Here is a 72,089-nt window from a genome sequence, read left to right on the forward strand (position 1 = left end):
TGATGGCATCTGTATGCTTTTCTTCTTTCCTCTTCTGGTTTTCTCAGCACGGTCTTCATTAGTAGGCTGATAACCTAGCCCGAAAGTCCCTTCATTCACTGGACATTCCCAAGCTTGCAGCGTGGGGTATTCATTCCTGGCAGGTAGGACATCTTTAGCATCAAAGGAACTATGCAGTTTATTTGTACTGTCCCAAAATCAAAGAGAATTCGGGAGTTCGCAGCCTTTCCTTCTATGAACTGCACAGTGTCATATTCAAATCCCGAGAGGGGAAAATTGGCATTTTCGGGGTTGACCTCAAAGAGGGGCTGGCCCTTGGTTTTCTTGAGCTGACTGTAATCATCTCCTTGAACCGTTATAATCTTACCTTCGTAGGGGAATTTGACCTTTTGGTGCAAAGAGGAAGGTACTGCTTTGGTGTGATGTATCCATGGCCGCCCTAATAGCAGGTTGAAACTGGTGGGCACATCAATGACTTGGAACGGTACCTCCATTATGGCTGGCCCAATCACTAATTTTAGTGTAACAACCCCCAATACTTCTCTCCGGGTGCTGTCATATGCTTTCACTATCTGGTCGGACGGAATAAAATCTGTTTCTTCCAATCCCAGGCAGCTTGCCACCTTTAGTGGGCAACCGTTCAGTGCTGACCCATTATCAATGAGAACCATGGGCACAGTTTTATCTCTGGTCTGAACAGTGATGTAAAGGGCATCGTTGTGACTGTCTCCCTCCTTGGGTAAGTCATCCTCAGAAAATCCGATGCTTTGCACCTTTGATGATTGGGTGAGTGTGGATACCAATACTTCAGGGCTGACTTCCACCGATGTTTGAAGTTGACTCAAAGCCTTGCAAAGAGCTTGGCGATGAGGAAAGGAGGATGCTAGAAGTTCCCAAATCGAAACCCTAGCTTGTGTCTTTTTCAACTGTGAGAGCACTGGATCTTCCTTTGGTTCATCAGTCCTTTGGTAAGGGTTATGTGAGACTTTGTCCAAGACTAATGGTTCATATTGTCTCCCGCTCCTGGTTATAGCATCGAGTTCCTTAGTCAGGTCATTCAGATCTAGGACACAGATTTCATTCATCCCTAGGAATAGGTCGAAAGGATCTATCAATTCCTGGTCAGAAACAATAGCATTTACCCCATGGTTTGGCAAGGGATTAGTGTTAATGTTGGGTTTGCTTCTCAGAATAATTGAACCGTTGTCTACCAAGTCTTGGATGCGGTTCTTAAGCGTCCAACATGCTTCAGTCTTATGCCCATGTGCTTGGTGGTACTCACAGTATTCATTGGCTTTGAAATTCCTTGGTAAGGGGTTGGGTGGTGGCCTTGCCTCCAAAGGTTTGATGTAGTTTGCTTTGACAGCTTCTCGAAATACCAAAAGGACTGGCATCCCGAGATCAGTGTATGTTCTTCTTGACTAACTGCCATTTCGCATGTTTCCCATATTTCCCACACGTAAAGGATTTGTGGGGGTGATGCTTGCCACTTCGTGGACTTTTTCGGGCTGGCTAGGTTTTTTGTATCTCGAGGTCCCCGGGTCTTCTTTCAATTGTCCCATTTGAAGTAAATCTTCTACCTTCGTAGCAGTGGCAATGAGCGACTGGAATGATGGTAGGTATTGAGTTTGTAGTTGGTGTTGGTAGACAGGCTGTAGGTTCTTTATTATTATGTCCACCTGTTCTTGCTCAGAAGGTCGGTTAATCATTTGGGCGGCCTTGGCTCTCCACCTCGTAAGGAACGAGGAGAAAGGTTCATTGTTCCTTTGTTTAGTGGTTTCTAGCTCTCTTCGGGTTACATCCACTTCCATATTGTAATGATACTGTGAGTTGAATGCATTACAGATGTCCTCCCAAGTCTTCATCTTAGATCGGTCTAGACTGACAAACCATCTTAATGCAGCACCGGTGAGAGATTGTTGGAACAACTGAGCAAGGAGCTCGCTGCTCAATCCAAATGGGTTAAGGGCACCCACATACATTTTCAAATGAGTTTTAGGACAAGTAGTTCCATCAAATTTGTCCATGTTTGGCATTTTGAACTTGGTTGGTAGCCTTGCTTTGGGGAACAAAGACAAGGAGTCCATGTCCACCACTTCTTTGTGTGTCTTAAGGGCGGTAACAGACCTTTCCAACAATTCAAGTTTTTCTCTCATTTTCTGAGCTTCCAATTCAGAAGTAGTTTTGGAAGGCACGTCATCCAAGTTAGGGACAGGATTTGAGGATGCAGATGCAGCACCGGGTCCTTGACTGGAGGTAGCATGACCGTTTCCCCCAACCGAAGCCCCATTTCCATTACCACTACTAAGTTCAGCTAATAGGGAGGCTCTTTGGGCAGCCAATGCCTCATTCATCCTAGCTTGTATTCTGGCTTCCATTTGTTCCATGAGAGTTTGGATGTCAGCTAGTGATGCCATTGGTGCAGTTGAAGTTGGTGAGGTCGGTGATAGCACTATAAGTGTAGCTGACACTTGAACAGGGGGTACCTGTAAGCGTAAGGGTAATGGCATTAGGGTATAGTGGGCGGTATTGTGTGTCAGAGTAACTGATATGAGATAGACTGACTCTTTGTCCAACTGTGCATGACTGACAAACAGAAGGATATTTTTGTGTCCCTCCACTCTCTTCTCTCTGTTTTTTTTTTTTTAATGCTTATGGTATGTCATGAATGCGCACAACAACACGTCATAATTTATTTTAATGAGATGATTCGTACCATTGGGTGCATATAGTCCTAAAGGATAGGTTCTATAGGCTATGACACAAATAGAGAATCGGCTTATTAAGGGACCCTTGAACCTTGAGTATGGATATACCTAACCACATGTGAAACAAAGAGTTTCGCGTGGGTCCAACGGTACGCATACTCATGTGCCACCCCCAAAAGGATTAGGGATGGTTTGCGGTAACAGGGAGGACGCTTTGGCTGTCCGTCGACATAATCAAAGAGACCTGCCGATCAGCGCTACTTGCTATCCAGACTCAGAAGTTTGAACAGAAAGAGAAGAAATTCATTTGAAGTTCATTTTTTATGCAATGGAGAAAAGGATTCTCAATCGTGCAAATAAATCAACAAGTTTTAATGTCTTAATCACATTTTTCCATTAAGTCCGGATTTATCAAGTATTCTTAAGGAAAGAACACTTGATTCGTATTAGGGTACCCTGCAAAACAAAGCATAATAAAATAATACCTTAAAGAAAGGCCGGTTAGTTTTTCACAACAATTGTAGTCCACTTTTATGCAAAATGATTACATAATATCCCCAGCAGAGTCGCCAAACTGTGAACCCCTTCCCCAAAAGCACATAGGCATGTGATGCATATGATGAATGAGAAGAAATGCACGTGAGTGTGTGAGTCGCCACCTTGTTTAATTATTTTAGGGCAAACTAGGAAAAAACCCTAAGTGACTCCATTTTTAATTAACCTAGTTACTAGATTAATTATCCCAATGTTTAAGGCACAATCTACGAACCCGAGGTGGATCCCGAGACTATGTCATGCTGATGAACTAACCGATGGATGAATGCTTTGCAAGGTGAATGATGGATTAATGAAATGTTTGAGTGATTTTGACTTGCCATCCGGGGTGAAATCCCGAACGTGCCTACGTACTTCCGTTTGAATGGAAGATCAAAGTCAACGTAGTTCGATAGGCCTCTTTTAAAGGGCTTGGAAGGTGTATGCTTGATGCATGGGTGTGCGTATGCTTCGTGCATGTTGTTTAGGCATTTTTGCCGAAAATTGATTGATTTAGGCATTTTGCCAAAAATGTCGATTTTAAGCGATTTGTCGCTAAAATGGTTGATTTTACGGTTTTAAACCGAAAATGATTGATTTTGAGGCATTTTGCCAAAAATGTCGGTTTTAAGCGATTTGTCGCTAAAATGGTTGATTTTACGGTTTTCAACCGAAAATGATTGATTTTGAGGCATTTTGCCAAAAATGTCGGTTTTAAGCGATTTGTCGCTAAAATGGTTGATTTTACGGTTTTAAACCGAAAATGATTGATTTTGAGGCATTTTGCCAAAAATGTCGATTTTAAGGCTTTAAGCCAAAATTGTTGATTTTAAGGCAATTCATTTGCTAAAATGTGTGATTTAGGCGATTGTCGCCAAAATGGTTGATTTTGAGGCCTTCGGCCGAAATGTGTTGGTCTTAAGGCTTTTCGCCAAAATGGTTTGATTTTATGACTTTTAGTCGAAAGTGTTGATTTTAAGGCGTTTCGCCAAAATGGTTCGATTTTACGACTTTTGGCCGTAAAAGGTTTGATTTTTGATTAAGCAAGACTTTAGTTGACGTGTATGCATTTTTATGCAGTTATGGAATGATTAAGAGTAGAAAAGAAGCATGCATGAAGTGCTAAAATTAAATAGGCAGAATTTTAATTACGTACCTGATTTAATCGTCGGCCACTTCTTAAATCCAGATTTAGCTCCTCGTTTAGGTATATTAATTTTTAATTTTATTTTATTTTAGTGGTCAAATAACACAATATAAATGCAATAAAATTAAATTAAATGCAAAAAGCGGTAAAGAAGACGCAAGGAGCGTGAGAGGGAGAAGGTTTCGTCCGTCAATACAGACAAGAGGTGCCAAAAACAGCCTGAAAATGGCCTATTTATAGGCCATTTTCGGGTCCCGGGCGGTAGCTGCCGCCTGGCACGGCGGTAGCCACCGCTCAAAAATCTGGGCGGTAGCTGCCGCCAGGCCAGGCGGTACCTACCGCCCTGTCGGTGGGGCGACAGGCCTCGCCCGCGCAGGGCGAGAGGCCTCGCCCGCGCGCGGCGCGAGAGGCCTCGCCCGCGCGCGGCGCGAGAGGCCTCGCCCGCGCGGGGCGAGAGGCCTCGCCCGCGCGCGGCGCGGGAGGCCTCGCCCGCGCGGGGCGAGAGGCCCCGCCCGCGCTGGGCGCCAGGCCCCGCCCGCGCTTGGCGTGGGCTGGCGCCGCCGTGGCCGGTGTGGCCACCGTGCCTCGCTTCGGGAGCCTTTTTGGGAGTTTCAGACTTCCGAAAAATATTCCGGGACCTGTTCCGCGATCCTCGTAAAATTCCGGACGTTTCAAGTACCATATTGACATATTTCCGGTGAACTTCCGAAATGGCCTCCGGTCCGGCCGGACTGTTTGCAGTCCGGGAAAATTGGCTCTTTGAGCCTTGTGAGTCAAAGTTACTGTAGAAAAGTCAAATTTACTGTAGCAAATGCACTGTAGCACAATTAAATTTGCTGTAGCAAATTCATTGTAGCACAGTCAAATTTACTGTAGCAAAGTCAACCAACAGGCTTTTTGAGCCTCAAAATTTGAGTATTCACAATATCATGGTCTTCCTTGAAGATCACTTCGACTTCATTAACCTCTAAGCAGTCCTCTGCACTAACCTATCAAAGAGTTGTTGCAAATAAGCTCTAGAGATAGCAACTGCAGCTGCTACCATCTCCTCATTAGAATATGATTTCTTAATCATGGAGTTCTGTCACCTCAGGCTCCCACCTTGGCCTTTAATAAGGCAAAATGACTAATGATGGGGTTGAACTGACTTCAGAAATATCTAGAGATGAACTAGGATCCTTTAAAGCTTCAATAACTATATACTCAATCTGATTCATGACGCCATCTTCTTCAGAAGAAAAATCTTCTTCAACTTCCACCATTTCAACTTCCACTCCTTCCCTTGGAGTCCATCCCTTTTTGATAAAATGGATGAGATTGAAATCCACGTCATACAACTATGCTTCCAGGACATTAGAGTTAGCTTGAAAAGGTTTAGGATCCGCCCACACAACTTTCGCATCATTACCTTTCCAAAATAACAGAAGCTGATACAAGGAGGACGATAGTTGTTTCCAAAACAACTTTCTGTAGGCTTCTCTAGTACCACTCGTTTTGGCTCTCTAGGCTTAGAAAACACTGAATAATCACTCCACTACATATCTCTGGTTTGTTGGAAGCTGGTTCCTCCTGAGGTACACATGTCTCCCTTGGGAACTTCTAGAACTCCAGTGGCGAGACTATTCCTGTAACTACACAACCAAAAGGCAAAAGTACACCTTTAAATGAAAAGTTACCTTCTGAAATCTCTTTCTCCACATAACTTTCTAAGGATTACATGTTACCGGCTATGGCTTTATGCCTGAACTTATTTTTATCATTTCCCTAATTGGAACTGGCTAAAGCTGCCTTTTACCACTTCTCCAAGACTCTTTTGCTCTGCAACCTCCTCTTTTGAGTTCAAGTCAAAGGCTGAGGAAACTTCAGATGTTGCACCACTATCCACTTCTTATTTGGTTCAACAGGGGGAGGAATAACAAATCTTGATTGGTTCCTTTCAAACTTTGGCTCAAATCTAACCACCTTTGTCTTTGCAGGAAAGTGGTCAACAGATGGACTAGCTTCCCTTAGAAACTTTTGCTGCCAATGTTGTTGCGGCTTATTAGGTGTCTTTGAGAACTTCTAATGAATTGCAGCTTCTTCAACTGATCAATGATGCTCCTCAGATCTAATTCCACAACATCGAGGACTGTCACAGGTGGAAAAAGATCTTCATCAATCAATATCTACTCTTTTTTGGGGAACCTCAAGACTCCTCTGTTAATGCGATCCTATAGAGCATTCCTGAAACTCCAGCAGCTATTAGTACTATGGTTCCAGGAATCATGGTACTTACAATATTGCTTTCCCTTTATCTCCTCCTTCATCGGCAGCTTATCACCAGATGGGAGAGATACAAACTTTTCCTTCAGCAAGAAATCAAAGATCTCCTCAGTCTTAGACACATCAAAGGTAAATTGAGTCTCTAAACTAGAGTTCTTCTGAGATGTTGTCCTTACCGGGGCTCCTAAATTTGAGACACATAGTAACCTAAGTTCACCAATTCAGCCATAAATATTTCCTAATAAAACTCCAGATAATAAGTTCCCGCTGAGCTTCTCTTCCTCTGTTATTCTTCTTTCAACAGTTCTTCATATTCTGCTACCTTAGCCGCAAGCTCATAGAGTTGTTTAAACTTCCTCCCTTGAAATTTTTTTCTCAACTTGAAGTCCAAGCCTCTCTAAGCCATCTTGACAAACTCGTGTTCAGCTGAGAACACCTTACACATGTTCCTCAACTTCTTAAACCTTGCAATAAATGAGCCAATCATCTCTTCACTTCTTTGTGTTAACCTGGATAACTTGGCCACACAAACCTCTGGCTCAGCTCTAAAGAACTGGGTATGGAAGAGACACTCCATCTCATACCATGAATTGATTGAGTTCCTTGGAAGTGTTGAATACCAGGTGAAAGTTGTACTTATCAAGGAGTTAGGAAACAATTGCAACTTATAGTTAGTAAAATTCTCCAAATTGTCGAGGTCGACACATTGAATGGTGAATCTTGCTATATGCTTCACAGTCGATTGTCCATCTTCTCCGGAGATACAATTTGAAGTCTGGAATTTGTACCCCTTGGGATAAAGGTTCTCTCTATCGATGGTTTTTGAATAAGGCTTCATAAACTCTAGGCAGCCAACTTGTCTGAGGCTAGGCCCATACAGCTCCTGCACAACGTCCCTCGGAACATCCATTGACTTGGGGAATTTGAGGAACAGGATTACCTACCACTTGAGGAACCATAGTGATACTAGTGTACATATTCTGTGGAGCTATGTTAAAGGCAAACCCTCTAGTTCCTTGGCTTCCTCCTATGCCTGTCAATGACTGAGGAGCATGAGAAGCCTTAGCCTCATAGACACTTAGGTGAGTCATAGGCCTAGTGGTCCCAAAGACAATGTTAAGAGTCACTGTAGGCCTGCCAGTAGGGCAGCATATCTAGGTTGGTGCCTTTTGATGGGTAGTTCACCGGCTCCCTTCTTCGATGTGGTGGTTGATACCTCTCTTCAGCAAGAGCATGACCATTGTCAATGGCCCACGAGGGACTTCGAGGCGGTGCCCCCCGAGTTCTTTGGCACACTTGGATGAAGATTAATTCTTCTCCTTAGCAGAAGACTTGCTAGTAAGAGATTGATTTTGGGGGTGAGTCCAAAGCATCAATCTTCTTTATAGTGACCTTCTCCATGAAGACATTCATGGTTTGCAGCAATTTGACCATCATCTACCTTTGTTCTTTTAGCACGCCTTCACGCCAGAAGAATCAGAGACATCATCAGACATTAGAAATAGAAGTTATTTTACCTAGATGTTTATTGAGGTCGTTAGAGGTAAGTGTAACTTCTAGGGAGATTTTGAGCAAGAGAGTTGATTTATCCTTCCTTATGAGGAGACACTTCTCTTTCAGAACTTCCAAGGCCTATTCTCGTAGGTCCTCCATCCGAATCCAGAGATCCAGTAGCAGTTTCTTTTTCAACAATAGAATGAGTTTTTTCGAGTCATGATGTTCTCTCAAAATTTAGGTGAAAGATGGAATGTATAAAAGTGGTCGCACCGGACGTGCCCCTAAAGATTGTTGGTTCTTTCTATGAAAAGAGCAATGAATCTGCTGGCTAACAGCTTGATTTGTGAAATACGAGTGTGCCAGTTGTGTGAAGTACACCAACTGAGGAATTAATATCGCACTTGATATGACTTTTAGGCTGTGGGCTTGGATTCATGGTAAATGCTTCGCCAGTTGTGCAATTTAAAATAAATTTGAACAGAGTTAATTGTAAAGAGAGCTTGATTGCTTAAAATGTAAATGAAATTTGATTGCTTGAAATGTACATTTCTTGCTTGTATTGAAAAGAGTGTTTGTAATTACATGAAATGTAAATAAAACAATGCTTAGAAAAAATAAAGACAAGGCTTTTGAAAATTAAATTGTTTGACTCGTTAGAAAGTTCGATTTGATTTGTTGAATTCGTAGGAAAATTTGGTTAGGTTGGCTGGGTGCCTCTTGCACTTTTTAAAGACTCCACAGACAGTTACCAAAAGATCCACTGATGCACGTTACCCTCATTGGCTCCTTTGGTTTCCACCTTCTGTACGTGGTGAATAACTGCTTGAGGAGTGCTCTCCTTTGTCTACAGCTCACGTCTTCTATTATCTCTTTCTTTTTAATTAATTAATTAATAGATCTTAATTAATCTATTAATTACCCAAAATAATATAAATTGGGCCCAGTTAAATAAAATTCAAGCCTAAATCCAAAATACAAAGTCGAACTCTAAAAGATCACAAAATGGGTTCAACATGATGTAGCCAAAATGATTACAATTATCAATTTTGTTTGAGACCACCTCATTATATAAAAATAGAATTAAGTATAAAAGAAGCAGCACTACAAGTAGCTTGTATGACAAAGTGTAATACAAATTAACCACTTATATTTATTTTAATCTAAACAAAAACTATACTTTAATATTTTATAGATAAAAAAATTAAAAGAATACAAAAAGTGAGTATATAACGAGCATAGTCAACATGCGACGTATGTCATAAAAAAGACTAGTAATTACAAGTGTAGCAATCATATACAAGCTAGTTAATAAATAACTAAATTATTTATTAGCCCATACATAAATTCACTCATTTAGTTTACGTAAAAAATTTTATCGCGCCTTCAATTTTGACTTTGACATATTGAACTGAAACAACTCAAATTTTTATTTTCAAAATTTTTCATTTAATATTTTTAAAAAATTAACACCCTCCGAATTTATTTAACTAGTTAAATGCATATATATAATTTAAATAGTTGAATCAACCCCACATTAATTCAAAACCCGAATAAAAATCCATTTGAAATTGAAAACCACTCAAAAATCGCGATTTGAACCAAACCAAACTCGGATCGAACCAAATCGGCCCCAATCATCCAAAAACCTTCTAGAAACCCCTCTCCCTCTATTTTCAGCGTTAATCTGCTGTCTCCCTTGCTCCCTCTCATTTTTTTTGTTTTCTGGTCACCGGCGACTCGCCTGTGCCGCCTCTCCTTCGCGCTGCCGTCGCCTCCCTCTCCCAGCGCCGCTCTGGCTCTCTCTCTCTCCTTGTTTCCATTCTGGTGAGTGCAAGGGCCGCGGTGGAGCCGCAACCTTACCCAAACCGAAGCAGTCGTGACTCTGGCCACCAGAAACGGGCTCATTGAGCCCTCGCCTGCGCCACCCACGCCTTCGCGCCGCCACCATTGCCTCCTGTTGTCGCGCCGCCAGCCATCTTCTTTCTCCCTCAGCCCCATCGCACCACCAGCCGCCGCTTGATGTCATGCCTCCCGCTCGCGACTCCGGTGAGCACAGCCTCTCAGGCGAGCAGCGACTCTTGTTTCGGTCAACCTCAGCAACTGTCTTCGCTCCTATCATTCCGGCGAACACAGCCATTGTCGCCATAAACTCCGGCCAAGTAATTTCCAGCAACATTGAGTTTTGGGTATTGAGATTAAACTCTGGTTATTTTCCAGAAATTTAATTAATTCCTAGCATTTTATGGCTAATTAATTTAATTTAATTTTGAGTATTCACCAATGTAATATAATGTGTTGATTTAATTAGAGGACTTTAATTAATTAAGGCTAATTTAATTTAGCACCAAATAAATTTAATTGGGAAAATTTGATAATCATATTAATGGAATGAAAATGTGGATTTAAGGTAGACTAGATTGAATGTTGTTTTAATTTATAAATTATGGATGTGTGGTGGTGTTGAGGGTTGAGTATAATATTGATATTGTTATTCGGATGGAGGAAAGGAGAATTAAATTGCTTGATCGCCCGATGAATGGGCTGGATGTGATAATTGATATTTATGTATAAAGTTGTGATTGTTTGAACAGGTGGATAGTTCAATTTTTAGGGGGATACTGTCGAAATTTTGGCAGAATCTAGTCTATTTATAGCAAGTTAAATTAGTAAATAATTTATTAGATTAATACTTTAATTCTCCATTTAAATTTAATCCTTTGTCTGATGCATTTCTTTCTTTGTATTCTGAAATTCTTTAGATCGCTCGGACCCGTCTATCTCTCTTTTTGGTCAAAATCCGAGTTAGAGCTTCTTCTAGTTCAATTTTTAGGGGGGATACTGTCGAAATTTTGGCAGAATCTAGTCTATTTATAGCAAGTTAAATTAGTAAATAATTTATTAGATTAATACTTTAATTCTCCATTTAAATTTAATCCTTTGTCTGATGCATTTCTTTCTTTGTATTCTGAAATTCTTTAGATCGCTCGGACCCGTCTATCTCTCTTTCTGGTCAAAATCCGAGTTAGAGCTTCTTCTTTCCTCTACCACTGTGAGTACTAATAAGTAATGCATTATTGCATCTACATAACATCTATTTTATATATATATATATATATATATTTGAAACTCTAATATTCATTGTTATTATTAGTATATCATTATACGTATCTCATAAATATATTACGTTACTACTAATATATAATTATACTTTTACATTTGTGCATTAAGATTGATTTGGTGCATTACGTTAAATGAATTGCTTAATCACTTGTGCCGTGAATTTGCAATGCTTTGTTTGGAATTGGGATGAAGTGGGCCACTACGGGTTTGTGAGGATGGTCTGCAATACCGTCAGCCAGGTATGGGAAGATCGGCACCCCGTGTGCACCTAATGTAATATGATATGGAAAAACCATGAGGTGGCCGCCTGTTGATATGAAACGGAAAAGAGAGTATATAAAAAGTGAATATAGGAGAGGGCTGGTCATGTGAGGATTAGACTGGTCGGCCAGATATAAGGATCGGCTCCCTGGTGCATACGTTTGAGAGGGCAGGCCATGTGAGAGGATGGCTTGTCGGGGGTTTTCGGTGGCGCCACTGACTAATTTTCACTTGCTTGATTATTTGAAGGTGAAATTACTTGTGAGTGCTGGTGCCATATGATTGACTGGTTGTGTGCTCACTTTAGTATCTTAGGGTGCATTTCGCGTGAATGTCTGTGATATGCATTATTTATTATTATTCATTGAGTTATAAAACTCGCTCTTCTTTTACTTAACTTGTCAGGGAGTAGAAGCCCGTCAACCGACTAAAGCTCTGCAATCTTCTCCGCAGAGCTATAAAAGTAAATTCCTAATTTGTGCATTGTTATATGTATAACTCGATTACTTCCAACTATTGTTGAACTCCGCAGTTGTAGGATTTGCGTATCTTTAATTTGGTCTTTGAAACAGGTGTACTAACTTATGAATGTTCTTATTGTTTATTTAAATATATATGAACCAGTAGCCCATATTACCAATGAGATGTATTATTAGGCTCGGACTAAGTTTTACTCGAGATATTTGAGATAGGGCCAGGATTGTATGATTGTTAGATATACACAAATTTATATGGGCTTACTGCTCCTAAGATTTTTGTATGGCGTGTATGGGTTTTGTAGTTTAGGCTTACTACGGGCCTCGATGACCTTAAGCTTATTTAGATCCTAGTACTGGTTCGGTCCATGAAAACGGGTCGTGACATGAACACTTCGATTTATAAAATTATACATATTAAATATTTCAATTTGCAAAACTATTCTATTGAACATTCGAACTTATAAAATTAGATCGATTAAAAACTAATTAAAATAGTTGAAAAAAAATGTGAAACTTATTGTTTAAAAAGAAAAAAATATTTTGAGGTCCCTGAGTTTAGCCTAATTAACTATTTTGTCCTTGCATTTGTAAAAGCTAATTTACTCATCCCTAAATTTTAGCTTCGTCCAACAATAAACTTCTCCTGTCCAAAAAATGAAGCCTTATGTTGTTATAACAGGTAAAGACCAAAAGGCCCTTATATATATTAAAGCTAGCTCTTCGTCATCACTTGAAAAATTTTGCTCCTCTCTAACTCTCTATCAATGAAAATGAAGCTCATAAGACAATAGATTTGGTTGCCAATGAAAAGAGCGACGTTGCCACTAATCTCAAGAAAAGTTACGACATTATAGGCAATAAAAAATTTTGACTTTTAAAGCAACAAAATAATTAAAATATATTTGATTATAAAAACATTATTAATACCTTTAAGTTTGATTATTTGTAATTTGAATTTTGTTAATAAATATAAATCATATTCACTAACAACAATTAAGCTAATTTCTTGAAAGAATGATAACTTTACATAAATTACAATGTCCACAGTTATAAAATAAACTTCTTGAGAAAAAGGCAATAGAGTTGCTACACTATTGAGATACGGGATCCTAGAAAGAAGAATTGAGTCTGGTCAGGCACTTTTGACACGATTGAAGATGTAACTAGAGCCTATGACACGGCAGTGCATAACCAAGACCACCACTGAACACTGCCCCATAACCCTAGCAAAAAATAATAAGAATCATTAACTATACTGATAACCAGAGTCCCAACCATAGCACTACAGTTGAGTCCTTTAGTCCACCAGTGGCGTTTGAGTTCACGCATGATCTTATGAAAAGGTTTTCGTTGTTTATTAGCAGCAGAACGTAGTGGATTCAATTTGATTTTTAAACGGGAGAATTAAGCTCCAATTTGTGGCCTAGTTATTCTCTGTCCAATTTGAGCTAATAGGGCTTGAGCTTACTGCTGGGTTAATAGTGGTGGTAGGGGCAATTGGACTAATCCTAGAGAAGATTATGGAAAAGGAGATGGTGATGGTGGCAATGAGATAGTTGGATGCGATGGCTTTGGTTAAGGTGGTGGTTTTAGCAGTGGAGAGAGCGATGGCTATGGAAGTGGTGGCAGAAGTGGGGGTATGGGTGTGGGTGGATCAGTTATTTCCACCAAAATTTCTTAGATAATAGGGTTATCTTTCTCATTAATAATATTTCTCTCACTTGGGATTTGCATTTGTCACGTCCGACTCCAACCACAAGAGGAAATCACTTTGGATCAAGTTATTTCATCCCATACTGGATTGGTAAGACCCGTACAGTTTTGTCTCACATATGAAATAGAGAATTTCTCAAGCGGTCACCTATCCTAAGATTTCTGTTAAGTGAACACGTTTAATCATGAAGTTCTTCTAACTCTTTAAGTCATTCCACCAAAAGACACCTTTGATGACTAGTTTCTCCATTTTAAATAAATGATTCGATTCATTTCTGTGTCCAGCATTCCATTACCCATAGCTAGCCTGTATCTTAGAAGCTAGCCAGGAGTTTTGCTCTACCCGCCCTTTTAGAATCGTTTTGCTGGGTCGGGATGTCACAACATTTCCATATTGACATAACAATAAATAATCACTTTTTGGACAAATGAACCATATTGTTTAACTGAGTAAAAATTTAGAGATAAATAAATTAATTCTTAAAAATGTAGAGACGAAGTATTTAATTAACCAAATCTTAGGGACCTCAAGAGTTTTTCATGTTAAAAAATCATACTAATCACATATCAAATTAATTCTTAAAAATGCAAAGACAAAGTAGTTAATTAACGAAATCCTAGGGACCTCAAAAGTTTTTTTCTAGTAAAAAATCATACTAATCATATATCAAGTGACTAATCACGTATCAAGTGAATATTTTGTACATAAATATTAAAAATATCCCAAATTATTATTGTCAATATAAAAAAGAAAATACTATTATTAAAATTCACAATTTTAGAAGTACAATAAGTGACGCGCAAAATTTAAAATGCTAGGAAAAAATTTTATTCGTAAAAAGTACATATGTCAATTCGTGCATTTGCCTATTATTTATTCAACCTCCTTGTCTTTCAAGGCCATCAATAATTTTCTTATCCACACCTTAATACATGTTCTGAATCTGTATTAAGCCACGGCACCCTATACTACCCCTGAGCACGTTGTAGCCGTGCGCGCATTTCTCGCCAACATCAACCGCAACGATGAGTGACCGATCCACCACCAAAATCAGAAACCCTAAATCTCCCAAAAAGCAGGCTCAATCTTCAATGGCGCGAAAATCTTCTCTCCTGAAACAAACACTAATTCTTTCTGCTTTCTTCATCCTCGCTATCTATGCTCTCTTCAACACCTTCTTCAATCCCACTACTTCTCCTTCCTCATTCGCTGATCATCTTTCTGGAGACAAATTTTTTGGGTTTTCTGGGAAAGTGATTGAAAATGATTCCAAGAAAGTGAAGATTTTCATGTATGATCTACCGAAAAAGTTTACCACAGGCATAATTGAGCAACACGCGGTTGCGCGTGGCTCCAAAGATACGTCAAATGTCAAGTATCCTGGCCACCAGCATATGGGTGAATGGTACTTGTTCTCGGATCTCAACCGACCCGAAGAAGAGAGGGTCGGGTCACCTGTAATCAAAGTCGATGATCCGGAAGAAGCTGACTTGTTTTACGTTCCTGTATTTTCGTCTCTGAGTCTGATAGTGAATCCGATTCGACCACCTGGAGCTGAGCCCGGGTCGGTTCACCAGTATAGTGACGAGGAGATTCAGGTGAATTTGGTGGAGTGGCTGCAGAAGCAGGAGTACTGGAAAAGAAATAACGGGAGAGACCACGTGATCTTTGCTGGGGATCCCAATGCGCTTTACCGGGTAATAGACCGGGTCAAGAATGCGGTTTTGTTACTGTCAGATTTCGGTCGGGTTAGACCCGAGCAAGGGTCGCTGGTGAAAGATGTAATCGTACCTTACTCTCATAGAATCAACACTTATAATGGAGATATTGGGGCGAAGGATCGGAATACTCTGCTTTTTTTCATGGGAAACCGATATCGTAAGGACGTAAGTTAGTTTTCTTTTTCCTTTTTAGTTGTTTTTTAATATTTTTTTTCTCCTTCTCGGATTGTATGCTTTTATATTGTTAGATTAGTGTTGAAGATCTTTTTTTTTATTTATTTTAGTTTTGACATTGTTGTTTGGATTATATAAGTTATTGATCTTAATTTGATTATGTGAATCAGTAAAACCCTATGATTCATTGAATTCTTACTAGTCATTTTGCTGTTGATTTTACTAGTCAACTTGAATTTTACCTGTAGATGCTGCCTTCAATATGGTTGTTTGCTGAAGTGTTCATATTGTCCCTAATTATGAGCTTATAAATTCATGAAAAGAAATTCTATTGATTTTCACTTTTGAAGAATATACACATGCATTGGTGATTTTTTTTTTTTTAAAAATGTTAATGTTAGTTTTTATTGCATATCTGAACTTTTCTATGATAGAGATTGCTACATATGTGTAGTTGAACTAAAAACATAATCTTGACTGGTATCATGGTTTAGGATATGTTGTCTTACTGATATGATCTTCTCTTTAAATGATTATTTCTTTTAGGGAGGTAAAATTCGTGATTTACTTTTCCAAATGCTTGAAAAGGAAGATGATGTCATAATAAAACATGGAACGCAATCTAGGGAGAATAGACGTGCAGCTACACGTGGCATGCATACTTCAAAGTTCTGTTTGAATCCTGCTGGTGATACTCCATCAGCTTGTCGACTTTTTGATGCTATTGTTAGCTTGTGCATTCCTGTAATAGTCAGTGATAGCATTGAATTACCTTTTGAAGATGTCATAGACTATACAAAGATTGCAGTCTTTGTGGGTACAGCAGCTTCTCTAAGGCCAGGATATTTAGTTAAAATGCTAAGAGATGTAACCACAGAGAGGATTCTGGAATATCAGAAAGAGCTGAGAGAGGTTAGTACCAATATCATACCTACTGCTGCTAATGTCTTTTCTGCTTTTCACTTTCCTTTAAAACCTTTCTATTGTAGCATTTTGTTGTTGCAGAAAGTATATTTTTACGTAAACTTTTTAACTAAAGACCTTCTATTCTTTGCTTGGAATAAATGAGTTTGACATGATGAATTCGTTTATAAATGGTATAATTGCAATTTTGATGTATGAACTTTTTGAAATTTTCTATTTTGACGTATGAACAGAAAAAGTTTACAATTTAGTGAATAAACTTTTAATTTTTTAACAATGGAGTGAAATTTATACACGTGGAGAGCAGGAAATCTTTGTAGGACAACTGGATCCCACTTTTTCATTTTTTAATTGCTGATTGTACGCCAAATGGGATGCCACATAGATACCATGTAGAACTCCTCTCTTCTTCACCACCACAATCCCTAAACTCACCTCCACACCGCCTTCAACGCAGAACCCCTCTCCACCTTTAATCCACCATCACCACTGCCATCAACAACAACCAGGTAAAACCCTTCATCTAAAGTCACCTCCTTCCTTCCGCTATCAGCCACCACCAAAATAACCTCTTCTTTATACGATCTATTCACTTTCCACAGTAAGACTTTTGCATCTGGAAAAGCCACCACCATTCTTCCTTTCCCTAAACCCATGACCGGCTATTGTAATGCTTAAGGGCCGCATTTCATACAGTAATTCTACACCACTTGTATCAAATCTGGTAACAATTTATGGGTCTTTTTTAGACTGAATTAAAGATTCGCAAACCTGGGCTATAACAATTAAACGATTTTTTTTCAACACCAGGAATGCTGGTAGATTCCTCAATTGCTAGTGGAGAGACATACCAGAGACCAAGCCAATTGGCGAGGATTTCGAGGCGGCTGACAGTGTCAAGGGATTGATACTTTGGTGGGAGATGAGGAGGAGGTCTAAAGGGTTGGTATAGTTGTTGATTTGATGGAGATGGTGGAGGGGAAGGGATTAGAGTGGCGGATATGGGATTTTAGATGGGTTTTGGGTGAGGATGAGTAGAAAATAAAGAGAGGAGGACTGAGACTAAGAAAATGGCTTATTTTTTGAATTGGAAAAGAAAATGGCTTATTTTTTGAATTGGAAAGAGATAAAGGCACATTGGTGTTTATATTTATGGAGAACATGGCGTCAAAGAGAGAAAAAGAAGAAGAAGAGAGGAGTTTTACGTGGCATCTCATTTGGCGCATAATCAGCAATTAAGAAATGAAAAGTCGGACCCAGTTGTCCCACAAGGATTTCCAGCTGTCCATGTATACAAATTTCACTCAATTGTTAAAAAATTAAAAGTTTATTCACTAAATTGTAAACTTTTCCGTTCATACATCAAAATAGAAAATTGCGGAAAGTTCATACACTTAAATTGCAATTATCCCTTTATAAATAGTAGGACTTGGTTTAGTTATGTCGAATTTTATAGAATTGAAATCATATTAGTGAAATGAACACTTTCATTCTTACTAAACATGAAAACACTAAATTTCAAATGCATTCCACAAAATTTTGTGGAATTCACTTTTACTAAACAAGGCTTCAGGGTACTTAGCACCGCTTAGCACCCCATGGAGCAGAAAGGTTCAATGCCTAACAAAAACGATCTTTTTTTTTTATTCCATTTCATATTTATGATAGGCTATTTGATGAAGTTCCCTGGAGGAAATACAGTAATCCTTTGTTGAGGAGATTTATGAATTTCCATATTCTGGCTTACTTTTGGAAACATGCCTTGTATCTTAATGAAGGACTTCTGTTATGAAATAAAGAATAAAATAGAAGAGTGGATGCAAGTCATTTATTTCAGTTTGGGTTTTAATTGTTCAACTGTAACTTACCCTGTTTGATGTATGAATTCCATAAAATTTGTAGAATTCAACTGAATTACCAATTTTGAGTGTATGCTGTGTTAAAAAATTTTTCATTTCAATGCAAATTCAATTTTGTTGAATTGAACTCTACTAACCAAATTCCATAAAAATTGATGGAATTTCAAATGAATTACACAAAACTTACACTATTAAAATTTTGGATGAGAATGTCCATCTTCGCATTTTCTCTCTCCTCTTTTTCTCTCTCTTCACTCCCCTCCTTTTCTTCTCGCGTTTTCTCTTTTTTTCCTCTCTTCTCTATCTCTCTCACTTTCGATTATCTGTATTTTTTAAGGGTATTCTAGACAATTATCACAGTGGATTGAAATTCTAAATTTATATTAAACATTAATAATGTGGAATTAAATTGAAATCCTCATTTTAAACTTGTCATAAAAAATTATGAAAATGAATTTTATCTTGAATCCATTTTAAATATATTCCACATTTTAAAATGGTTTAGACCAAATGGGGCCTTAAAGAAAAGAAATTTGTAGAGTTTTCTTTTTGCATATCCTTTTCCTTTGGTTCTACACAAGGGCCTCACCAAAGTTAAGTTTTGAGGTTTTTGACCAAGCAGAAGCCTGTGCTTTTTCTGTTATATCGTTTTCGAAGTCCATGCAAATAATTTCCAATATGCTTGTGTTTTCTGTGTTCATAAGCAACAAAAAGTGAAGAGTCAAAAGTCCACTGGGCATTGTCTAATGGGCTCATACTTGGTTTGGATTACTTCTATTCTTGCAATGCTTACTATTTAGTTATTCAGTCAAAAAAAAGAATTTCAATAGTTACGGTTTTTTGGATTGTGGATGCAACTCACCCCTAGATGTGACGCCTAAGGAATTCCAGTGTGAATGTAATCATCCTCTTTCTCCCCTCCATTTACATGACCATATCTGAATCCAGCAAATACTTGCATATTTCAGCCACCAGTTCCTTCTCTTCCCCTCCAAATTCAACCCTAAACTTGTAATTTTATATCTTTGACCTATTTAACACTTTTTTTACATAAACTACAACCTAAATACCAACCCAGCAAACTGTAAGAGGGTCCCCAGTACATGGGTGTTAGCAGTCAACTGAAGGTCTACACACGCAGGCCTAAGCCCCCACATATTGAGCTGTTGAATTAGTCATTCAAATTCTAGTCATTCAAATTCTGTTTTGCATTTCTGTTATTTCCTGTTATGTAGGAGGTAGTTCCTCCACTTTCTTTATTCATGCAGTAGTGGGAGGGTGATCCTCCACTTAGGATTCTGCTCCTTGATTGTAGGAAAAGTTAGTCTGCTATTTGTGTATATATTCAGCAGAACTCATGAAATAAAGGGAGGATTAAACCCAATTAAGTTCTTTGTAAGGTCACAGTCTCCCTTTGACGAGTCTGTAGATTTCTGAACTTCCACCATAGGTCGTTCAAGGAAAACCCCTAGCCTAAACACCCAAACACCAACTTCCCACCAACCCATAACTCGATCCATAAGTAGGGACTCTACCAATGGGACTGTCCACTTTGTTGGAGACAGGGGAGTGGACATACAATAATACTGCAGAAGGTGTAGGGTCACGTGCCTTCCTTTTTTCCCCCTAGTGCTGAGAATCTGTTACTATGACTTCAACCTTTAGTCTTTGAATCGCAAAGGCTTGGGGCTTAATAAAATTGAAGACAGAGCTAATACTGATGAATTTATGATCATGGCTGAAAGGTTTAGTGAGTTAAGGTACATCTGGGCTTCTACCATCACTTACCTTTCTTTCCCTCTTAATCTCGTGTTCTTCTCCTGAACAAATGAGGATAAGTAGTTGAGATTGGTTTTGCGACTCCTTTTCTGCAAAGCTATTTGTGATTTGTGTTGGGAAGTATGTTCTCTCTTTTACACTGTTTTTCCATCCATTTCTGAAGTCAATTTGTGTGAATTATATTTCTGTTGGTTCTGAAACATGTCAGGTAGTGGTATATCTGTTCCAAACTTCAGGGTTGATCATAAAATTTTACCGTGATGTAAAGAGTGTGGCTTAGAATTATATGGATATTGTTTTTGCTCTTGTTCTCTAGGGGTAATTGCTACATAGTCCTAGGTTTTTATCAAATATACTAGTAAGGACTTTGGCAAAATTACATTATTTAGTCCTTGCATTATAATTCTGTTATACTATGAGATCCAACGGTTAGTTTTTCCCTTCAATGATTGTGAAATAACAAAAACACTCTTTAAGGATGATTACTACATTGGGACTAGATAGAGTAAAATTATAAAAATGGAGGTCCTTATTAGTAATTATCTTTTGGGATACTTTTGACATTCCGCATACATTTAACTAAAAATTTAACAGTTGGACTTTGTAGTGTGATGAAAAATTATAATGTAGGAACTAAATAGTGTAATTTTAAAAATTAAGATCCTTAGTCTTGTATTTGAGCAAAATCTACGGACTATATAGTTCATTTCGTAGGGAGGGGATGGCTAGCCTCTCCTCTGTTCATTTCTTTTTTTTATCATAAAGGTTCTTGAAGATATTATTTTCGTGGGAACTTGTTCAGTTCTTCTGTCGCTACTCTAGTACTCAAGAGCATTCACTAGTCTTGTTAGGCGATCACGTTTTTGCTTTTATATTTCACATTATGGATTCTTTTATTATTTTAATTCCCATTATGTGGATTGTTTGGAAGTGAAGCATACATATGGTAGCAAGCGAAAATATCATCATTATTGTTATTGAGTGGTGATCATGTGTTCAGTTTACATCAAACATGGAGGAAGGTCAAATTGCCATCACAGATATGAAAGGCAAATAAATTCATGCCTTGCATTTGTAGATTAGGTTTTAAGCTTTCCTTTATTTCTTTTTGTGAAATCCATATTTGATTGAACAGAAGCATGGTAGTATCACTTGTGAATTTATAAGATTTTGCGTTTTGAATTTTCTGATTCAGGTGAGGCAATACTTTGAATATGGCAACTCAAACGGAACTGTGAATGAAATATGGCGTGAAGTTGCGCAGAAGCTACCTCTTATAAGATTAATGATTAATCGCGACAAAAGGCTTATCAACAGGGACATGAGTGTTCCTGATTGTTCTTGTTTGTGTACAAATCAAACTGGGTTTATCACCTCTCTATGATACCTGCATGTCTGTGATTAAGAAGATGATACTAGCAAAACAACCTAGTACGTTCCATGTAGAGAAAAATTTCCGGGGTCGTGAAGCACAAAAACATTATAATGCAGTATTTATAGAGATGGACGGTACTCCTGATCCTTCAGTAGGTGGATTTTAGCCATTCACCTAGGTGATGAAATAGTCTCATTAAAAGGTTTTTTCCCGCTTTTTTTTTTTGTAGATTTCAGTTCACTTTGTATGTCATGAAGCATATGATCAACAAAATTCAAGCGATGATGTCGGTGTAATTCATTTGTACATGTTAGAGAAATAAAATAAAACAGAAGTTTTTTGAGTTATATTTATTTGATTTTTCACTAGGAACAAAAAACAATTTTGTAGTTTATAGTTTTTATTTGCTAGAAACAGAATAATTTTTAGTTTTTGGTTATTAAAAGCTGTTTGCTAAAATTGTTCTCTTTTCTCTTGGCCATGATGTTAAAAATTCTTCCAATCATCAATTTTTTTTCTTTTTCAGCCATTAAAGATTTTAGTCAATGATAAATATTCTAAAAATCCAAAGTTTGAAAACAAAATAATTAAAAGAAAATTTGCGTTTTTATATTTAAATTTCAAAATTACACTAACCCTTACTAATATATACAATTAATTGAATAAAAATAAAGTATTCAGGTAGTTTAAATAAATAAATGATATAAAATTTATATAGAAAAGGAGTATAAATAGAAAATAAATAGAAATGTGGAGAATTTTAATAAAGATAATGAGAATGGTGTATTTTCAATAATAATATAATCTTCTATCATAAAAGGAGAAAACAAAAAAAAAAAAAAAAAAAAAAAAAAAAGAAAAAAAAAAAAGGAGGAACGGTAAGATTAAAAACAGAAAACACATTTACATATACCACTATTTCTGATTTCATAAAATTTGTTTTTCGTTTTAAAAATAATTTTCTAAAAAGTAAAGGAAAAAAATTAAACAATTTTGAATAAGTAGGTCTTGTTTACTAAAAAAAAGAAAAACGTAAAACTTAAATGCAACAAATGGCACCGGTAAAATTAGTTATTTTGGTAACTGTTACGTGTTTTAGTAGCGTTTCAACAAACGCTAAAAACTAAATATTACATAAGTTAACTTTTTATAAAACACTACTTTAACCTCTAAAAACTTAAAATAGCATTTAGCGTTTTTATAAAACGTTAGCTTAATATCTAAAAGCTAATCCAAATAACGTTTAGCGTTTTGACCACAGCTACTTAAAAAAGTTATTGCCGAACACAATCTTAATGCTATCTTCTATTTAGGACATATTTAATAGCATTATACGTGATCACTATTTATAAATTAAGAATTTATTTATAAATGTAAGCAGACAATATCAAATCTCTAGACACTTTTTTAAATACATGTCTAATATTTTGAAAGCAAGTTCTATTATTTTAAAATTTTGTGATAATTATATATTCAGTGTCTCGATTTTTAATTTTTTTTCTATTTTAATGTCTGAACGAAAAACATTATCAATTGAGTGTTTAAATTTTATAAAATTTACACTCGAGTGCCTCCGTCTGACCTGGACTAACGGAATTGCAACTAGACATTTGTGGGCTCCAGTTTTTATGTGTTGGCGCCGAGATAGTATTTTTTTATCCATATCATCAATACACATTGGACTCCATGTGTACTCTTACATGATTTTCCCATTCTATCCCTCATTTAAAGCAACAACCTAAATCTTCTCCCTTTCTCTTTCTAGAAACTCTAGATCGTCTCCGTTTCTCTTTCAACCATCAACACCTCCTCTTCCTCCTCCACGATGGTGTTGTATTAGATCCTCAATATGTTACCTTCAGGTATGGAAAATTTAATTTTTACAGTAAGATATATTTTGGTCTTGTGGATTTTTGGATGGGTTTTTACAAAGAAACCCATATATAGTTTTTTGAAAGAATTCGTTGATTCTTTGAATGAAGAATAAAAAGTGAGGTTTTTGATTTGTATGTTATATATATTGTTTTTAGCCATATTTACATTAGTTTAACTTCCGTTGATATTTGCTTGTCATTTATGATTTAAACAAGCAAGAAATTGCCAGGTATTAATTACTGAGGGTCGGCTTGGGAATTTGATCACTGCATAGATAGATTGTTGGCCAATAATAAATGGAGGTTAAAAATGATATTTTTCAGCATGTCCATATCATATTTGGCTTATATGATAATTGTGGAGCTCTTTTTTTCCACGTCAACTGCCACGTGTAAAAAAATAAGGTTCCATAATTGAACATTCATATAAGTTCAGCCGGAGACACTTAATTGCAAATTTTTCAAAATATAAACACTCAATAACTAACATATTTTATTCAGACATCAAAATAGAAAAAACTGAAAAACTAACATTTTCTATTCAGACATCAAAATAGAAAAAACCGAAAAGGTCTGACACTCAATGTTCTAAAATGTTATTACAAAATATACTTTTAACTCAATGTTAAAACTAAAAAAATGATAATTTTATAATTTAAAATTAAATAATCATTTATTTGTTTATTAGATCAAATATTATAAAAATGATTTAAGAATTATATTTTAGATTCTAAAAATACTATAGTAATTAATAATTAATTAAACTTAACAAAACAATACAAAAAGAATATATAGTTTATGTTGAATCAAATAATATACACAATCGTTTATGCAAATAATAAGACGAGATTTTGAAATATTACATTAATAAAATTAATACTTAAAATTTATTTTTATTTTAAGAATATTTATTGACTGCCATCACTTAATTTTATTTATTTATTATTTAAAATTCATAATAAATAAAACGTAAGTTCAAAATTATAAATGAATAGTCTAAATCTTATAAATTTCGAGTTGTCTTAATTTATTGTTGTTTTTTATTCCAATTATATAGTAATTTAGAATTTGAGACATAAAAGGTTTCGTTGGTTTAATTCAATGATTTGACTTTTAATTATAATAACGGAATAATTTATATTTATTAAATGTTATAGTTTTCTAAAGGACTTATGTCTAAATCATTTAGTAACTTTGTTAAAATGACAAATTGTCTGTAATACATTCTAACATAATGATTGATAAATGACAATTTCAATATTTTCTTTTCGTCCCCTGAAGAAAATTTGTGGCTCCGTCGCTGGCCAAACCTTAAACGAAAACTTCGGGAGGAGGAAGAAGACTGATCATACAGTTGAGAGACAAATGCTTCACGTGAATCAGCTCATGGCATTTCAACCAATGGACCACCATCAATAGATTCAAATTGTTTTATGGTGCTATCATCCTTTGGTTGGTCAACCTTGTGAAGCAGCTCAAGCATATGTTCACTGCCAGATTCTGTTGGATCATGAAATGGAAGCAGCATTAGAAAAAATATGACATGTTTAGGAAAGAAAATATGCAGAAAACAATTAAGGATATTGGATCTTGATTCGTTTATAGATTTGTTTTTGTTTTTGTTTACAAATCTATTGGTGAGGGAGAGAACAAATAAAAGGGAAAGGAAGACGAGTTTACTTAAGTCTTTTCTTTTACATTTAATAGCAAAAATTGAAAATATTAACAAAAAAAATGAAATAGTTGAACGGAATCAATATATTGGAGCAAAGTAATGTATTTTAAAAAATATAGGAATACATTAGTTAATTTTGACATAAAATAAAGACAGTTTATGATTTTCTTTAATTTCATTTATTTGGTCCATAAGTGGGCCCATGGATCTAATTTAGAAAAGCTTTTTCCAACAAATGATAGGGGTGAGCATTTGAACTGCCAATTCGACCAATTCAATTCAGTGAATAAATAATTAGTTAAGTTCGATTAAAAAAAATTAAAATTTTAATAATCGGTTAAAAGTTCAATTAAAAGCTAATCAAATTGAATTAATCAAATTAATCAATTTTTAAAACTACATCAATGATGTAATAAAATTAAAAATGAAAATTATTTTAATTTTTATTTTGATTAGGTAGTGATTAGTAATTTCAAATAATTTTTATTTTAATTAAACTTGGTTAATCACAAATTTCAGCTAAATTTGATTAGTTAATTAGATCATCTTTTTTAAACTTTGATGCGATTAATGATCAAAATTAATTCAACCAAAAGAATTCGATTAATTCATCTAAATATGATTAAGTCAAAAATTTCAGTTAAAAATGCTAATCAAATTGGCCAAATACTCAATCCCAATAGAGTAGGATTGATAGCAAAAATATTTCTCTCCTTTATCAGTATTTATAAATAAGTTGTCTCCTTTAATTCTGCTTTCACCCACTGTAAAAACAGTTAAACGGGAGCAAAGGTTAGATATGTATTGACGAAAAAAAAAAAAAAAAAGCAAAGAGAAAGTAACGTATTAAACCTGGACCGAGGGACTAAACAATAATTCTCCCGTAAAAATTTCTCGTCTGTCGTTTGGTATTTGAGTCGAGAAAACACTAAATTGTTGGAAAATTTATCATGTCTAGTCTCTGTCGCAACTTAGAGAGCAGAAATTATATTGCAGATATCATAAACATAACCTTGAAATAGTAACTTATGAAAGACTCTAGTCCAGGTGATAGTTGCAGATTACAGTAGGTAATAGAACACAATTTTCTTTTTCGTCACAGAGCTTCTTAAAACATGCATTCCAGAAATAAGAATACAGCCTCCACTTGTGAAGTTGTACTTCATAAACATTTATTTTCAAAAAAACGTTCATACAAAATGAAAGGCTTATAAAGAGAAAATAGGAAGATACTTTTGTTTCAAATCTTTAACCAGCTGGCCATGTCATTTGTCTGCCGCCCAGGACATGCAAGTGAAGATGATAAACAGATTGACCTGAAAAGAGAGAGCCATAGATTATCAGCACAGGCATGGATCAGAAAACAACATTGCGTAAAACAAAGATATATGCTTACAAGCACTGGGGCCATTGTTTATAACAACACGAAAACCATCAAGGATGCCTTCTTTTTCAGCCACTATTTTGGCAGCATAGAGAAGATAACCAAGTATCTCCCCATGTCTTGCTTCAGCCTTGCAAAGAAAGAACATATCAGCATACAGGAATTATAAATTTGGAAGGCGGCCAAATGCGTAAATATGTCTCTTAACTTTACAACTTCAATTTAATGGCACCCAAACCTTGATGAGAACCTTTGTGCCCCTATAGTTATAAATTTTAGTAAAATTGCATGCATTTTTATACTATCAAAAACAATTATTAGGATTTTTGTCTTTAATGTAAAGTATTGATTTGATGTGTAGTTAGTACTATTCTTAGAATAATAAATTTCACAATTTTCAACTATTCAATAAAGTGTTTAATAAAATGATTTTGCATGTTAAAGTATTTAATATGTGGAATTTTACAAGTTAAACTGTTTAATGAATTAAAACAAAAGTTGAGGGTGCCAATAAAACTTTTTTGTGAAGTTGAAGTGCCAATTTATGCATTTGGCCTTTGGAACACTAAGCAGAGTCACAACCAAAGTAACAATTTCTAATACACCTCATTTATGATGATTCAGTTGAAACTTAATCGATTCTCATGTCAACCCCACAGCTGATACGTGATATTACCAAAAAAAAAAAAAAAAAAAAAAGCTTTAAAGTTATGAACAGAATGAATAAGAGATGTATCATTTTTTGTTGTTAAGGAAAGTTAATATTCCTATTTGTACATAGCATAATCTTAGCGACTTCTTCCTTAGTATAGAATTTATAAAATAGTTTAGGAATAACTTGTATATATATATACTTGTCTTTCTCATTGATGAATACACAACAAGGTTCTCAATTCAATCAATAACAACATGGTATCAAGGCTCATTGAGTTCTAATAAATTTCATTTTTTCTGCAATTATTTTTTTCTTTTTTATTTCTAGGCTTCCCATAAGAGAGAGACCACTGTCAGTGCTGGTGACCATTCTAGGGTCACATTCTTGTCTCACCACCCACTCCAAGGCCTTTCCTGCCTCCTCCAGTGACTGGATTCCCTGTGCGAGGCTCTTACACACCACATCTGTTCCAAAGCTCTGATCCACACGCCGGCGCATGTGGGAGCGTTTGACGTTTTCCGACGACCTGCTTTTCCTTTCCGGCATCGACTTTATTAAATAGGACAACCCTTCTGAGTTGTTTTCTGTTTCGGTGACGTTTGGTAGGTTTTCTATTAAATAGTAGAAAACGTCCGGTGACGTTTTCTACTTCAGCCTGTTCTGCATTTCTTTGGTTTCTAAGCTTCTGCAATTTCTGAAGCTTCTTGGTTGGATGCTGACTTTCTGTGGCTGCTCAAGTTCGGATATAGTATTGTGTGTCTTGTGGTAACTTCGGTGTTTGGTTATTGTGATTCCATTGTTGCGTTTCTGTGTCTCAGTTGCTGCGTCTCTATTGCCTATTCTAATATTGAGATTTCTTATAGTTGCTGACTAGAGTAATTTTCCTTTACTGTGGACTTCTTTTTTGGGTAATTTTTTGGTGATTTTCTGGTGCTTATATTTTTTTGACAAATCATGAGGACTTCCAAACCCAAGGCTGCCATTACTAATGTAGTTCTAGTAATGATTAAGATAACATAAAATAAACTTAATGGCTCTAATTATTTAGACTGGAACAAAACTGTTCAGATTTATTTGCGAAGTATTGCGAAAGATGATCATTTTACTAATGATCCACCAACAGATGATACGAGACGGAACTAGTTAAGGGAAGATGCTCAGTTGTTCTAGAGCGATAATCTGTCGAATAAATCATTGTCAATTTGTTAAAGAACTCATAGACTATCTGGACTTCTTATATTCTGAAAAATGCAATATCTCTAGAATCTATGATGTTTGCAAAGCATGAAAGCAAGATAGACCTCTTACTGAGGAACTTAATGTTCTGTTGCCCTTTAGTACTGATATCAAAGTGCAACAAGCTCAACATGAACAAATGGCTATTATGAGTTTTCTTGCTGGTTTACCTCAGAGTTTGACACTGCTAGATCACTAAGTTGTTTTCTAGTACTAATATTTCTTCTTTGCAAGAAACATTCACCAGAGTACTCTGCACGGAAACCTCTCATTCCTCACATTCTGCTACTATAATGCTCTTGTAAGTCGTGGAAAACAAGGAAATAGGGGGAGCAACTATAATTTTGCAAACAGAAGAGGAACTACTGCTCGTAATGTTATAGCCTGATAGAGTAAAGAACAGATTTCTAATGGAGAAAATAAAAGAAATAGGATCTGAGATTAATAAGGCCTTGAAGGCTTCCAATTAATTGAAATGAAGGACAGAATATCCAGTAAACAAGAAACAGAGAATAGATGACTGAAGAAACTCAGCCCCCAGGAGAATACTCTTGATACCAACACAATCAAAATATCCAAATTATTTTCTATCTTTTGTGCTGAAATAAGAACACAATTTAATGTTTCTGTATGAATATTATGCAGTAACAATGCTAAAGAATAATTTTCAGAAATGTTTCAAAGTTACATGACAAATTGGCATTTTGCATCAATCCTCATGTGATACCTCAAAATGGGATTTCTGAAAGAAAAAACCGTCACCTCTTTGAGGTAGCTCAAGCACTTCCTTTTCAAATGAAAGTTCCTAAAATTTTTTGAGGTGATGCTATCTCCACTGCTTGTTTTTTAATTAATTGTATGTCTTCATCCATTCTTCAAGGTGATATTCCTTATAGTACTTTTACCATCTAAATCCTTGTCCTATTGAACCTCATATTTTTGGATGTACTTGTTTTGTTTGTGATGTTCGTCCTCATATCACCAAATTTGATCCCAAATCCCTTAAACGTGTCTTTGTAGGATATTCTAGACTTCAAAAGGGTTACAAGTGCTTTTCTCCAACTCTTAGTCGTCATCTTACATTTGTTGATGTCACTTTCTTTGAGTCTACTCCTTTCTTTTCTTCCTCTCCTATTTATGATATAGTCAAGGAGGGGAGGATAATCTTCTGGTTTATATTGTCTCTCAACCTATTAATCCGCCCTTTCTGCGGGACATCCACCTGCACCTGCACCTACTAAACCTAGTCCTCTAATTATTCATGTTTATTCTCGCAGGTTAGAGGCTCCCGACTCATGCCCACTGCCAGACTCTTTGTCATCGGATCCAGTTCCTACCATTTTGGATCCTCCTAATCCTAACATTGATCTTGCTATTGCTCTTAGAAAAGGTAAATATAAGTGTGCTTATCTTATTTCTTCTTTTGTTTCTTACGACCACATTTCATTGTGTCTTTAGATTCTATTTCCTTTCCTAAACTATCCATGAAACATTATTTCATCTTGGCTGGCAAGCTGCTATGGAAGAAGAAATAGCGGCTTTGGATGTCAATGGTACTTGGAAAATGGCAACTTTGCTTTTTGGGAAGACCTCTATTGGATGTAAATAGGTATTTGTTATAAAGGTTAATCATGATGGCTCTGTAGCTCGTCTCAAAGCTAGTCTTGCAGCCAAAGGGTATGCTTAGATTTATGGTGTTGATTATTCAGATAATTTCTCTCCAGTGGCAAAGTTTGCATCGGTTCGTATCTTTATCTCTCTCGCAGCAACTTGTAACTAGCCTTTGTATTAACTTGACATCAAGAATGCTTTTCTGCATGGTGATTTGCATGAAGAAGTTTATATTGAGCAACCACCTGGGTTTGTTGCTCGGGGGACTATGGGAAAGTTTATCACCTTCGCAAATCATTATATAGGTTAAAACAGAGTCCCTGTGCTTGGTTTGGTAGATTTAGTGAGGCAGTTCAAGCATTTGGAATGCACAAAAGTAAGTGTGATCATTAAGTATTCTATAGAAATTCTAAAGATAGCATAATTCTATTAATAGTGTATGTTAATGGTATTGTTATTATTGGTAGTCATACTACAGGCATAAAGTCCTTTCTTCACTCTCAATTTCAGACAAAAGATTTGGATCTGTTGAAGTATTTACCGGTAATTGAGGAAGTAAGATGCAAGAAAGATATTCTTTTATACCAAAGAAAATATTTCCTTGACTTGTTGATAGAAACAAGAAAATTAGGTGCTAAGCCATGAAATACACCCATGGCACCCAATGTACAACTCATAAAAGAGGATGGTGAATTGTTTAAAGCTCCTAAGAAGTATGGAAGACTGGTTGGTAAATTGACCTATCTTACAGCGACTCATCCCGATATTGCATATTCAACAAGTGATGTAAGTCAGTTCATGTCTAATCCAACAGTAAATCATTGGCCAATCTTAGAACAAATCTTATGTAAGGGAGCTCAAGGACTAGGACTGTTATATTCAAATCATGAACATTCTAATATTGAGTGTTATTCAGATGTAAACTGGGCAAGATACAAAGTTGATAGAAGATTTAAAACTGGATATTGTGTTTTTGTTGGAGGAAATGTGGTTTCATGGAAAAGTAAGAAACAAAATTTGGTTTCTCGATCCAGTGCAGAATTAGAGTATAGAGCCATCGCACAATCTGTGTAAGATTGTATGGGTGTATCAACTGTTGAATGAAATTGGTCTTAAAGTCTTCATTACCTGCTAAATTATGGTGTGATAATCAAGTTGTACTTCTAATCCAGTATTTCATGATCGCACCAAGCATATTGAGATTGATTGTCATTTCGTTCACAATAAAATTCAAGAAAAGCTTTCTCCACAGGTCATATTCAAAACTGGGGAGCAATTAGGAGACATTTTCACAAAAGCTTTGAATGTGCTCGTGTTGACTATATCTATAACAAGTTGAGCATGATTAACATTTATGCTCCAACTTGAGGGGGAGTGTTAAGGAAAGTTAATATTCCTACATAATCTTAGGGATTTCTTCCTAAGTAGTCTAGGATTTTTACTCCTAAATAGTTTAGGAATAACTTGTTTATATATACTTTTCTTTCTCATTGATGAATACACAACAAGTTACTCAATTCAATTGATAACAACAGTTACGTAATATGATATTTGGAAGGAACAAGTCTAAGTTGATTAATATTCAATAGGATAAAGGGAAATACATACAAATACTTTCATATATACATAGATCAGTTTCTTTCATCAATGTTCATATGGTTACTTAGATGCCCTTAAATATCTTGTTGTATAAACAATAAGCAACTCCAGTGAATGATCAAAATAATTCTGAAGTTTACATCCAAATATTCAGCAGAATTGAACTTCCATTTCTAACAAGTAAATGTACTAAATTTGGTAGTATTGGCAAATTAAAATGAGAAAGAGTAAATTAATAGAAAATCTAGAAAAAATCTATCCGATTAAGCAGTAAAAGCCATTAATTGTTGTCATCCACCAAGGGTGAAAATTTAAGGGCTAGAAAAGAGAAGGGGGGGGGGGGGGGTGGTGGTGTGGGGGAAGGGGAAGAAAGGAAAATGATAAACAAGGAATGCAAGAAATACATGCTCACCATGCCAAAACTCAGGGCAATCCTGAACTACACATCCTATAACCCTGTGACTGTTAAATGAATGAAGGTAAAGTCCTTGACTTTAATTTAATGCTACTGTCAGAATGAAAATTGGGAGGCTTTAATCAAAATGGCGAGTCAAGATGTTTTTGTGGTACACATCTTGTAACCATCTGCTTTGCTTGCACATATACATGCACAAGTGCACACCAATGCTACCTAATTCAGAAGCGTGGGTGCAATTATGATTCAGTATATTGGGTAATTAGAAAAATTGGCCACAAAAATTTCAAAAAAATATTTCAGAAATGGTGATGGAGTTGAGGAAAAACAAACTTGGAAACTATTTTGACTCTGATTCTAAAAGTGAAGCTTTTGATTTAGAAGCTTATTGTTCCCATGAGCTTTTCTATTTTGGAATATGGTGTAACTTCCCATATGAGATACAAGGCTTATTGTTCTTTAGATTTAGAAGCTTTTGATTTTCATAAGATACTCTTAGGAGGCTACTTGATTATAATTAGAGAGCATTATGAATTTTTCTCATTTATGAGTCATAGCCCCAGCTCAACAAGGAAATGTATTTCTTAAACATGAATGTAAGCTAGTCATTTGATTTCAAAGGCTTGCATGCTATTGTGTCTCATTTTTCCTATTTCTCTAGTTCTTTTCTTATTTCTTTCTTTCAAAAGCTGCAGTGACCCAAGTGACTGCTCACAGTAACCAAGCAACTATAAGTTTCTCTTCTTTTCTGACTCTAATCATATCTAACTCAACTCCTTATCCTGAAACTTCTTCCTTCTTTAAAACTAAACCATACGACAGAAATACTTGAAATTTGGTTCCATCGAAGCTTTAGCAAACACTATGTATGGATGGTATGAACTGCCCATATCGTCTATGTGAAAATTTTCAATTTTCATATGATGATTCTTTCCCCATTTGAGGCCTTAATTTACCTACTAAAAGGAATTGGACCTAAGACGATTCCGCAGGTCGCTCAACCTAGCCATAAATCAAATGAGATCTACAAATGTGGGGCACTTCACATGAACATTTTAGCAAGGAATACCAATCCATATAGGCTGTAAGCTAATTGACAAGTGGAATGCAATGTTTCCTCACCATGAAAGTTCCATATTATCAATTATGCTGATTTTTGATAGAAATAAAGGGGTTTTGTTTATAATTAGCTATTACAATTCAAATCTGAAGTTTGGGCTTCTTCAAAAATAAGATATCAATGAGTAGCCTAAAAAAAAAAAAAAAAAAAAATCTGATCCTAAGTCACAACTCAATATGATGTTTGGGCTTGTCCAAATATAAGATGCCAATGAATAAATAAAATTCTGATCTGAAGTCACAATTCAAATATGAAGTTTGCTCTCGTCCAAAGAGAAGATGTCAGTGAGTTGCCAAAAAAAATAAAATTCTGATCCTAAAGGGGACTGAGTCATACAAGAACTTATAGTTCCACAACTAATCCAGCAAATTTCACAAAAGAAACATGAATTGTATCCATCTAAAGGTAAGAAATTACAAATATGTGCACATAATGAAACAAATATCAGCAAACTAACCTTTGAAAGCTGTGTCAATCCATCCCTGATCTTTGGAATAACTAAAACGTGAACAGGAGCCTGAGGATTGATGTCTCGAAAAGCAAGGACCTTGTCATCCTCATATACAATGGATGAAGGAATTTCCTTTGTTATGATCTTATCAAAACTGGAAGGAAAATACAGTTAGAGATGGGAATCTTAATGCACATGAATACTGCACAATAATCTCATAAAAATAATCATCAGTCAATATGGTATTGAATTTTAATTTTATTTATTTGCCTACTTTTATAAATTTTACCAGAAACATCTGAACTCGTGAACAACTTTTACACCTAATTTGCAAATTCTAATTTTGCATAGATATTTTATATATTTGGCATAATGGATATATGGCTAAATGGGTGGGTAAATGCACATGGGTTAAGCAGGTAATGTACCCATGTTTCTATTCCAAATCATTTTCACCCTATCCAAACCCACCTTGCACGACTAACAATACCATGCAAAAGATGTGCCTTTCAGCTCATCCTCTACATAAACTATATCAATATGGTACTATAACAAGTTTGTAATTGGAAAGAGAGCAATAGAGAGAGACGAGGAGAAGAAAAGTGAAAAAAGAGCAAAATTAAATTTTCAGAGAAGGAAAAGTGGAAAGTAATCAATAACACAAAGACAGGTCATAATCCACTCCAAAAGGCAATCTAACATTGCAAAAATTCCAATTCATATGCTTATGGAGATTTTGAGATAAAGAAACACATTATCACATATTCCTGAAAGAGAAAAATACCTAACCTTTGCTAATATTTTTATTTTTATTTGAAGCTTTCTTTGCATTAAAAATAAAATGAGATCCCTGATGTACCTCTTCAAATATTATTTGTTTCTTCTTGACCGTTGATACTCAGTCTATCTCTCTCACTTTAAGTTTTTTTAACACTTAAATCCCATGTTTAATATTATCATAAGGTAATTATTCTTTACTTCTGCAGAGCAAGCCTTTCGAATCAATGAAATCAAAGATTTCAGATGCTTGGGTCCAATAAAATGTTCATGTGTTAATTATTTGCAAATTTAGTAACCTTATGAAGCCATTATAAGCTTGTATTAAGAAGAATCTCAAGGAAAACTTGAGAGTTTCTCATGTTCAAGAATTTTTAAGATCTTGCATCTTAGGAGGCCACTTAACTTATATTTTCTGCTATATCCTGATACGTCAAAGTCCAAAAGTTAAACATAAATGTTCAAACAGTTTGTAATGGCTTAAAACATGAGATCAAACCAGGGTTATTGTGTCACTAGTGATGATACATGGTTGGAGCTCCACTCTCAGCACTGGCTGCTGCTGCTCTGGCAGATGCTTCTTCATCGTTAATAGCAGTCGTGCAAAACAGAGATCTAAATAATATCATAAGTAATAAAGACATCAGGAAACATTCAAGTAACAATCAAGTTACTTCTGACCAAGAAATATATTTCTGGGACCACGCAAGTGTAAGCTTAAACCATAATTTGTTACATGCTTTGGAATCAAAGACTGTCTTTGACAGGAAGAAGCCTGGCCCAAAACCTTTCAAGGTATATTCTAGAAGGCTCAATGCTGGGACCATCAGCATGGAAAAAGATATGATGCAGTGAATCAAGTAATGAAGAGGTGATAACTGGTGCTGTTAGTTACAAAGGGTGAGGCACCAACACTATATAGCATCAACAAAGAAAGAGAATGCCTTACACGTTGTTGGGGCAATATTCCAGGCACTAATAAATGAAGGTTAATTACCAAAAATAAGAAACTGTAATTTTAAGGCTGTAAATCTACATAATTATTTCCTTTAGTGAGCTCCTTTTCATAATATAAATTTGGTGTCAATTTCAGCAGAACTGGACTTTATGAGCTACTTTTAATATGCTTTTTTTTTTCCCCAACTGAATAGAGGGTAAAAAGAATTTTTGTTCCATGCATTACAAAGGTAGTTTCTTTGCATCTTTCCCAAAAAGTTTTAGAACTCGATCTAAGTAATCAGATGCATGATATGATGTAAATTACTAGTAGAGAAGGGACTAGAAATGGTCAAAGTAGTCATCTGCACAAATTTTCTTTAGTATGTTGCATACCACAATTATTATAAAGCATAATTTGACTTATTACATAAGAAAAGTAGCTAAACATAAATTGGAAGATAAGATATTCTCCTCTCAAGTCCTGTAAATTATACCAAAAATACAAATTCATGTAAGTAAAACCCTCAAATCATGTTTAAATAAATCTGCGCCAGACAATGCTCCAATACCAAATAGTTCAAATTATATGGAAAAAATGCAGAACAATAACATCCTTGAGTATCTTACTCCTATAATAAAAGCTTGGTTCATTTTCAAACAATACTCCAAAGTTTCCAGACAAATCAGAAAAAAAAAAAAAAAAAAAAAAAAAAGGAAACAGGTAGTTGAATTATAAATAGATGAAAACGAGATTCACATCCTCTAACACATGCATCAGGAGAGGGGGAAAAAGAAAGAAACTGTCAGGTTTGTGCATCTACAATTTTTCTTTGCAGATTTTGTAAAAAGAAGCCCTTATATTGATGGATCTTTTAGCTTTTGGACCAAAAGTATAAGAAAATACTTCTAGTACTCTCAAAAAAATTCTTTAATACTCAATCATGTCCTCAATATGGATTGTTCCATCAGTATAATGTCAATAAGAAACAAATTCAGCGATGGGGAATGTGGTAATCCAAATATTAGAAATTGGCACATCTACCACATTGAGTGGTTTCCTAAAATCCCAAAATCCATCAACACAAAAGCCTTTGATTAATGGTAGAAACCTAACATTCTAAATCAACAATAAGGAACAAAATTGAAAGATTAGTATTAATTACTAGGAAATGAACTTAAGTACTATAATTCTATATTCTACTTGAAATGGGTTAGATTATTTGCACTCCACAGTACAGAAATCTAGAAGGATAAAGATAAAATTTTAAAAAAAAAATGTAAAACAAAACATAATACCTTCGAGACTGAATAGGCAGAAGGAATTTGTTGTTCAAAAAGGAGATGGTGGCTCTTGAGGAGGTTTTCACATTAGAGAATGCTCTTGTACTAATTGCACAATTCCTGCTTACAGAACAAAATTAACAACCAAACATTGCCTTAAATTTGCAGTTCAAACCAACAACGTAAACAGAGAGAGGGAAAAGAGAGTACCGGAGAAGAGCGAAAGAACTGACAGCCGCCATGGATATTTTACAGTAAGCGGGCTGTAAAGAGACAAAGTTGTTCTTTATATCATTGCTTAAAATTAAGAAAATTAAAAATAAAAGGGAAAATAATTATTTAGCCCTCCAGTTTTGACCAAATTAAGCAACTCTTTCTATTGTTTGTTAAAATTATTTTGACATCCCTAGATTTGCTTCCGTTTGATTATATAGTTCTTTTATCCAAAAAATAACATTTTTTTTCGTTAATTTTACACGAAAAGACTAAAATACCCATGATTACCCGCCACATTATCATCTTCTTCCTTTCCTCTTATATGCATTAAAACATATTCAATATATTTTAATAACAAAACAAAACGAAAAAAAAAAAAAACAAAAATTAAAAAGTCAAAAATATTAAAGATTCAGATAGGTACACACTCCAGTTATCTCACCTTCCAATTCCACAAACTCCTCGAATGCAAAATACTTAAGATCAATTCATGGTAAATATGCCAACACCAAGTCCACCTAGAGGACCATAATGACCATGATCCTGAGATTTGAATTCAAAACAGTTAGAGCCATGTCTTTGGATAATTGGAAAGCAAACAGATTTTATCTAGTTATGATATCTACTGTGTGGATCTTCCAAACAGCAAACTCCATAGCTATAGAGCAAGCTCTAAAATTGAGGAATCCAATTGTTGGAATTTGAAATTTCTTGAAGATTTCATTAGTCTAACCCAAAAACAATAATAATAGCACAAATTGGTCGGGTTGAATCTAGATTTTTCAAATTGAATCGAGATGAGATTTTGAATGCATTAGGCCATATTTGTATGGTGGTTAGGGGGTTGATGAGATTTTCAATACTCTATTCAAATGATTTCTTCTGAAACAAATGTTTTATGTGATTTTATAAAGGCAAAAGGAAATAAACGAACTTGAGGAAAAATGAACAAATTTTAATTAGATATCAAGAATGCTTCTGCTTTTTTGCTTCAACTGAATGATGAACAATACCCACACTTCCTTATTAGATCTCCATTCCAGTTTCGGATAGTAAAATAGATGTTTTTCTACTATTTTTATCATATATTTATGATATTTTATAAAACAAAATATCAGAAATACCTCTATATTTAATGATAGGATCAAAATTATTAATAACTCTATATTTATCAAAGAAAAAAAATTTGAGTGGGGTCATTAGTGTCCAAGTGGCTCTGCCAATGTTGCTGGTGTTCCAAATAATTTGTCCATAGTGAAAGAGATTGTGCCGCTATCTGGGATCTTGACATTCTCTTCCCTTGATGTAGCAAAACATTTCTTCCTCTCCAAATAGACCATGCCACCATAAACAACACTTCAATTTGCTCAAGTAAAAAATATGCAAAAACTGTTAAAGCTTAAGAGAAACTTGAACAAAGAACTTTAAACAACTGGAATTCTTATTTTCCCAATTAAACGGTTCAGACTTGGCTATATATGGCCTTACAATAAAGTCAAAACAAAACGTAAACAGCAAAAACAGATAAATCCATAAGACTAGGACTCTCCTAAGGAATAGCACTTCCCTAAAGAATAGGTCTTTATTCAACAGAATCCAAAAACTAATCAACTCCTAACATACCCTCCCTTAAACTTATGCTTGGCTAAAAAGAATTAGTTTAAATCTGAAAAATCACAGACGCCAAGCTTCCTTCGTAATTTCTGGAAGGCTTCCAACTTGAGAGGCTTTGTAAATAGATCAGCAAGCTGATCGTGAGTGCCACAAAACAATAAGTTTACTGTTCCTTCTTTGGTAAGATCTCTGAGGAAATGAAACCTTACCCTGATATGCTTTGAACACCTATGTAGAACCGGATTCTTTGACAGTTTTATGGTTGAAGTATTATCACACATAATTTTCGTTCCTTCCTTTTGTGAATGCCCAATCTCACTGAGTATTTGTCTCATCCAAATGGCTTGACATGCGCACGCAGCTGCAACTACGAACACTGCTTCTGTTGTCGACAAAGTGACTATGGGTTGTTTTTTAGATGACCAGGCTACTACTCTTCCATTCATCATAAACACGTAACCTGAAGTGCTTTTGCTGTCCTCCATGTCACCAACATAATCACTGTCAGTGAATCCAATTAATTTACCATCTCCGCCTCTTTTATAGAAAACCCCATAACCAGTTGTGCCTTTCAAGTACTGCAAAACCTTTTTTACTGCTGCAATGTGTAATTGCGTTTGACAAGCCATGAAACGGCTAATTAAACTCACCACAAACATTAAATCAGGTCGTGTGGCAGTAAGATACATCAGACTTCCCACAATCTGTTTGTACAAAGTCTCATCTGCTTTAGCATCTTCTTTAAGCACAACCGGAACTAAATGAACACAAAACTTCAGTTTTCTAGGAAGTCAATTCCCATTCCATATTCTAACACTTCTCTCACTACCAATCAGCCATCTAGATATTGGGTTTCAATATCAATAATACGCAGCGGAATAATATAATTATAACGAAATAATTATACTAACAGGAATCTGTTTATACGATTAAAGCAATAAAAATTATTCAGAAGAATACCTCTTTTGCAGATTCTTTGAAACTTTGATATACGCGGTTAGGTTGTTGCAAACCATAAGCTGTCTAAGTGTCCGGCCTCTGGTAGTATCAACACGAATGGACAATCTAAAAACTCTAAAACTATTTTAGAGGAGTTGAGATATTAGAGTGTATGATGATGCTAGCTATCCTATGCTCTATGTTTAGTTTTGTGGCTATTAGTAACAATTATCGTCTTTAAACTATCTCTTAAACCTTATATATGAAAATCTTAGGTCAATAAATAAATTATAATTATTTATTTAAACTTTTAAATAAATAAATTATAACTAAAATATATATGTGCCTATTTATTTATTTAAACAATTTAAATAAATAAATTATAATACATATAGTAATAGGATTTTCAATTTAATCAATTTTATTTATTTATTTAACTATTTAAATAAATAAATCATAATTAAAATATTAGGTTTATTTAATCTAAATTTATCTTAATAAATTTTAGACAAATATCAATTAAGTCAATACTTGATAATTTAGGTAAAATTGTAATTAAATATAAAGTACAATTTTGCCCTTAATGTCCCAAAACTAATTTGTAATTAAGTCATACTTGATTTAATTTCTCGTTTTCACTTTCTCATATCCATTCTTATGTGTGTGACCTTCAAATATGTTGGCAACAAATATAAATTAAATTATTTAATTAATATTTGAAGGTCAAATACATTGTTTAGCAACATGTCAAGACTACCCAAATATTTAGAAAGTCAAAATGGTTTGACTTAACCTTTCAGTGCATGATTTATCAGTGTAATTAATATTCCTTCAGCATTAATGTTCTGATTTAGTAATCAGGCATGAAGTGTGTCTGCTTTACGAAATCATGTTAGTTCTCTTAATCTTCGCCATTAATCATTTGAATGAAATTCAAAATCTAATTTACTAACTTCATTCTATCTTGTGCAAGGATTTCTTAATCAATACTAGTAGAGAACAATTAGAACATTTTCCCTAATTTACCTAGGATGATGAATCCTCTCTTAATTATACAAGTATCTTTATACAGTTCCTATTATGTCTAATTAATCATTGCTTATTATTCATGAATGAATAAGGTGAACAAAGAATAAAAACATAATCATCCCCATATAAGATAGCTTAGTAATTTCAAGTCAAAGGATCACTTATACAAACATCACTTGAGTATTCCATATACACAGGTAACTCTCCATATGGAATTCTCATGCAGGTCAATTCAATGGACTTATTTAAATAATAAGCATCTACATATTAGTTCTAGATATCACATATAATCTCAGCTAATTAGAACCGATGCTTCTATAAGGAAAAAACATAATATGTACCAATCTCAACAGCTTTAATCATTATCTAATAATGAGAACGCTGACTAGGAATATTTAGAGACATTGCTTTAATGTAAATATAAAACTCATAATTATAACCACATTATAATTATTTCGCAAAGCAGTATTGTCTCATGGACTTTATCTTTTATCAAGATTCAAACAATAGAATATAAAAATAAATAAATGCCTTCTATAAATAATAAAATAGTTATTACATGAAATATTATATCCAAAATATAACCAATCAAATTGGCTATAGGGCATATAACTAACAATCTCCCACTTACACTAAAGCCAATTACCCATGTGTTTTTCCTATGGCATCAATGTATCCATGAACTCTTAGTTCATTAGTTTCTCCATAATTTAAAATTATCCTTACTTATTTTTAAATACTTAAGGATAGTTTTAACAGCAGTCCAATGACTTTCATCCAGATCAGATTGATATATAGGTAGGTATCCTCTTTTGGATTCCCCCATGCTAAACTATTTTAACACTTTATTAACATATGTGGATTTAGATAATCTTAGCAGCCTATCGAATCCATCCATATAGATTTTAATACCAAGTATATAAGCAACTCTCTAATGGAGAAGTTCTTGGATTACCAAACTGTTGGCTCAAGGGTCAAATACTAATCTCGAGATTTTGATGATTAAAACAAGATAAATTATATAAATTATATTATTTGTGCTAATAATATCTTATGCAGAATACATATGGAAAGTAATAAATGAACAAGGCAAGTCCTACAAATTCAAGGATTATGAAGACATTCGAAGACCCTAGTGGTTAGACTTTTAGGATTCATTGTAGGATAGAGAGAACATTCAATTATAAGTACAAAAATCAATTTTTTCTCTCAACAAAATTATTTTTCGAAAATATTTCTTCAAAACAAAATCTTTTTGTTCCTTGATTTTACGTTAAAATTGTTTTTCGAACTCTCTTAAGATTCGAAATATTAAAATTACCTAAATCAAAGAGACTTTGTCTCTAGTAATTTTGGTAACAAGAATAAAGATCTTATGTACTTCATTTTCAGAAACAAAATTTTTTTAAGATCCAAGAATCTTGATTTATTTTCTTACCTAAACGAAGAAAGATCTTATTTTAATTCGTTTTGGTAAGTAAATCTCTTCGAACAAGATTTATTCAAATAATTGCTTTCAAAAATCTTTATTTTAAAGGAAAGAAAGATTGTCTCTTATTTACTTACCAAAAAGATAGAATATTGACTTAAAATTTTTGGTAACAAAGATTTCCATATCTTCTAAATAAGGAAAGTCAATATTCTAATTTGAAAAAGAGATTTTCACTTTCTAAAAACGAGAGTCACAGACCTCTCTATAAAAAGGCATTTTTGTTCTTGAAAAATGTGAAAGAAAGAGTTTTTGTTTTAAGAGTATTCATCCATTGATCATATCTTTTATCTCTCAAAACTTACTTACCCCCTTATTTCTTTTCATCTTTATACTTTACGTTTTTATCTTTAAAAGAGAAAAGAAATTTTATAACAACTTCTTTTGAAAAAACAGTTTTGTTTTCTAAACGATTTTCTAATCTGAAAAACTGTTTTTCCTGTGCTTATATTTGCATTTCTATCTGTCTATTTAGATTCTGTAATCTTTAGTAGACAGGTCTTTATTTGATAAACATGTGTGTAATAGCTTAGGTGAGAAGCTATTGTGAAATAGGTTATCAAACAACCTTCTCCGTGAGAGAGATTCTAATGTCTTGAATTGAGTTTCTGTACTCTGCCAAAAACAAAAAGGGTTGAGGTTAACTAGAACCTTTGGAAAATCTAGTGGGACAAAAGGTAGATCTAGGTGTTGATCTATTGCCTTGTACTGTTGGTTTGTCTCTTACCCTTGAAAAGAGATAACATAGTTGATGATCTCAAGATGAGTTTTGGGGAGTGGATGTAGGCGAGTTAGTGCCGAACCACTACAAATCACTGTGTTGATCTTTTTATTTTCTGAAGTTCTGCTTGATAATATTTTACTCACACTTCTGTTTATACTTTAGAAATGCTAAAGTTGTTAATAGTTTTGATGTTCTAAAACTGAAATAAGCTTTATATTTTCTGAACATTAGAACTCTGGATTTCTGCTAAGTGAATATACCAAGTTGTAAATGGTTCTTCTATTTTCAGTATATTTCACTGTTTGGATTTCTAATCAGTTTTCTAAACTTGATCAAAACTTTGTGAAGCAGTTTAGATTTCAATAACTGTCTCTCACACAATCTTTTATGTTTTTCTAAACTTTATGAGGAAGTTCTAATCTCGATAGCTTTCCGTCATAAAGCAGTTTTGATATTAAATAAGACACTGTGAAGCAGTTCTAATTGATAGCTGCACTTCGCAAAGTCTTTCTATTTTCTCTGAATAGAACATTGTGAGGTAGTTCTAATCTATAACTTATTTTCACAAGTTCATTAATTTTCTACTGCAAATAGAATTCTGAGTCTTGTTTTAAAGGTTAAATTTTTATTTTTAGAAAACCTAATTCACCCCCTCTTGGGTTGTGCCATACATATACGGGACCCACACAAACTTTTATAGTAGTAGAATGTAATTTCCTATTATTAATATATTATTAACATACAAAATAAGAAATATCATTCCGCTCATATTGTCCTTCTTATACACATAAAGATCATTCACATTTTTAATGTAATCAAACTATTTTGATTATTTCATTAAAATGGATATTCTCATTCCGCAAAGGCTTGCTTAAGTCTACCAATGGACTTTTGCAGTCTGCTTACTATATTAGGAAATTCTTTTGATTCAAAAATCATCAGATTTGTTCTTTAAGAATACAGTTTTGACATCAATATGAAGAATTTCATAATCATAATATTTTGCAATTGCAAGTAAAATGTCAAACATTTCTCCTTTATATTTGTTATATTCGAGTCTCCACAAGAAGGTTCAATCTTTGTAGGAGCACAACTCATCCTAACAAATTTACACGGTGGTTCTTTAACCAATGTATTTTGACTGTTAATCTAATGTAACAATATTTTGTTCTAGTTCCATCTTTAATGTTTATTTGAGGTTCTTGAACTTTTCAAGTTCTACCAGGCTCCCACTGCTTCCTTTAAGGATAAATACCTTTTCCAGAAAGGTAGCATGTTTTGAGATAAAAATTTTTCTCTCAATAGGATGGTTGAAATAATATCCAATAATTTCTTTTGGATATCCCACAAACTTACATTTGTTTGATTTAGTTTATGGCTTATCAGATTCCAAAGGCTTCATATAGGCGTGTTGGTCCACATCTTATATGAAATTTTAACAATAGATTTGGACGGAACTCTATTCAGAAGGTATATCGCATTATTAAGGCATATCCTTAAAAGGATGAAGATAATTCTGTAAGACTCATCATGGATCGTACTATATCTAATAAGGTACAATTCACATTTTCTAATAGATAATCTTGAAATGCCTAACTTAAGTATTTTTCGCCTCAATCAGATCGAAGTGATTTAATACTTTTAGTTAGTTTCTCAACTTTATTTTTGAACTCCTTAAACTTTTCAAAAATTCATATTTGTGTTTTGTAATATATATACACACAACCATATATAGTATCATCAGTAAATATAATGAAATATTCACATCTAATTATGGCATGGGCAGTAATTGGTCAACATACATCTGAATTTATTAGGTCCAATAATTCTTTTGACCTTTCATATTTTCACGTAAAGGGTGTTTTAGTCGTTTTACCCATTAAACAAGATTCACAAGTTTCATATGATTCATAATAAAAGAGGTTCAAAGTAACCTTCTTTATACAACTTAGTGATTCTTGTTTCTTTGATATGAGCAAGTCTATAATGCCAAAGATATAACAAGTTTTATTATCTATTTTGAGATTTCTTGCTGTTTATGTTGATGAGGAGCCTATCAATAGAAAAATTATAGAAATCATATGTATTGATTCCAGTTTCATAAAATATATTTATTATAAAAAGAACAAATATTGTTCTTAAGAACAAAATATGAATCCATTGTTCAACAATTGAAACTGAAACAACGTTTCTACTAAGTACTAAAATAAAATAATAATTATTTATTTCTAATACTCAACCAAAATATGTTCCTACAGCTAATGCAGTAACCTTAGCTCCACAAGCTACATGTAGGTCCATCTTTCCTTAAATTTTCTACTAATCTTTGGTTCCTGCACGTTATTAATATGACAATCATATTAAGTATCTAATACCCAAGAACTAAACTAAAAGGGTTAATTCCAATCATAAACATACTTGAAGCAGAAGCTTCTACAAGCTTCTTTGCTTTCACAGTCGTAAGATATTCCCTACAATTCCTCCTCCAGTGGCCATCTTTGCCACAGTGGTGGCAAGTACCCTTTTCTTTAGTCACACCTCCATTGGCCTTCAGTGCCTTCTTCTTGTTCTACTTCTTCTTGGGTTTTTTTCTTAACCTTAGAAGACTAAACTAGAAGTATAGGCGTTGTATCCTTCTTAAAGGCTCCTTCAGTAATGATAAGTATACCAAGCAACTCAGGTAAGAAAGCATCTAGCTTGTTCATATTAAAATTCATAATAAAATATGAATAGCTGGGTGGTAAGGACTGTAAGACTAAGTTAATACTCAGCTCATGGTCCATGGCAATGCCCAATTGGCCCAATTTTTCAATATAGCCAATCATCTTTAGAATGTGAATAAGAATTGAAGAGCCTTCTTCCATCTTACAGCAGAATAATGCCTTAGAGGTCTCATACCTCTCAGACCTAGCTTGTGAGTCAAACAGCTCCCTAAGATACAAGATAATGGAGCGAGAATCCATATTCTCATGTTGCTTTTGAAGCTCAAAACTCATGCTGGCTAACATCACACATGTTGCCTGCTCATCATCATCAGTATGACGAATGAAGTTATTTCTTTCTTCTTTAGTAGCATCATTAGCGAGAAAATCAGGTTTGTTTTTGCCAAGGACATATAACCTATTTTCTTGCTTAAGAACAATTCTCAGATTACAATACCAGTCAATAAAGTTGGTCCGGTCAGTTTATTAGCATCAAGTATGCTACGCAGGAATAAGTTATTACTCATGATGATAATTGATCTACAAATAAAGAGATATCAAGTATTAATTTCATGCAATACTAAATTAAATAAGATAATCAATTTTAATTTAGGTCTCCTACTATTTTATTCAAATTAATAGCCCTTTCTATTAATTCGAGAAATCTAGCATTTAGATCTCCTAGCAGGCTAAGATCCCAATTAACCCATATAACCTTGGGTTTGCCCAACAAGTTATATTGAATTAATTTAGGTAGATAATATTGCTTATCAATCACATCTATATGTGACTCTTAGATCAATTAGATGACAACTTGAAACAACCTGAAAATTTATTTTTAGAGACTTTTCATTTAAAAATTAAATTGTTAATTCTTCCAATGGGATTATTTAATAAAATTTAAGGGAAATATAAGTTATATTTGTTAAATCAAACCTTTAAAAACCAATTTAAACTTATTAAAACTTTCAAAACAAGAGAAAACCAATTAAAATCAAACAAAATCCATGATGCTTTCTTTTCGACTTTCCATTGCCGCTCCAACCAACCAGCGATAAGGGCAGCTTGTCCCTGCCGTAGCCTTATTGCCATTTCTCTCTCTCTCTCTCTCTCTCTCGTTCTCTCCCTTCTTTCGTTTCGGGCAAGCGCAGCAACCGCAGGAGACATGATCGGGAAATCGCCTCTCTTGCTCCTTAACCTTCCGACGACTCTAATCTCTCACTCGTCGATGAAGAAGCCCTGACCTCTCTCTCTCTCTCTCTCTCTCTCTCTCTCTCTCTCTCTCTTCATTTCCAGTAGCTCAGCTAACGCAAAGGGCTGCTTGCGTTTCGATTGGGCAGTAGCGCCATCAGCGCTCTTTCTCGATTTTCCAGCAAGGTTATCCACCACTCGACGAAACCAGCTCACCTCCCATCGCCAGCTCCTCACCACCGCTACTCCGGCAACTCCCCTTCCTATTTTTGGTCAAGTTAGAGGAGGCAGTAGCTGTGTTGGTGCTTAGTTCCGCCGGTCATTTTTAACCAGAAAATTCTTATTTCCAGCTTGTTTTAAGCTAGGTAAACAATGTTTCAATCCTTTTAGACTTATTTCATGATTTCTTTGATTTGGATTATAGGATTTGGTGAATAAATTGTATTAGCATAACATGAGCTCTAGATACCACTATTTATATAATTATTTTAGAAATGATTGAATTAATTTCTTTCTAGCTATAATTAAAACATGTTTTGATGAGTATTTTGGTAGGAATAAAGTAATATTAGTCTTGAAATGGATATGAGTTGATGGTGGCAGTCTCTAGCTATAAGAGATCATGGTTTTACTGAATTAAGTTCGTATTCAGTAATAGAAATATGTTATTCATAATTATTGTTAATATAAGGGTTCCAGTCTAGTGATCAAGATGGAAAAAAAAAATGAGAATTCCAGAACTACTTTTAATTATTACTTTAAAATATTGCTTGATATAGTATACAAGAGGTTGTAAGTTTAATTTTTGCAAGGGATTGGCTAGTTGGTGTGGTAGGAATAAAGTAATATTAGTCTTGAAATGGATATGAGTTGATGGTGGCAGTCTCTAGCTATAAGAGATCATGGTTTTACTGAATTAAGTTCGTATTCAGTAATAGAAATATGTTATTCATAATTATTGTTAATATAAGGGTTCCAATCTAGTGATCAAGATGGAAAAAAAATGAGAATTCTAGAACTACTTTTAATTATTACTTTAAAATATTGCTTGATATAGTATACAAGAGGTTGTAAGTTTAATTTTTGCAAGGGATTGGCTAGTTGGTGTGTACTTTAGGATTTTGGTATAGAAGAACTTTGAATTTTCTTGAAATGGCAGCAATTATTTTGAGATCTTGTGTTGTTGTAGAAGGATATATATATATAAGCAAAGTATATTTTCAAGTTTGCTTATTGGTTGATGTATAAATGCTTATTTATATTTGATGGACGATTTAAATGGGTTCGTTAGCTAAGATTATGTTTGGTAAAGACGATGATTCGTGGATCATTAAATGGAATTATGAAATCTTAGTTAATAATGAAGGAAATGAAAGAGTTTAAAAATCATAGTAGCGTATGATTATTAAAGGTATATATATTTGGATAGTTGAATTAATAAGATAAGAAGGTTAAGCAATTGTCAATTTCCATTTATTTATTTAGTTATTTGTTTATTTACTTAACTTAGTTAGTAAAGATGAAGTTTTTGGATTGGAGATTAAATATTGATATTGTTATTTGGAAGCAGGATGAGAATTTGACTTGATTGATTGCTCGACGGATGAGCTGTGTGGATTGAATGAATATTTAATGAAATTATTGATATTTAAAAAGGTGGATAGTCCAATTTTTATGGAAATGCTGTCGAAATTTCGGTAGAATTTACTCTAGTTATAGTAGTTAGATATTTAGGTAAATTTATTAGATTAATTCTTTAATTCTCCATTTAAATTAGTCTTTTGTCTGATCCAATTCTTTCCTTTGCATTCTTAATTTCTTTAGATCATCTGAGTTCGTCTACTGCTCCTCCAAGTCAAATTTCGAGCTATAGGTTCTCCTTTTCTCTATTACAGTGAGTAATAATACATAGTATACACACACACACACACACACACACACACACACAAAAGAGATGACTTAGTATTTATTCTATTTATATTATTATGTTATTATTAATATATAATTATACTTTTATGTTTGCGCATTAAGGATTGATTTGGTGCATTATGTTGATTGGATTGTTTGATTACTTGTGCTATGAACTTGCTGTGCCTTGTTTGTGTGGAATTGGGATGAAGTGGGTCACCACGGGTTTGTGAGAGCAGTCTATGATACCGTCAGCCATGTATGGGGAGATCAGCGTCCCCGTGTGCATTTAATGAAATATGATATGGAAAACCACAGGGTGACCTCTTGTTCGTGTGGAAAAGAAAAGAGAGTCTAAAAAAAATGAGAGGGTTGGTCAAGTGAGGATTAGACCGGTCGGCCATGTATGGGGATCGGCTCCCTGGTGCACACATTTTAGAGGGCGGGCCATATGTGAGGACGGGTTGTCTGGGGTTTCGGTGACGCCACTGACCAATTTTCACTTGTTTGATTAATTGAATGTGTAATTACTTGTGGGTGCTGATGTTGTACCATATGCTTGACTGATTGTGTGTTCATTTTAGTAATTTAGGAAGCATTTTGCATGAATGCCTGTATTATCCATTATTTATTATTATTCACTGAGTTGCAAAACTCACTCTTCTTTTGTTTAACTTTTCAGGAAGTAGAATCTTCGTTGTGTCGCTTAAAGCTCTGTATCCTTTTCTGCAGGGTTATAGAAGTGAATTTCTAAATTATATAATTTTATATATAAGGACTCTATTACATCTATTTAGTATTGAACTCCATAGTTGTAGGATTTACATTACTCTAGTTATGTATTATTAAGAGCATGTGAACCGACTAACTTTTGGATATTTCAATTATTTATCTAAGTGCATATATGAATCGGTTAGTCCATATTATAGATGTTATGTATTGTACATAGGCCCGAGTTATGAATTAATTCGAGATGTTGAAATTGGGCCGGGAATATCTAACTGTTAGATTTATAAATAAAATAATACGGGCTTATTGTTCTTAGGGATCCGGCTGGCATAATTGATTTATATGGTTTAAGCTTACTACAGGCCTTGGGGGCCTTAAGCTTACCTGGGCCTTAGTGCTGGTCCGACCCATAGTTTTGGATCGTGACGCAACTATTTGTCTAAACATATCAAATGCGTTATGTCTAACCTTTGCCCTAATCTTATATAATCATGAGTTTGCTCATCCAAATCAAATAAATTAATTAAGTAAAACCATTGTTCAAGATATTTGATAGTATTAAACATGTTCGGTTACAACCAACCTTAGGTTTGCCCAACAAGTCAAATTACGAGGGAGTTCTGGTTTTCATGCTATAACAATGGGTGGCAATCAATCATATTCTTAATATGTAATTCAAATTTTAATAAGGGATTTATTTTAAATTTTAATCGTAGGATTCATGCTTTGGCATGATGGTCATATCATATATCATATATACATAACATACACCCTTAGCATGCCATTCTAATTGGATGATTATGGACATTTCTAAAACTAATTCCCTTGGCCAACTAAGGAAATTAGATGGTAAAAAATTCTAGATAGCAGCTTCTTAGATCTGCATAAGGCCCAATAGCGGCTCCTTGGCTCGAATTCTTCAATGCTCCATGTAATTTCTTCAATTCTCCTTAAGCCTTCATCTCTTCTTCTTCTTTTTGCTTTTAATGCGATATTTCTAAGAGAAGAAGATGAATAGTATTTTGAGAGAGATTTTCAAAACTGATTTGAAAAACATTTTAAAATCTCTTTCCTAAGTTTAAATGGTTATAACTCTCTTTCTATTATAGGTTCTTATTAATCTAAAATAAAGAAAAACAAGAATGAAAACTCTCGTGAGAATAAAGCTTGCGTGAAGCTTGTGTTGTTTAGGTAATCAAGCACCTCTCTTTAAGTAAGAGCAAGTCTTTCAAATTTCCTAGTTCTTATTAAAAACTAGTGGGGTTAAATTTTTATCTAATTCTTTGCCAAAAACTAGAAATGACAAGTTTATAAGTTTTTTGAAAAACTTATGGGGAATGGTTAGTTCTAGGTATTGAACTATTTCCATTGTATTTAGCTTTACTCTTGCCTTTGAAAAGAGTTTGATAATGGAGGATCTCAATATGATTTCTTGAGGATTGGATGTAGACGTGAGAAGTGCTGAACCACTATAAAATTGATTGTGTTGATTTCTCCTCTTTCTTCTCTTGATTACTATATTCTCACACACTCACTTGATTATCTGTTTATGCTTGATAACTCTGTTATTTATGCTACATTGGGTTCATTTGACTTTTGAGATTGCTTAAATTAGTTACTGACTTGTAGAATCTCTGCACACTTATTTTAGTGAGCTATCTTCAGTAACTGGTTGAGCTCTATATTTAATGTCTATGATAAATCAGATTGAATGTTGAATTGTGTTATATATGATTATTATCTGATTTGAGTTGGTATAAATTATTGCTTCTGCTGTGATTGTAATATTCTAAAAAAGGATTAATTTTGTTTAAATACCAATTCACCCTTCTATTGATATTTGCCTATTAGGACCTACATCTGGATTGAAGTTGCTATTATCATATATATAATAAACATATATAAAGAAATAAAAGAAGAAAGTAATTTAAAAAATCTGCAGACCACAATCAAAATTTAGAGAATTGAAAAGCAACTAAAAATAAGAAGAAAACCACTGTGAAAGAAAATTATTAGAACTGATTAATATGAAGGTGTATATATATATATAAGAAAAAATTCAAAAGTTTTAAAATATTAATCATAGGTATATATTATATTAGATATAGGAAAAGAAATGTTTAAAAATTAATTAAAGAATTAAAAAATTTGTAAAAAAAGAAAGAAAGAAAAGCTCAAAGAAGAGAGCGCTAAGTAAGCTTTTTGAAGATTTTTTTGCTTCAGGATTATATATATATATATATATATATATATATTTTTTTTTTTCTTTTGTTTTAAATAAATAAATAAATAAATTCAAACACTAATAATATAATTAAGTCTTAAAAAATAAATAATATTGCAAATAAAATAGTGAAAGCGTGTCATCTACTTATTGCCTCTATTCTTTAAAATTGTTGCAGTCCATGTAGCACAAAACACAAATAAAGAAAGAAAGAAAAGAAAATTATCAAACTTCTGGCGGTAGTATGTTTATTGAATCATGATGAATATTAAATATAATTAGCTGCGTGCTGTTAAAGCCTATAAATTAAATGGCAAGTTAATGCAAACAAAAACTATAATGAAATAAAATGCAAATGATATAAATGTTAATTAATAAATCTTAACTTAATTAAACAATTTATAAATATCTCATAAACAATTTCCAGTTGTTAATCTTATTGACGTATATTTAAAGTTTTTAATAGATATTCAATTTTATAACTTGCTAGAAATAAAATATAAGCTCAATCAAAATTAAATTCAATTACCTGCAAGTTGCAACATATAACAATCCACTTTAATTCTTAGAATGACCAATTCCATAACTTCAAGATCTTTTGTAATCTCTAAATTTCATTATTAGACAAAAAAAAAAAAGAGTAAGTTGAAGGAACAAATTAAAACGTTGAATAATCAAAGAGCTTATAATTATTTGATGCAAGAGTTTAGTTACACTTGACTCCCAACTTTTAAATTCTTCAAGGGATTCTTCAATTTGAATAGATTTGCTGCATTTCTTAACCAATCTTGGCAATGAATTAGGACCTCTATGTTGTGGAAATTGGGCTTTTTCCACCAAATTAAAAACAATTTGTGAATTATTGTACTGAGTAACTACACCAGGTAAATTTCCAGATAAGTGGAGGAGTCACAAACGGTCTCACTTAAAATCCACTTGCCTTGGACTAAATTCGTGTCATTTGACAGAATTTACCTAGACATGCAAATAATCAGACAATAACCACCAAAATATTTTTGCCCAACAATAGCTATTAAATAAATAAAGACAAAGCAATAAATAAGAGAGAATGCTAGAATTTTAACGAGGTTCGACTAATTTTGCCTACGTCCTCGGACACTACCAAATTTATATTTCACTGAAGAAATATACAAATTGAGAGAGGAGAGAAACTTGTCTAACCCACTAGGTATTGGAAGACAAGTTGGGATAATTAAAATGAAGAAACTAGGCTCCTTTTTATAGCCGAAAGGAGCCCCTCTCCCTTCCTAAAATCTCGATGTGGGATATTTGCCACATAACCAACAATCTCCATCTTGGCGAAAATCCCACCAATGCAAACTTCTGCTCGATCTCTCACAAGGTTGCAATGTCTACAAATGCGCTTGGTCGTGCCAAGCTTCAATTTTTAACAATATTAATCAAGTCCAAACAGTATTTGAACTTGACAGCTGTCACCACTTTTGTCAACATATCAGCAGGATTCTCAGCAGTCTGAATCTTCTGGAGTTGAACCTGTCCTTCCTCCAAAATTTCTCTAACAAAATGAAATCGAACGTCAATATGCTTCGCCCTTGCATGATAAACTTGGTTCTTTGCCAAGTGAATAGCACTTTGGCTATCGCAATGTACAACAATGTTGTTTTGCCTAATTCCCAATTCATCAAGCAATCCTTGAAGCCAAATTGCTTCCTTTACAGCCTCTGTAACTGCCATATACTCTGCCTTTGTTGTAGACAAAGCCACTATTGACTGTAAAGTAGACTTCCAACTAACTAGTGCTTTTGCAAGAGTAAACACATAACCAGTAGTTGATCGACGTTTATCCAAATCACCGGCATAATCAGAATCACAGTATCTAACTATGTGTTGACCACTATTCTTATCCTGCTCAAAAATCAATCCAACATCCACGGTGTTCAGAAGGTACTGCAGAATCCATTTCAAAGCTTGCTAATGATCCTTGCCAAGATCATGCATGTATCTGCTCACAACTCCAACTGCCTGTGAAATATCTGGTCTTGTACACACCATAGCATACATCAAGCTACCTACAGTATTTGCATAGGGAACTTTTGACATGTATTCCCGTTCTGCATCATTTTTTGGCGACTGAGCTGCACTGAGTTTGAAATGAGGAGCAAGAGGTGTACTAACAGGCTTGGTTTTGTCATCCATATCAAAACGCTTTAGTATCTTTCTCAGATATTGCTTCTAATTCAGACAAAGTCTCCCCAATTTCCTATCTCTAGTTATCTCCACGTCGAGAATCCTTCTTGCTTTGCCTAGATCTTTCATTTCAAATTCTTGATTCAACTGATTCTTCAAATTCTCAATTTCTTCTTTAATCTTTGAAGCTATCAGCATATCATCAACATACAAAAGTAGATAAATGAAAGAGCCATCTTGTAGCTTGCGCAAATACACACAATGATCGTATTTGCTTCTTGTGTACTTCTACCCTTGCATAAACTTATCAAATCTCTTGTACCACTGCCTCAGAGATTGCTTCAATCCGTAAAGTGATTTTTCAAGTTTGCATACCATATTTTCCTTTCTAGCAACTTTGAATCCTTCTGGCTGAGTCATGTAGATTTCCTCTTCTAGATCTCCATGTAAAAACACAGTTTTTACATCCAATTGAACTAGTTCCAAATCAAACTGTGCTACCAAGGCTAATAAAATCTGAATGGAGGAATGTTCTTACAACTGGAGAAAACACTTCATTATAATCAATTCCCTCCATCTGAGTGTAGCCTTTAGCTACCAAACTTGCCTTATAGTGAACACTGTCTCTGTCAAGAAATCCTTCTTTCTTTGCATATACCCATTTGCATCCGATCGCCTTCTTTCCCTTTAGTGTATCAACTAAGTTCCACGTCTGATTCTTATAAAGGGACTTCATTTCATCTTCGATAGCTTTTCTCCACTTTACTTTGTCTGAACTTTTGACAGCTTCATTAAAAGTGGATGGAATGCTATCATCTGCAATTGAAGATGCATAGGCCACCATATCATCAAAACGAGCAGGCTTTCTTATAGATCTTCTTGGCCTATCAAGTGCAGTTGGCTCAAGTTGCTGTGGAGGTTCTTAGAGTTGAACCTCCTCTTCATCTGAACCTCCTTCTACCTCAGGAGTTTCTACAGGTTCAGTACCTGCCACTAGGATTTTTCTATCAAACTCCACATGTTGTGGAGTATCCTCCACCTATTGTGGAGTACCATCTGACTGCTCTGTGGGTCCCGTATATGTATGGCACAGCCCAAGAGGGGGGGTGAATTGGGTTTTCTAAAAATATAAATTTTAGCTTTAAAAATAAAACTCAGAATTCTAAGTGCAGCGGAAAAATTAATGAACTTGTGAAAATAAGTTATAGATTAGAACTACCTCACAATGTTCTATTCAGAAAAAAATAGAAAGACTTTGCAAAGTGCAGTTATTAATTAGAACTGCTTCACAATATCTTATTCAATATCAGAACGGCTTTATGACGAAAAGCTATTGTAATTAGAACTTTCTCATAAAGTTTAAAGAATCATAAAAGACTATGTGAGAGATAGTTATCGAAATCAGAACTGCTTCACAAAGCTTTAATCAAGTTTAGAAAACTGATTAGAAACCCAAACAGTGAAATATACTGAAAATAAAAGAACTGTTTAGAACTTGGTATATTCACTTAGCAGAAATCCAGAGTTCTAATGTTCAGAAAAGATAAAACTTATTTCAGTTTAGAACATCAAAACCATTAACAACTTTAGCATTTCTAAAATACAAACAGAAGTGTGAGTAAAATATTTATCAAGCAGAACTTCTGAAAATAAAAAATCAACACAGTGATTTATAGTGGTTCAACACTAACTCGCCTACATCCGCTCCCCAAGACTTATCTTGAGATCCTCAACTATGTTATCTCTTTTCAAGGGTAAGAGACAAACCAACAGTACAAAGCAATATATCAACACCTAGATCTACCCTTTGTCCCACTAGATTTTCCAAAGATTCTAGTTAACCTCAACCCTTTCTATTTTTGGCAGAGTACAGAAACTCAATTCAAGATATTAGAATCTCTCTCACGGAGAAGGTTGCTTGATAACCTATTTCACAATAGCTTCTCAACTAAGCTATTACACAAAAATTTATCAAATTAAAAAACTGTCTACTAAAGATTACAGAATCTAAGTAGATAGTCAGAAATGCAAATATGAGCATAGGAAAAATAGTTTTTAAGATTAGAAAATCGTTTAGAAAATAGAACCGTTTCTCAAAAGAAGTTGTTATAAAATTTCTTTTCTCTTTTAAAAATAAGACGAAAAAGCATTAGATGAAAAGAAATAAGGGGGTAGAGAGTAAGTTTTGAGAGATAAAAGATATGATCAATGGATGAATACTCTTAAAACGAAAACTCTTTCTTCCACATTTTTTCAAGAACGAAAACGCCTTTTTATAGAGAGGTCTGCGACTCTCGTTTTCAGAAAGTGAGAATCTCTTTTTCAAATCAGAATATTGTCTTTCCTTATTTAAAAGATACGAAGATCCTTGTTACCAAAATCTTTTGAGTCAATAGTCTTTCATTTTGGTAAGAAAATAAGAGACAATCTTTCTTTCCTTAAAAATAAAGATTTTCGAAAGCACTTATTTGAATAAATCTTTTTTGAAAAGATTTACTTATCAAAACGAATCAAAATCAGATCTTTCTTCGTTTAGGTAATAAATCAAGATTCTTGGATCTTAAAAAAATTTTGTTTCCGAAAATGAAATGCATAAGATCTTTTATTCTTATTACCAAAATTGCTAGAGATAAAGTCTTTTTAATTTAGGTAATTTGAATATTTCGAATCTTAAGAGAATTCGAAAAATCGTTTTAACGTAAAATCAACGAGCGAAAATATTTATTTTGAAGAACTATTTTCGAAAAATAATTTTGATGAGAGAAAATTGATTTTTGTGCTTATAATTGCATGTTCTCTCTATCCTATAATGAAACCTAAAAGTCTAACCACTAGGGTCTTCAAATGTCTTCATAATCCTTGAATTTGTAGGACTTGCCTTGTTCATTTATTACTTTCCATATGTATTTTGCATAAAATATTATTAGCACAAATAATATAATTTAAATTTATTTGTTTTGTTTTAATCATCAAAATCTCGAGATTAATATTTGAACCTTGAGCCAACATGCTCTACTGTCACCTTTTTTAACATATTAGATTCATCAAAAATGACATCTCTGCTAAAGATTATTTTCTTTGATTCTGTACACCTTAGCCGATAGCCTTTAACACCTGTGCTTATCCCCATGAAAATGGCTTTCTTAGCCCTTGGATCCAGCTTCGATTCCTTAACATGATAGTATGCAGTGGAACCAAATACACGTAAGGAATCATAATCATTAGTAGGTTCTCCACACCATAACTCTATAGGTGTTTTGCCACCAATAGCAGTTGATGGTAATCGATTAATGAGATGACATTCATATGACAAAGCCTCAGCCCAAAATTTTTTGTCTAACCCAACATTAGACAACATACACCGAACTTTCTCTAGTAACGTTCGGTTCATGCGTTCTGCCAGCCCATTCTGCTGTGGTGTATTTCTAACTGTGAAGTGCCGAACAATGCCTTCATCTGCATAGATTTTATCAAAAGTATCATTTTTGTATTCTCCTCCATTGTCTGTTCAAAGACATTTGATGCGTCTGCCAGTCTGAGTTTCCACCAATTTTTTTCCATTTGAGGAAAACTCCTAGCACTTCATCTTTTGACTTCAAAGCATACACCCAAACTCTTTGAGAGAAATCATTGACAACGGTCACATAATAATGTTTGCCACCCAAAGAAGCCGTTGTAGAGGGTCCCCATACATCAGAGTGAACATAGTCCGAAATACACTTGGTATTATGGATTCTGGTGCCAAATTTCACTCTTAACTGCATTCCTTTGGTGCAATGCTCACAGAAGTCCAACTTGCAGGTTTTGACATCTTTCAATAATCCCTGATCTGACAATCTTTTCAAGGATTTTTCACCTACATGTGCCCAACGCCTATGCCAAATCTGGTTTTTTCCAACTCTTTGTCATCACTAGAAACAACTGCTGCTGTCGAACCAATAATTGTATTACCCTGATAGTAGTAAAAATTATTCCTTCTCCAAACTCCTTTCATCACCACAAGTGCACCCAAGATGACTTTCATCATTCCATCTTTCGCAATTATAGTGAGTCCTTTTGATTCTAGGATTACCACTGAAATGAGATTCTTTGTCAAACTCGGTACATATCGAACATCAGTCAGGATCCTGATTGACCAATCATGATTCTTCAAATGGATTGAACCAATCCCTTCTATGAAGCAAGGAATATTTTTTGCAGTATAGACAACTTCATTTTCAAGTTCTTTAAAGTCAAAAAACTAGTCCCGATGGGGACTCATATGATGACTGCATGCAGAGTTTAGCAGCCATACCTCACCAGAACTTGTCAATTTTGCTGATGAATTGTCTATAGATGCCATGATAGCTAATGAGAAGTCTGAGTTTGCATCATCATACCCGGCTATGTTTGAATCAATAACAGCTTTGCCTTTGGCTTTCAGCTTGGGACAATCTTTCTTCCAGTGACTTTTCTCATGACAAAAGGCACACTCATCTTTTTCAACTCTGGCTTTTGAATAGGATCTACTTTTCTTTCCCCCTTTCTTTTGGCTTCATGAACGGCCTCTAACCACCAGAGCTTCTACTTCAGTTGCCTTTTCCTTCTTTTCTATCTTTCTCAATTCATGGCTGTAAAGATCAGCACAAACTTCACTGAAAGTCACATCTTTATTCCCGTGGATTAGAGTCATTGTAAGAAAGTCAAATTCATCAAGAAGAGATGCTAGCAATAACAATGCCAAATCTTCGTCTACAAATGTCACATCCAAATTGAACAAATCAGCCACCAACTGATTAAACTTTGTGATGTGTTCATTCATAGTGGTATCAGGAACATAATTGAAGTGATACAATTTCTTTTTCATGAAGGGTTTGTTCTGATTGTTTTCCTGCAAAAATTTATCCTCCAATGCCTTCCACAATCTGTTTGCAAAAGTTTCTTTCGAGAAAACATATTTTTGCTCTCTAGACAGACACGACTGAATTGTACCACATGCCAGACGATTGATGGTCCTCCATTCAGTCTCCTCCATCTCGTTTGGTTTCTCTTCTTCAATAGCAACATCTAGACCTTGTTGAAAGAGAGTGTCTAGAAGTTCACTCTGCCACACGCCGAAATGACCGGTGCAATCGAAAATCTTCACTGTAAATCTTGCATTTGATACAACATTTCTTACTAAGGTTGATGCTGTAGCAGGTGTGGTATTTTTCTTTTCGTCTACCATTTCTGCTTTAAATATTTAATAGCTACAAAATCAATTTTCAAAATGTGGAACACAACCAAGGAACCTTTTTTATGTGGCAGATCAGACTATGCTGCAACCACAGTGAATACTTAGTAACCTTGGCTCTGATACCACTTGTTGTGGAAATTGGGCTTTTTCCATCAAATTAAAAAAAATTTGTGAATTACTGTACTGAGTAATTACACCAGGTAAATTCCCAGATAAGTAGAGGAGTCACAAATGGTCTCACTTAAAATCCACTTACCTTGGACTAAATTCGTGTTGTTTGACAGAATTTACCTAGACATGCAATTAATCAGACAATAACCACCAAAATATTTTTGCCCAACAATAGCTATTAAATAAATAAAGACAAAGCAATAAATAAGAGAGAACACCAGAATTTTAACGAGATTCGACCAATTTTGCCTATGTCCTCAGACACTACCAAATTTATATTTCACTGAAGAAATATACAAATTGAGAGAGGAGAGAAACTTGTCTAACCCACTAGGTATTGGAAGACAAGTTGGGATGATTAAAATGAAGAAACTAGGCTCCTTTTTATAGCCGAAAGGAGCCCCTCTCCCTTCCTAAAATCTCAATGTGGGATATTTGCCATATAACCAACACTCTATAGTAGTTTAAAGCAAAAAACTCCTAAATTGATCTTAAAGTATACCCTCTGGTGCTGAATGCAGATTCAAAAGCAACAATCAAGAGTTAAACATGTAAAATATCCCTTGCTATTTTGGATAAAATAGGATATCTATCTGTATTCAGTTTTCAGCATGACAACAAATTGAAATCTTAATGAATTTCTTAAGATGTTTCTCTAATTAACTTTCTAACTCAGATTGAAAAGCTAAACTCCTCCATTTGAATACAGTACTCAGTAATTTCATTATGTTCTTCTTATTGCATCATTGTCTTCTTTAATAAATCTTTACATTTTCACTTTAACCACCACAAGCGGTACATGCTTTATCATTCTGTATCTGATATTCATTCATCATTTCTTTTAAAGCATTTACCACTCTATCACAAAACCTCATAGCATCAATTTTAGAATAAAATGCGATGTATTTGGCTTTTATATATTTTAACTTATATCTAGGGTCTAAAACAACTACTATAAAAAGCATCACATTCATTTTGTTTCTCACTAGCTTTCCCATTCTAATTATTTTCCCATCTGTGCTAGTTTCACAATTTTGTAATTCTTTCAATATTTTCATGATCTTAGTAATTCTAAATGGAGAATATAAAGAACAAGATAATTTATAAATAACATTATAAAACTTGTTAAGGATTATAAAAGATCATAGCATCATTCCAATCATCCTTAGATGGAAACTCATCTCCAATTCAACTTCAAATTAACTATTTATATCTTTTAACCTATCAAAGGCTTTTTGATATGTAAATATAGATTCCAACATCAAATATGTCAAATTCTACTTAGTTAGACAATCTAATTGTAAAGAGGATTTAAACTTGAGTTTTGCTAACTCATAACACTTCTTAAACATGTCTGAGCATTGTGAACTGCTCCTTATGTCCTTTACCACATCCTTAATCCTTCTAATAGAATCTTGAATAGCTTCAAGTTCATCCTTTATAATTAACTGAATAATATAAGCACTACACCTTGTTAGAAATATGACAGAAAGAACCAAACAATAAGATCAAACAACAACTCAATCAAATATGAAAAACAACTCAACAATAAGAAAATTACAACAATAGAGAAAGAGTTTAGTATAACATATGGGCTTATGGATTGAAGCATGCTGAATTTGCATTGTCGTTTGAGAGAAAACAAGCCATTTATAGAGTAACCAATTAACCACATCTCTCTCATAAGATATTTTAACCCGCTGGTGGAGATCTTGTGTGCAACTAAGAGTTCCCTGAACTAATAATGTCCAATGCTCAATAATTGAATATGTTTTTCTCTCTCTCTCTAACAAATTAGCAATAGAGTAGAAAGAAAGCGGAGAGCAACAGTTTTTAGAAATAGTTTTATTTTAGTTGTGTGTTCATCTGTTGAGAGAAAATGGACCATATGCACTGAGTAGCCAATTAATCACATCTCTCTCACAAGATACTTCAACTTGTTAGAGCTCTTGTGTGCAGCTAAAAGTTCCCTAAATCAATAATTTCCAATGTTCAATAATTGAATACGTTTATTTCTATATCTCAAACAAATTAGCAATAGAGTAGAAAGAAAGTAGAGACCAACAATTTTTGTAAGGAAAGTAGAAATAGTTTTACTTTAATCGTGTGTTTATCTATTGAGAAAAAAGAGCTATAGTTATAGTGTTTACAAGAAATTAAATTAGCTAAGACTAGGAATAAGTTGAGAAAAATAGCCACTCAAAAACAAATAATAGTTATAAAATGTTAGGTTCTAAACTTTAGGAAACCAACTTATTCTTCTAATGCAAAATCACCAGCTTAATTTTGACTTTTTATTTGTTTATTTTTATCCAATCCTATCATTCCCCCACATGGTTAAAATATAATAATATTAATAATAAAGTGAATTATTATTGGGCATATTCCACTGTGTAATTGATGACAGATACCTTTAGGGTTTGAACCTACACATAGTGTTAATAAGCTTCAATTTTGACAGAACATTGTAAGATAAATATTTTGAAATAGTTCATATTGACCAAGATTGAAACTTACTTACACACAATAATGGAAATCATCAAGGTTCTATTCGGTGTTGCGCCTTCGATCATGCACATGTATTTAAGTGAATGTCTTAAGAAAACTGTCCAAATTTTCACAATGGTGACCCCACCATCATACTCACTTAGTGAATCCTTTAAGAGTGTTTATGGTCAACACCCCACAAAATTTTATGCATTTGGATTTATAAGAGTTTAACTCATCCATTTACATCATAATTTAGAGCACTACACCATAGGAATGGAACTTATAATTTTTTCTGCATAAAAAAATATCATATGCTCTCCCTAGTTACCAAACAGTTTTGTTCTTACCGGTTGAACACTTATAGGATCTCCATATCTCTAAAGATGAGTGTCTATTGTGGCAACTACTTTTTGGGCTTCAGTCTCGTTCCGCCTCATGTTTGAAGAACTTATTGGTGCACCAATCCCTTTATGAGCGAGTCGCAATATTATTTTCAAATCTAATAAAATCCAAAGAAATAATAACATGAGAAATTAAATGAAGTATAGATTTATGCCTAACTGTGAAGTGCCTTCTTCTTTCATTAAAATTTTTGCTTTTAGCCCTAGCTATAGTAGCTTGACTATTACAATTTATAGAAATTGGAGGTGTGGATTTATCCATAAAAGGCAAATCACTTATAAAATTTTAAGCCATTCGGCTCTAGTGCTAGCTACATCTGGACCAAGCAACTCTACTTCCAGGGTAGAGTGAGAAATTATTATTTGTTTTGTAGACCTCCATGCAACTACACCATTACTTAAAATAAAAACATAACCACTGGTTGATTTAGTTTCTTTAGAATGAGAAATCCAATTAGCTTCACTTTAACCTTCCATTATAGCAGGAAAACCACAATAGTGAATAGCATAATCAATTGTTCCTTTTAGGTATTGAAGTACTCGTTCTATTACATGCCAATGAGTAGAATTAGGAGTGTGGGTGTATCTACCTAATCTACCAACAACATTTGCTATATATGGTCTAGTATAATTAGCTAGATGCAACAAAGCTTCAATTATTTGAGAGTATTTATATTTTTGAAACACTTTCACCTAAACTTTTTCTTAATTTGATTGATAGGTCAAAAGGAGTAGAAGCAGGAGAAACATTAGCATAATCAAACGTCTTTAAAATTTTCTCAATATAATGAGATTGAGTTAATGCAATGCTATCACTCTTTTTCAATATTTTATCACCTAAAATAACATCAACTTGACCTAGATATTTCATATCAAATTACTAGAAAGAAATAATTTTATTGCATTAATAACTTTAATATTATTGCCAAAAAAATTTAAAATATCATCAATATACATGCATAAAATAACATTGGCACCATCAAACTGCTTGAAGTAAACACATTTATCAATAATTTTCATAAGAAAACCATCAAGCAACATAACCGTATCAATTTTTTTATGCCATTGTTTTAGGGCTTGTTTTAAACCATACAAAGATTTGACAAGCTTACACACTTTTTTATCTTGACCAGGTACAATAAAACCTTCGGGTTGATCCATATAAATTTCTTTTTCTAACTCATAATTTAAGAAGGCTACTTTAATATCCATTTGATGAATTTCAAGATTACAAATAGAACTAAAGAAATTAATAATCTAAGGACAATGATTTTAAAATCTGGTGCAGAAGCAAGAAAGAAATCAACTCCTTCCTATTGTTTGAAGCCTTTTGCACCGATCTAGCTTTAAACTTTTCTATGTGAAGATGCGTCATCAAGACGTATGAATGAGCTTATATTTTTATTTTAATTTTACTAAAGTGGTTTTCTTTTATTCAACTTGTTTCACCTTCAGAGAGGCGATATTATTTTGAAAAAAGGATTTTGAGAAAAAGCTCTTACATTGGTAAAAGTTAATTTTGGGAGTCACCACTGTCTTTTAGGGAAAAATATCGAATCGACCATTTCTTGAAAATGATCAACTCGGTTTTAACTAGAGTCTAGATAAGAAAGTTGATTAGGCATCCGGATCGCCCAGTCATTAGACCGACCTCTATCGTTACTCCAATGATTCACAACAAAGTACTAAAATTAACTTTAATTGAGATGCTAAAAATGTTTCGATACATTTTTATAAAGCATAACATTCATAAGCATTATAATCAATCAATCAAATTATCAAAGCATAAAACTAAAACTATACATAGAAGGAGGGAGGAGAAAAGGTTACAAACCATTAACCTAGAACACATTTTAACCAAAAGCCCCATTAATAATCCAAACCCCTATACTATTACATTTGCAATAATATAGAGTTCATTATGAACTCTTTACATCTCCCCAAAGTATAACAATAACAAGAGAATGGAATAATCATGCATGAACAATACAATAATAGTCAATTATTGCATAATAACACAAAATCACCATAATAATAAATAATGGAATAAAAGCATAAAAGGTAAATGATTAAACAAAGAACATTAAATAAAGCAAAATCATAATCAAAGTTTAGAGGTTAGTTGGAACATAAATAAAGAACAAAATTAAAGGTGCATAGAATTTAAATTGTAAGAATTTAAATTGCAATAATGTAAATGACAGTAAAATAAATGAGTTAGAGTTAGATTTAAACAAGATATTGAGGTTCAAGAATTTAATGTTCATCATTCATGATGAAAACATGCGACCATTGCAACCCAAAACTTATTTATTATTGATTTTCAAGGCAAAAATGGATCTAAAATAGAATCATTAATGCTCAGTGTTAGACCCAAAAGGATCTAAAAAATTGGATTTAAGCACTTAAAAGTTAGAATTCGGGTCTTTGGATTGAAACCACATGCTCGACACGTAATGGCGTGTGCCATTTATCTTGTGGCATGCGGTTTTCCTAGACTAGAGCCCAAAGATCAGCTAAAAAACTGTTTGACTGTCAAGGTATAACATATGCGTGCGCCACTACACACACAATTAGGAGCTGTTTGGTTGATCACAGGTCTCCCTCACAACCAAGATGAAGTAGTTGATCACCAAAAAGGCGAAAAACATGAAGTAAATGACTAAGGACTCTTAGATGTTACCTTATTTTGAAGAAAACATAATATTTGATGAAAATGTTCAAGAACACCCAAGAAACTTCAATTCTTAATCAACAATCTGAGATTCAATGATTGAATGAGTCTTTGTTGATGATTGATTATGAAAACTCAATGAGGTTTTAAGAAATAATGAATAATCTCTTTGATTCTAGCTATAACACTTGTTATAGATCAAATGTAGAGAATAAAAAAATGATTTTTCAAGAGTTTTCCTTTAGTAATCAAAAATCAACACCTAATCCGTTGAAGCCTTGGACTATTTATAAGCAAATGGTGATTAGGTGGCCCTAATTTTGGAGCCTAAGTGGCACGGGCCACTGATGGGTCCCGAAATGGGTAGGGCCCAAATTTTACAAAATTGATCCAGGTGGCATGCAAAACGATACAGTGCATCAGGACACACAGTGGACGCCCTCATGGTGCTTCCCGGACCCTATTTCAATGCGAAACCTCTGAAAACCCGAGAACATAAAAATGGTCTGATGGCTCATTTTTCTTAAACTCAGATTACTGGTCCGAGAATCAAGTCCATCAGATGTCTAGAACTTATTTTATGATAAAAAAGGTTCTCATCACTAAGCCTGTGTGCCGGAGCAAAATTCAAGCATCTACACTATGAATCCATTAGTTTCTTAATTTTTTTTCTTAATAATCCATTTACACCCAATGGTCTTGCAACCGGATGGAAGACCAAATAAAAGCTAAGTTTTATTAGAAGTAAGAAAGTCCATTTAATTTTTTATGGCTTCTTTACAAAAGGGAGCATCAACAGACATCAAGTATCATTATAAGTTTAGGATTATTTTTAAGCAAACACGTATAAAAGTCAAGTCCAAAATCTTTAGTTTTCTTGCTTCTTTTACTTCTTCTAGGTTCCAGCATACTTATATGACCATTATAATCACTATTAAAAGAATACTTACTGACAAATTTAGATGACACAATTTTCATAGGAAATACATTTTTAAAGAAATATGCATCTTTGAACTCCATAATAGTATTGTTAGAAATTTCAGGAATATCGTACTTTAAAACAAGAAAACAAAGGAATTATCATTCAAAGAATAACCAACAAAAGCACAATTAATAATTTTAGGAGCTATTTTTCTTTCCTCCCTGATGGGAATATTAACCTTAGCTAAACACCCCCCATACTTTGAAAAATTTCGAAGGTCTTTTATTCTTTCATATTCATAGGGAGTCTTTAACATTTTTATATGGAATCCTATTCAAAATAAAACAAGCATAAATAAAGCATCTCCCAAACAATTATTAGGTAAACATAAAATAAACAACATAGAATTTACCATATCCATTAAAGTCCTATTATTTCTTTTTTCTATTCCATTAGATTGAGGTGAGTACGGAAGAGTTAGTCAATAAAAAAATTCATTCATTTCATTAGATGTTTGCTCACCTCTTTTATCAGAACGCAGAATTTTAATTTTCTTTTCTAGCTCATTTTTAACTTTCTATTTTATAAATTTTAAACTTATCAAATAATTCACTCTTGGAATTAATCAAGTAAATACAATAGAATTTTGGAAAGTCATCAATAAAAGTTAGAAATACCTTTTTCCACTATAGGCTAAAACATATTACTATGACAAATATCACCATGTACCATTTCTAATAAACATGTTTCTCTTTCCACAGATATGAAAGTCTTCATAGTTTTTTTGGCTTGCACATATACTTGACATTTATCTGCTTTATCAATATGATGTTTAGGAATTAATTCTAAAGTCATCATTGTTTTAATAGTATCAAAGCTTACATGTCCAAACCTACTATGTCAATGGTTACTGCATTCAATAACAACAACAAATAAAAGAGAAGAAGAAATTGCACTATTAGACAAAGATAATACATTTAATTTATATAATCCACCAACTAAATATCCTCTTTCTATAAATATGTCATATCTACTTATTACAACTTTACCAGAGCCAAGAGCAATAATATAACCACATTGATATAACAAAGATGCATTTATTAAACTTTTCTTGATAGAGAACATAAAAAAACATTATGAAAGACAAGCATACTTCTAGAAGACAATTCTAGTTTTATTTGGCCTTCTTTTAGGATTTCAATTTCACTCTCATTCCTCATACTCACAGTTCCTGCATTTGATGCCTGATATGAAGCAAAATATTTTCTATCAGCGCATAAATGAAAATTAGCCCCAAAGTCTATCCACCAATCATTTGAGTTAAAAATTAAATTTAACTCTTGGTTAGAAACAAAGTACCTGTGAATTGAGGAAGGAGAGCTAATTCCCCTAGTCACTATATTAGCTTGAGGTTTTTAAACTACTTGTGTTTTAGATTGATGACCATAACAATGGAAACAATTTTTAGCAAGGTAATTGTTCTTCCCACAAACCCAACATTCTACACTTTTTTTCTAGCTAAAGTTGTTATTTGTATTGTTGTGCTTAGAATCGCTGACGGAGGGAAGGGGCCCATGGCTCCCCTTGGATTCTATAGAATAAGTTTTTAGGTGGTAGTAAGTAAGCATACTATTGTTTGGTCTAATAGCAAAATTGCCAAGTGAAGCTATTAAATGGCTTGTGTTTGAGCTTCAATGGTGTATATCCTAATTTTTTTTCTCCTTTTGCCCTATTTATTTTTATAGTTTTTCATTTTCCATTTTATTTATATACGTCTTTATTTTAACTAGATGGAGGCCCCCACTTACCAACGGTTCCTTTTATAATTTATGATTATAATTTAAAATTTGTATTTAATACATATTGAAGTTATGTTTTTAATATATGAAAAAATAATGAAATCAAATGTCTAAGAAAAGTAAACACATATACCATTTCAATTTCATTTTCCAATACTTAAAAAAATTAAAATTTTATAAATTACATTGTTGTTAGATATGTATGACATATATTATTACTTTTTTTTTTGAAATATCATAATAAATAAATAAAAATGATAGATTTTTAAAGATTCTATTATGAACAAACAAAGAAATATATAGCAGTATACGACAAAGTTCATTTATAATTCTATGCACATCAATAGTATCATCAGAATTATCAAAATATCAAAGAAAGTCCGGTGGGATGGTGTATTGTCCAATTTTGAGGCAGCTGATTTATTAATTTAATATTGTCCAAATACATAAATTCACTCTTGAACTTTGTTACTTTAACTTTATGGCATCCTCAACTTTTACTTTGACCATCAAACATTTCAACTTATAAAATTATACCTATTAAATACTTCAATTTTAAAATTTATTTTATTGGACACTTCAACTTGCAAATTTAGATCAATTAAATATTCATTAAAAAGTTAAAATTTATGCAAATTATTGTTCCAAAATTCATGCTAACTACATATTAATTCGATATTTTGTAGGTAAAAGGCAAAAAACCTAAAAATTATTAATATTAGTGTTGAAAGGTGTGTATTATTATCAAAAATTACAAGTTCAGGTGTATGATAGGTAATTCGTAAAGTTCAGGGTGCCACGAGGTTAAAGTTTATTGCTTCAGTCTTATTGCATCTACTTGCTGCAGCTTACCCCCTTTGATCCTACAAAAGAAGAAGAAGAAGAAGAAGAAGCCCGTTACACATGATAGTGCAGATGATTCCGTGGAGAAGCTTATTGAGAAAAGTGAATCACTATCAAGTAACTATAACAAACAATCTGTACTTATTAGATGTTATTTATTTGCTAAAAAAACTTGGCATAAAAGTAAATGAATTACACTTTTCTAGACACTTTTTTTTATCTTATCTCTCACAACTGCATTTTCCCATAAATCTCCACCTCACAACATTTTTGACAAACCATTTTAAAGAAATCATCTTAGATGGGACAAACTACCAGAGTTGGTAGCCCCTCTAATGTAGTTTAAAAGCAAAATCCTTTCAACTGGTGCTCGATCTGGAAAACGCGGTGAGTTGTATATAGTTCCAAAGGAATCACCAAAACAATAGTAAAGTTTGGCACTATATTTTAGTAACTGATGGTGGAATATTTATCCAACTATAAGAATCACATAGACTTCTAAGTATAGGATAACGTTTAAAAAGGACAACAATTGTAACACCCTGATTTCTAGAGCTAAGAGTGATAGCATGATGATTGATCATTAGTACCAAATTGGGATTTTGGTATTGTTTTCAATCTTCATCAGTGATTTCTTGATTTATGTGTTTTATGTGTGAATCATGCCTTACATGCATAATTTTCATAAATTGACTATTTGAATTGAGAAATTATGATTTCAATTGCTAATTTTAATTTAATTTAAAGTATGTTTTGAAATTGGGAAAAATTGAGTTTAATTTAAGATTAATTTAATTTTAAACAAAGGAGGTGATTTTAATCTACTTTGACCTTTTAAATGATTTTTACCTAATTATTATAGCGAAAGAAATTTTTAAAGCAATTTTTCCTATTTTACTATAGGCTATGTGCCTACTTAAGCATTTTAATAAATAAAAATAAATAAATATTTTTTGCTAAACCTAAAACTACTTAAAGAGGGTTTTAATAAACAAATAAATAGACTATATGTGTGATTGATTAAATGTTAAAAGTCAATTAGGGTCTTCAATTTGGAATTAATAAACTTATCTAATTGTATCAATTGAAGGTCTAAATGTGCAATTAAGTATGATAAAATGCTAGTACTTGACTTAATTGAGAATTGGATGTTTCTAACCTACTTATCTAGAATTGGCCGAATATGCCTAAGCTGTTTAAATATGGAATTTTGATTGATACTTGACTATACTTGTTAGTCAGTGATTGGAAATGATTAAGTTGTTTGATACAATGCCTTAATGATGAGAATAGTTTTTCATACCTTATTTGTTAAAGAGTTGAACCATGATTAATAAGGTATGTAAATGAGGCAAGTGTGTGATTTGTTTAAGTACTTATTCATTATGTGATTGAATAATGATAAACAAATGATATATTGATACTATGAGTATCAAATGCTATTATGGTGAATATACTATGAGTATTGAGACACATGGGGACTAATGAGTTCCTTTGTGTATAATCAGGTTGAAAACGCAGTCAGGTATGTCTAAGAATACCTATAATGCTATGTTTTGAACTTGTGAGATCATATTTGTACCTGAACTGTGATATGAGTATAGTATTATACCTAAACATCTGGGCCCTTATTATGTACTTGGTTGAATAGTTGTATGAATGTGGATATACTGATACTAGATATGCTAAGTATGCTACTGATTATTGGATTTGAGCTATGATTATATGTTGGACATAGGGTGTCCCATTAAGGATGCGGACATGCTTTAGAGTTCTGTAGGCTTTTGCCATCATTCTGTATGCTTTGGCCACCATTTTGTAGGCTTTTACCTAATCTGTTTTGTTGGCTATTACGCCATTCTGGTACTGATTCTGATACTTATTCTGCTTTGTTTCTTTTGAGTTACTTATAAGGCTCGTAAATAAAAGGATTAAAGTAATGAGACTGGTACGATACATTCATGGTATATGTTATGAAAATATTCTGTAAAAATATATGTATTCTGATTACATTCTGATATGGCAGTGAGATTGATAATATCATGATATAGTAAATATTTTAAATTCGTCCTGATAAAAAACATATTTTGAATTCATTCTACTATGAAATATGTTTTGTATTTATTCTAATATAATATATGTACTGATAACTTGCTGAAGTAGTATGTTCTTAATATAAGGAAATATGATATTTGAATACTTGAGTTATTAGTATTTGGTTATATTGAGGACTCATATGAATTAACGAAATATGAATTACTTATTATTATATGACAATCAATATAATAAGTATGCGACTTAGTAATATGAACAATGATGATATCTGATTTTATTATACTTATGCTTTATAGTTATTGGATATGTCTGTTACATAGATTGAGAGTTGTGAATCTATAAACGATGATCGTCGTATACCTTAAACCTTAAACATTCTGTTGGATATGGATTTCATAGAACTATTATGGTTGTATTTGTGGTTATATCTATATGTTAAGTGCCACTGAGTTTTACACTCAGCGCAAAGATTTTCATCTCGCGCAAGTTGAAGACCTGGAAGTGTTGATAGATTCAAAGTTCCTGCATCAGAGGAGGAGGTCTTCAATTATTCTTAGTCCTTGTGTATGAGCCTTTGATTTTTGGCATGGCATGTACTAGTTTTGTTTTGTTGAGAGAGTTGATTTTTCAAGTTTTACTTTGTGATATGTAAATGGCGAGTTTAACATTTTGATTTTATTTGGGTTATAAAATATTTATATTTTGTAAATTTTATTATTAAGTATTTTGGAATTTATTTTTGAGGTCGTTGAGAAATTTGAACTATGAACTGATTTTGATCGTCTTATATAATAAATGATTGAAACATCATAGGGGGGTAATATTAACTTTAAGATTTCATTATTTTAATAATCAGTAAGTTTTTAACAGGTTTAAATGGAATTTCTTGTAGTTTTGTTGTAGGTTTTTCCTAAATTTTTTTATAAGTCTGTTAATGGTGTGAAAAGTCCTCGACCGAGCGCCATGGAAAAGATTTGAAAGACGGAATCAATCCGGACGGGGCCATTAGTCTATTCCTCACGGTGGGCGAGGAACTCCTTATGGTTCCTTTTTGTTGTTGGTGGATTATGGCTCGATTTAATGCTTAAGTATATTGAGTTGGCTCTTTGGAGCACTTTAATTATGTGTGATGTGTGAGAGTTCCAACCTAATTTGTTTTTATTTTCGAGGAAAAGATTAAGGAAAAAACCCCGTGATTAACTCTATTTTAGTTTTGCCTTTTTGGATAAAAGCACGAGCCTCGAATCATTGGGTTCGGTGACTAGGTTTTCAACTTCATTCATATGAATATCATGGTTTGGGTTCAATCAAGAAATCAAAAGTGTTTTGCATGAATGTCAGTTTATTGATGCATGATCATACTAATAATGCACGGCAATATAAAAAATATAGTGCATTAAAAGCATAATAATAATGAAAAGGTGTAATTCGGAGGGGAGCCTGACTCTAGCCTCGTTTATCCAGGATTCTAGGTCATGCGATGCATTCCCCTAAATTTCGACTACTCTACTCAATCAGGGGCTCGCTACCTAGGCTGAAATCCATATGTATGCCTTCATACCTTGTTTGTATGAGAATCAGGGCGCACGAAGTTCTACCACCGATTAGGATGGTAGGGTTTGAAGGTGCCACTTGGGGAGTGGGCTTATAGGGTGCTGCACAAATCGAGCTTAGAGTGCCGGACGGATCGAGATTTTGGTTGAAAACTGGTTTTGACGATTTTGCTGGATGGATCGGGCTTTGTGTGTTGAACGGACCGAGCTTAAAGCATGCTATATGTTGGATGGATCGGGCTTTGATAGTTTATAAGGTGCTGGATGGACCGAGCTTAATTGACAAAGATTGAGTTTAGTATTTATACCCTAGGACGAGGGATTTGAAGGTCATGGGCATGCAAGCGTGCAGTTGAAAAGTTCCATGGTTGTAAACGACAAGGGAGGTCAAGTCTTTTTCCAAGAAAGCAAAGGATGGGCACGAGGACATTAATATAGTCTTTTAATATTATCAATTAACG

General features: G+C 33.8%; 2 protein-coding genes and 2 long non-coding RNA genes across 7 annotated transcripts; 3 read left to right on the forward strand and 1 right to left on the reverse strand.

Moving 5' to 3' along the window:
* Positions 1-9,816: 9,816 nt before the first annotated feature.
* LOC149493190 (uncharacterized) lies at positions 9,817-12,169 on the forward strand. The gene is made up of 3 exons (XR_016322862.1): positions 9,817-10,334; positions 11,128-11,197; positions 11,935-12,169. It is a non-coding gene; the product is annotated as an uncharacterized LOC149493190 (long non-coding RNA).
* Positions 12,170-14,604: 2,435 nt separating this feature from the next.
* Positions 14,605-21,901, forward strand: ARAD1 (Exostosin family protein). 3 transcript variants are annotated; one of them, XM_089715367.1, is made up of 3 exons: positions 14,605-15,608; positions 16,164-16,529; positions 18,210-18,462. In XM_089715367.1, the coding sequence occupies exons 1-3, from the start codon at positions 14,748-14,750 to the stop codon at positions 18,216-18,218; spliced, it is 1,236 nt and encodes a 411-aa protein (XP_089571493.1). In that variant the 5' UTR covers positions 14,605-14,747; the 3' UTR covers positions 18,219-18,462. The 3 variants fall into 3 exon arrangements, with proteins under 3 accessions (XP_089571493.1, XP_089571492.1, XP_089571491.1); XM_089715366.1 differs by lacking the exon at positions 18,210-18,462 and adding an exon at positions 17,352-17,840; XM_089715365.1 differs by lacking the exon at positions 18,210-18,462 and adding an exon at positions 21,375-21,901 and having other exon boundaries at positions 14,608-15,608.
* Positions 21,902-23,243: 1,342 nt separating this feature from the next.
* Positions 23,244-25,058, forward strand: LOC110008946 (uncharacterized). The gene is made up of 2 exons (XR_002283746.3): positions 23,244-23,416; positions 24,710-25,058. It is a non-coding gene; the product is annotated as an uncharacterized LOC110008946 (long non-coding RNA).
* Positions 25,059-26,074: 1,016 nt separating this feature from the next.
* Positions 26,075-36,936, reverse strand: LOC105629048 (14 kDa zinc-binding protein). Of its 2 annotated transcripts, XM_012210562.4 has the most exons (6): positions 36,782-36,935; positions 36,587-36,691; positions 34,880-34,966; positions 33,581-33,728; positions 26,500-26,617; positions 26,075-26,419 (listed from the first exon to the last, which is right to left on the reverse strand). In XM_012210562.4, the coding sequence occupies exons 1-6, from the start codon at positions 36,811-36,813 to the stop codon at positions 26,352-26,354; spliced, it is 558 nt and encodes a 185-aa protein (XP_012065952.1). In that variant the 5' UTR covers positions 36,814-36,935; the 3' UTR covers positions 26,075-26,351. The 2 variants fall into 2 exon arrangements, with proteins under 2 accessions (XP_012065952.1, XP_012065953.1); XM_012210563.4 differs by lacking the exon at positions 34,880-34,966 and having other exon boundaries at positions 36,782-36,936.
* Between the last annotated feature and the right edge of the window lie 35,153 nt (positions 36,937-72,089).

Source organism: Jatropha curcas, chromosome 10 (assembly GCF_041381405.1).
Source record: "Jatropha curcas cultivar XTBG-Jc1 chromosome 10, XTBG_Jcur_1.0, whole genome shotgun sequence".
Lineage (NCBI taxonomy): Eukaryota > Viridiplantae > Streptophyta > Magnoliopsida > Malpighiales > Euphorbiaceae > Jatropha > Jatropha curcas.

What these genes read in the sequence shown, in the direction of transcription:
- ARAD1 (XM_089715365.1), top strand. Translation starts at nt 14,748, where the DNA reads ATGAGTGACCGATCCACCACCAAAATCAGAAACCCTAAATCTCCCAAA. An exon ending in GAAACCGATATCGTAAGGAC is followed by an intron (nt 15,609 to 16,163) that starts GTAAGTTAGTTT and finishes TATTTCTTTTAG; the next exon opens with GGAGGTAAAATTCGTGATTT. An exon ending in ATCAGAAAGAGCTGAGAGAG is followed by an intron (nt 16,530 to 21,374) that starts GTTAGTACCAAT and finishes TTTCTGATTCAG; the next exon opens with GTGAGGCAATACTTTGAATA.
- LOC105629048 (XM_012210562.4), bottom strand. Translation starts at nt 36,813, where the DNA reads ATGGCGGCTGTCAGTTCTTTCGCTCTTCTCCG. An exon ending in CTGCCTATTCAGTCTCGAAG is followed by an intron (nt 34,967 to 36,586) that starts GTATTATGTTTT and finishes GATATTATTTAG; the next exon opens with ATCTCTGTTTTGCACGACTG. An exon ending in AAACAATGGCCCCAGTGCTT is followed by an intron (nt 26,420 to 26,499) that starts GTAAGCATATAT and finishes CTCTCTTTTCAG; the next exon opens with GTCAATCTGTTTATCATCTT.